Consider the following 53,056-nt stretch of genomic DNA (forward strand, 5'->3'; position numbering starts at 1 on the left):
TCTGGTGCTAAAATCCATGGCAGTAAAATAAATCGGGTGAGTAAAGGGGTCCCTGGGCTTCCCCCTCCCAACTCTGCTCTCCGGGTGAGCCCGCCCGGCCCCGGCTCCTTTCCCACACCCCCATCTAGTGGCAAATCCCGCAGGATCGGGAAGGGTTTCCATCCCGCTTCCATCCCTTCCCACAGCCCTTACCCCACCTTTCCTTCTCCCTTGGAACCCCGCACGGACTGCGGGACACGAGGTGATGGGAGCAGAGACCTCTCCCAAGGTTTGGATGCTCATGGGTCCCCACTCGTGGGGAGAAGCTTGAGCTGCTCCAGGCTGATCCCACACAGACACCAAGGGAACCCCGGGAGATGCTGCAGACACAAAGCTCAGGTGGAAAAGCACCAGGAGGATGAGGACCTTGGTGTCTCTCTGGGCTGCTCCCTGTCCCCAGGAGCAGCAGAACCAGAGCCAGCTCTTCAGTATGAAGCACTCTTGGCACTGATGGGGTGAGGTTTGGTGACCCCAGGTACTGCCCTGGAGCTAGAAAAGCAAGGTTAGGTTTCTGATTGTATAGAAGAGGCATCTAGCAATCAGTAAGTGCATTAAAATTACTTTATTACTAAAATAGTTTTACATTAAGTTAAGATAACCAACCTGCAAATACTCCTGCTCCTCCTGGAAAAGGAAGTGCAGAGGCTGAAGGGAACCAGGTAACAGGAACTGTGTTTGTCCCAGTAGCTTGTAAGCAGGCAGATGTGTTCACATTATTGTCACCCAAATATTTTCATCCAGTCTTGTTTGGGCTGCATTTAGAAACTGGGATCTCTGTATAACTCAACAGCTGCATCAATAACACAGTTCTAGAAAAACCTATTATAGAAACTTCTCCCCCTTAGTTTCCTACAGAACTATACAAGGGGTCCAGGAATAACTGTTCACCAGCACTGACATTTACATTTCCCATTTAAACAACCAGGAAAAGCCCCTCCTGAGTTTTCCCCGCTGTGAACACACATTTCTCTTCTCACTTACTCCCAAGAGAAGCAGGAGAGAGTCCTCCAGGACTGCAGGAATTCCAGCAGCATCACACCAGGCATGGGATTTACTGGAGGATCCAGGTGGAGCACCCATGGGTCTCTTCATATCCTGCTCCTTTAAACTTTATAGAACAGGTATTTAAAAAAAAAAGTAAAAAATGAAGACAAGCCCCTCCAGCTGACTGTGCAGCTCAGGTAAAGAAAGGCAGATTTTGTCTAAAAAGCAGCTGTTTTGTGACAGAATCAGCTTCCAGCTCAGTGCTGAGATGCTGCCCCAAGAGGAATCACCACGGGCTTGGACAAACCCAAACCAGGGAACCATCCCCAGAGAACACCAAGAGCTGAAGCAGGAATCAGTCAGACCTCAGTACATATTTATACCTATAAAATAACTGCAGAGAGGAAATGATTTGCAGCAGAATACAAATTTAACCATGTAAAGGAATATACCACAGCAATGAGAAGTATCCTGCTGTACTTGGTGTGTGGAGGATCAGATCCACCCAACAAGGAGGGATGCGTGGCACCAGCAGACACACTGGTGGCACTGGGTACAACAGACCCGATCTACCAGGATGGAAGAGGAGTTCACAAAACATGGATAAAAATCAGTGCCTGGAAACCATAACAAAAACACAGAAACAAAATGAAAATGTACTAAAATTTAATCATTCATAAAAGCTGTAATTTAATCTGTGACAGAAAAACACAAGAAGCAATATTAGAGTTGGTTTAGTATATTATATATTTTTGCTTTTAAAGCCATAGAAATCAGTTATCCCAGTTTTTTCCTATAAAAGACCCATTTTTCCAAAGCATTATGCACAAACATTTTTTGAATTAGAATATAATGGCAGAATGAAAATAATGATATTCTTTACCTTTTAAATATAAAATGAAGTCAATGACTCAAAAAGTTATTTGCTGCAGTGAGTTCAAAGGGAAATTTCAGATAATATATATCTATAGTTATAGATATAAAATATAATGGTGGAACATTTTTAGTGCATGATGGGGAAAAATTATGATAAAAGGGTCAATATGAAATTTTAATTATAGTAGCAATATTTAGATATTGAAATGCATCCATGCTCCTTTGTATTATCATAGACTAGAGTCAATTGTATTTATTTTCACATCTGTTAACTGCTATTGCAAAGGAGGAGTACTATTGTCTTCAGTTTCCAAGAGATATACACAGAGCAATTTCTTTTTCCAGGGGTTGTGTGCAAACCATTTTAAGATCTAAATTCTTCTCATATTATATAAAAAACAGGAGAAGCTTCTTCAGATATGTTATTCATTTCCATAAGGTTTTGAAGTCGGGAATGCTGGCACTTTCCATTTAGGCAACAGTTCTTCATTCCTGCAATCTGGAAAGAGAAAAAACAAGATGATGCAGAGATATTCCTGCTGAAGAGATGAAACCATCTCCAACCAAGGGCTGAAATCTTCCCTGGACACCTCCCCATCCCCAGCTTGGGAAACCATGAAGCATTCCAGCAGGAGGAGCTTATCTCCAGTTCCTACACTCCTCCCTGTTTGGGGGTGCAGAAGGAGAAGAGGCTGTGGAAATTCAGCTCTTGAAACCCAAAGCTCTTGTTTCATCATTTCTGCAGCACAGCAGTGACAGGGGAACCTCTACCCTGCTGAGGACACAGCACTGCCCTTCCAAGTGCCCTCCCAAACCCTGCTCCACAGCCAGGCAGCCCCTTCCAGAGGAGTTTGGAGTCAGCAGTGGGTGAACAACGTGTGGGAGAAGGGTTTCATCTTTTTTATAAAACTCTGAGGAGTTGGGGACCTCCCTGAGCCCCACTCCAGCTGCACCAGACAGGCAAGGAATTGGGAAGAGAGAAAGGGGAGACAGTGGGAAGTATTTTGAGCATCCAGAGCAGATCTAGGGGCAGGAGGAGAAGTCAGTGTTAGGAGAAGTCCCATGGTGAGTGCAGGAGGCTGATGCCTCAGGACACATCACTGCCTGGCAGCCCAGCCAGGAACACTCAGGAGTCACCCCAGCTGACACCACAGAGCTAAATTCAGATAAGCCACCTTAGGAACAGGAAAAGCCCCTTGAGACTCTCCAGTTTCTTTTTCTACGGTCATCATTGCCCCACAACCCTCAGCTATTGTTTTCTGGCATTCAAAGCTGAGGATAAGAGACTCCTCACCCCAAAAAGCACAGCTCCTTAGGGGTCAGGTTAACTGCAAGGCTCCTCTTCCCCTCCTCCATCAGACCTGGGCTACACAGATGGCCACCTACAGCATCAACCTCAGCCCTGGCAGAAGGCAGAGCCACCTGTTTGCAGGAATTCACCCCTGAAATCCTTCTATGACCAGCAGTTTGCTTTAAGCACTGCAGCACAGGGGCTCCTCAGTACCAGCTGATGACACCACAGAACAGAAACACCTCCTGACAGCTCTCAGAAACCACCAGCCTGAGAGCCCCAGCTGAGGCAGGCAGTGGGGACAGCTCATTCCTCTCCAGGCTGTCCCTTTGGGACCTTCTCACTGCCTCTTCCTTCCTTCCTTCCTAGAGCTGAGCTGTCCCCTTGCCCCACACCTCTCTGCAGGGTGCTGTGCACAACACCCGTGAGCTGCAGCCCCAGGACACTGCTCTGCCCCAAACCTGAAGCTACAGAAATGCTCTTTTCTTTCAGGAGCATGACAGGAGAGCTGTAAGCACGTGGAGTACCCTGCCAAGATACACAGGAAGATTATTTATAGCTATGTCCAACCTTGAGGTGGTTTTTTGTTTTCATTCTGAGGTTGGTTGTTTGGTTTTTGGTGTTGGGTTGGTTTGGTTTTGTTGTTTTGGTTTTTTTTGGTGGGTAGCTTTTTATTTCTGTGCCAATAACATCCCTGTCCCACCCAAGCTGCTTTGCAATTGTCCCCATATCACCAAGGACTGGGAAGGCAGCTGCAGTAATAACACAAGTTAGATAGATGCTGCTGAATTTCATCAGAGGATGAAAAGGAAGCAAAACTGAGCCCTGGTGTCACCACACAGAGAGAGAAAGTGCAGGGGTGAGAAGGAAGCTCCTTGCCCATTCCATCAGCTCAGGTTACTAATGCTCAGTCACACTCCTCAACCCAAGCAAAAGGGGAAAGGCAGAGCACCAGAGATTTCTCTGACAGGTCACTCAGGAGAACTGACTTTTAAGGAATTTTCTATTAGAGAGTATATGGCAGGAAAAAGGGTCCTGAGCTGGGGGTGGAGTTCAGACACCTCTTACCTGGCTCAGAGCTGCTGCACGATTGGAGTCTAAAGCAGCAAACAGGTTTTCTTTTTAGGCTTCTTCTTTTCCACTGGTGTTTTCCTATTTATCTGTCTGACCAGGTCATAAAAGATCTGAAAAAAAAACCAAAAAACCCACAAACTGAAAAATCAAAGTGATAAAACACTATGAAAGTGTCAAAAATAGTTAAGCTGATCCTCTTCCCTGGTACCTGAAGTTCTACAAGTTCAAGTACTTGCCTTTACTAAAACGTATTTCTCAACAGAATCACCTCTTTGCCTAGATTAATAATTTGACATTATTAATAAAATTAGCAAGGAAAAGCAAATCAGCTGCCCTGAACTCAGACATTTCCAGCAGGGGATGACTACAGGGGCCTCTTTCAGCTTCAGAGATGTTTCTTGTGAAGGCTTTTGCTGTGATTTGTTTTCCCAGCAATACTCAACCCATTTATAGCAAAATGAGCCTTGCAAAAATACTTAGAGCTGGGTCACAGTATTGAAGAGAAATATTTAAACCTTTGGAAAGCTCCACCCTTGTTCTTGTTTACTTCTTTTCCTTCCTGGAGTGGCTGACAGCTCACAAATTCTTGTTGATTCCAAGGAAATTCAGAAAACAAAGAAACAGTTCATACCAAATCACAACAACTGGAAATTTAAGATTTTCCTGCTCCTACCTACATGAAAAAGCACTAATGCACAGTTAAATAGTTTCTGATGAAATGAACAAGACAGGAGCTTTATCAAGCTCTCATGTACAGTATTTTAAAATAGCATTTGAGCTGCTCACACAGCTCCTTTACTCCTTTATTGCTGCATTTTCCTTCCTCAGGTAAAACTAACAGCTTGGATTGCCCAATGGACACAGCCAAGGTTTTCAAAAGTGTACAAATGAGACACAAAAAAAGGTTCTTTAGGAGAAACCAATGAATATCTGGCATCCTCTACGCTGATGTAAAATTTACTGTAGGAGAGGTTTGTTTCACTTTCAGCACAAATAAATTTATCACACTTTAGGCCAGATTTTAACAAAGTTAGAAAGTCCAAAACTGGCTAAAAAAAAATAAAAAATCCAGTCCCCAGAATAACACAAACACTTCTCAGTCTATGAGCCAGCAGAACAAATAACCACTACAATAACCTGCTTGATCCATAGTGGTTTTTCTCTTTGCTTTCCTCAGGTTTTTCTGCTTTTCATGACCAGACAACATAAACTGGCAGAAGCCCGGAAAATTAAGATAACAACAAAACCAGAAATCCACCTTTCAAGTTTATAATTTCCTTCTCTATGATCTGAGCCTCACTGGAGGCAAGATGAGGCTGCAGACAGGAAGGCTGACTGCATGCAGAGACACAGAGTTCTGCCTCCTGAGAATCCCCTCTCCTGCACAGACCCTTCACAGAGTTTTCAGGCACCTGTGGCTAACAAGAGGCTTCAGTCCCTGACACAAACTCTGCCACTACACATCAAATGGAATTTGTTATCCTCTTTCTTCATCTGCTCCATGACTGAGCCACCAGTTCTGCATTAACACTCAGAGTTTTACTACAGCTCAGACACACACAGTAAAATAAAATAAATAACTAACTAAAAATCCCTCCTGGCAGCAATCTAGCTCAGTGAGCTATATTTACTGGGGGAGATTAGTGCAGCCTGCAGCAGGCTAATCCCAAGCACAGGAGCTGCAGGTCCCTTCCCTTCCCTGCCCTCCCATCCCAGGCTTTGCTGCGCATGTCCCTCCAGCTGCCAGGACAAGGCTGAGTCCAAGCTCCTGCTGCTCCTGCTTATCTCCCAGCCTCCTAAACGGGCCCAGTTATCTCCTGGCACCAAACCAGTTATGCTCGATGGGGTCACCTTAGCTTTTGTGCCTGGAAACCTGGTCTCTGTCACAGTCAGATAATTCACGGCAGAAAATAAAAACTTGGTGCCTGATGTCAAGCAGAGCTCCCTTGGCAGAGCCACCTCACCCCAGGGAGCTGCACAGGGCACACAGAGGGCAGAGGGGTTGCTTACTTAGGGATGGGGAACTGCTGGGCACATCTCCTTTTGGCCATGGTCTCAGTAAGGCAGTGGCTGAGCAGAGGAGGGCTGAGAGGGGAGGGCTGCAGAGCAGCCAGACCTCGCAGGAATGTGAGAAGCAAAAACTTGCAAAAAAACCAAAACCAAGACCAAAAAACTTGCAAAAACAACAGGCAACACCATGCAGCATGACATGGAACACAATGAGACATAATGAACAGTCTGAATAGCTGTTACCTTGAAAAAGTATCCTGTCCAGATAAACTTTATCTAAGCTAAGAGTCACCCAGTTAACTGGGCGCACACAGGACCCTCTGCTGTTCATGTCCTCTGACACAGACTATAAAAAGTACTTACCTGGAGAAGTCACCCACCCTTTACAGAGAAAAAGGAGCAGATCTCCTTGAACCAAACAGAAAGCAGCAGCTAAACACTCTGCACTGCAAGCCTGTCCCAGGCTGATATTTCAGAATCATCCTGAATCTTCCTGATTAAGAAATACACCAAGGGTTGCCTGTGGGTTTAAGATGGCATTCATGCTGAAGTGGAACAACAAGTGGAGAGCTGATAATTACCTCATTAACGTTGATTTTAGACTTTGCAGATGACTCTAGAAAGGCACAGTTACACCACTGTCTTGCTAAGTTCTGACCCTGTTCTTTGCCAACTACACGTTCTTCCTCCAGGTCACATTTATTGCCAACCAGAATCATTGGAACCTGGAGAGGAGACAAGCAAGAGATACAGCAGCAAGTTAATGTAAGCATGGGCTGTGAGGGCATGTCAGGAGGAGGGAAAGAGGCAATTTAGTATGAAAAATAATAAAAATCATAAGTTTAGCTGAGCTCAGACACTAGGCTGGAATTAAGATGCTCAAGAAAGTCCATGCTGAAACACCCAGAGGACACCATACAACCAGTGCTATTTCAGCACAACCTTAAGTCTGTAAAGATTTATGTTCTGGTCTCTACAACCAACACCATACTAATCAAAAGCTTCATGTAGAACTGAAATGCATTTCAGAACTGTCATGTGGCAACAGGCTAGACTGCCTGCCAGCTGAGCCTGTTTCAGACAGCAGAACATACAGCACGTGTGAAATATTCTGTGTTTGAGCCCCTTTGACCCATCTTGTCAACCTGCTGTCAAGCCACACACTAATAAACGAAAGCACCTTTGCAAACCACTGCCAAGGACACAGAACAAAAAGGAATAGTCTTGTGCTGCCAAGTTTTCTCACACCAGCTCACCTGCCTTTCCCATCTCAATACAGCATCATGCTACTGACACGTTTTGCACATGCACAGAGAAGAGGATGTGCACTAAAAAAAGGCACAAACCCTGTGCTGGCTTAGAACTATTCCAGCTAGAAATCACTCAGCAGCTCAGCTCTAGAAAGGACATCACTTCCAATAAATAATCCCATGCAACATTAAACCAAGCATCAGATACGTGTTCAGAAGATTCCTCCTACACCCATGATGCAGATATGGGCAAATCACTGCTCCAGCCAGTGCTGGAAGGGAGGGGATCTGCCCCCCTCCTCAGGCTGCTGCCTTTCTGCAGTGTCTGGGTGAGTCACCTGCTCTCTGCTTCAGGAGGGAGAAAGTGCCTTGGGGAAACACCATGGTCCTTGAGACACTTCCTACAGAAAACCAGAATTCTCTGGGAAAACAAGCTTGGCTTAGGAAATGCTCCTTCTTACCCAGGTGTCTGCACCAGGCTGCAGGGCAGGGATGGGTCCCTGGGAGAGGGGGGAGAGCAGAAAGGAGGGGCCCTGTCTCAGCTACAGCCCCGTGGTGTCTTCAGGGTTGTGTTTTCTTGGTGCAATCTGCATGGACTCAGAAAGCTGCTTGTCCCAGAAAGTGCCAGAGGAATGGCTGGGGAGTGTAAGCAGCAGGAGACTTGCTCTCATGTTATGTACAGGTAACAAGTTACAGCTCCTGATTCCAGGAGGAAAAGAATGGGCAAAACCATAGATTAAAGCCAGCCCCCAGGAGGAAAAAAATGGGCAAAACCACAGATTAAAGCCAGAAATAGAAATAATGCCCTGGTACAACTTCCAAAGGCTCCCTCTGCTCCTCAGCCACTCCTACCACAGCCACAGCCCATTGCAATGGCACAAACAGGTAGAAAAGACCTTAAATAAGCAAAAAAAACCACCCAAAGCACCCAAAATCACTCTGTAACAACCAAAACAACCTGTCCTCAGGGGACATTTCCACACCCCAAGGATTCTGTGACTGCAGCACAGATCCTGCAGGACCCTTCCCCACAGCCCCCCATCCTGCAGCAGGGCCTGGCAGGGCACAGGGATGCAGCTCAGGACTTGATGCTCCCAAGAATGGTGAGTGTCCTGGTTTGTTAAACCGTGACAGGGAGTTACATCTAGTTTTCAAGTTTGATTTTACAACCTGCAGAGATCTGAGGGGATGGCAGAGCCAGAGCTCAGGGGGATGCTGAGACCACAGCACACAGCCCAGCATCCTGTTTGCCTTGTGCTGTGTGAAAGGAGAAAAAAACCCCACAGAGCTGCTGATAATGGGTGTGCACCCCGCTCCATTTCCTGAAGCTTTTAACTCTCTGAACAAAAAATGAGTACTTTCCAGCTGGAAAATAAATCATTATCCACTTCCTTTGGTGTTTTACAACAGACCATATGATTTTAATCTACTTCAGTGGTGTAGTCCTTTCCCAGCTCAACTACACTCAAGAATGATTTTTATGTTTAAAACTCACAGATGTACGTATTAGAAAATGATCACTTCTTTTTTTGTGAGAAATAACTTTTATTTACTACATCAGAAACCTCAACTCACAATACAGATGAGGCAAATCCAAAAAAACTTAATTCACATGAGAGACCAACAGAATATTTACAACCTTATCACCTTAGTCCCATTCTTTACAGTTTCCTAGAGAGTTAGGAGCAATTCTCTCCTACCAAAACATGAAAATGTGGTTTGAACACTTTCAGAAAAATAAGTGGCCCTTGGACTGGTAAGCTGTAAAGGTCTGACAGACATGGAACTCTGCGTCAGGTTCCCTCAAAAAGGGAACAACTGTTTATCATGAGAGCAAAAGCAGTTTATGAACAACTAGCTTTTGATCATTTACTATTTCATGCAGAAGAGTGGAATTTAAACTTTGTTAGAAATACATCATCTAATGGTTTAAGTATCAGGATTTTAAGAGCCACATTCTGACACTAAATACAGGACCGGGCGTGATTTCCTAACTCAGCAGAACACAGCTTAATTGTTCAAAAGGTTCTCAGGCTTGGATTCAACAAGTAACATCCCTCTTACACAAAATAAATAAATGCATTTTAATGATTAAATCAAACCACTGAAGTAAAAATGAAAGCAACAGTCCCTATTGTCTGCCAAACGTGACCAGCTTACGGTGCAAATTCCGCTCCAGCGAGTGCAGCTGAGCCAAGCACTGGCTCTGGAAAGGGCACAGGGGGCCCAGCAACCACCATCCCCACCTCCATGAAACCTGCTCTGCACAAAGAGAAGCTTGGGAAAGCAAGGAGGAAACCAAAGCCACTCAGAACCAGGTAATGGGACATGGAAGGATCAGCCCCAGCCCTGGCACAGCCCAACAGCAACCACGGGCGCTGCTGCTGAGTTTAAGCTGTCAGTGGCCAAAGGAAAGGGAAAGCAATTATTTTTCACACTCTTCAGGGCAAACCTCTGAATACCTTACCAACTGCTAGGCAAAAAAAAACCCCAACTTCCACTTCTTTTAGAGGAAGCTCAGAGAGAGGGTTCCCACAAGTCTCTGCAGTCACACGGCTACCATGGCAAAAGCCACCAGCATCTCCATCACAGAAAATGAAGAGCTTGCCAAGCAGCTCCAGGGACAGGAGGTGAGGTCTCAACTGGAAATATGGCAAACATATTTCTTCTGTCTAACAGGACTGAATACAAACCACCCAGTGTAATTTTTCCTCATTTTAAAAAGGGATTTCAACAACCAGAATGACAATCTTGCATCGCTAGCTCAGACTCTCCCAGAGTCTTAGTGACTTAAGATACAGAATGTCACACGTTTGTACTTCCATTTCCACTTCACACAGTTAGGAAAAGCAATGTTAGTCTCCACTTAGGAAAAGCAGTTTTAATCTCCATTGTAGGAGAGCTGCAGAGCTACTGAGAACATTATTATTGGTGAGTTCAACTATTATTTTTCCTTATCTCAAGGGAAATAAAGAACTGCTAAAGCACACTGAAAGAAGAAAATGCAAATACTGGAACACAGTTAAAAGGAGAGAAGGAAAAAAAACCCAGAAAGTGTTGCTGTGTGGTGGGGTTTTTTTTCTATCAACTCCCACCATTCCCAAAGACTGTTTGTTGGCCTTCCAGTACTTGTGAAAATCTGGTTTCACTCTTATCCCTGAATAGGTGTTGGACCTCAAATAACAAGGCTGAAAATAACCAACAATGCTAAGCAAACTTATTTCAACACAAACCTCTGGTATAGAGCAAATAATATTCTTAGAAAGAAACTTTGCTCCCAAATTCCTGGATGCTTAGAGTTACTTTTAGACATGTGCAAAGTAAAAACCATTTCACTCACATCTTCAGTGTCCTTAACCCGTAAAATCTGTTCCCGAAGGTCCTGTAGGTCATTAAACGTGGACTGTGCTGTTATAGAATATACTAGTGCAAACCCTTGACCATTCTTCATATACAGATCCCTCATTGCTGTAAATTGCTCCTGTAATCAGATATTTAAAAGAGTAGTCAGCTGGTGAGCATTTATTTGCAAAGGAATAGTTTGTAATGAACAAGAACACAGCACTGTATAGCATGCACTTAGGTTTTCACCCCTCACAGAGATCCACCAAAACTGCAAGTTTAATGAAAGTACTAACACAACTCTTTCCCTTTGTGTTTGTTGGCTTGTCTGTTTCTTTTTGGGGTTTTTGTTTGTTTGTTTTTTCCCCAATAGAGATGTAGGCTTCTTGGAAAAAAGGGGATAAAGATCAAGAGGAAAAATAAAAATATATCCATTGAGGGACAGTTGCCATAATGCAAAGTGTTAAGGTTTGGGTGACAGTATTTTGTAGTGACCTTCCATTGATTTTTCTAAAATGCTGTTAAGCATGAGACTGCCATCAGACCAATTCCCCAGAGAAAGGAGAGGGACAGGAAATTCACTTCCTCCTCCAGCACGATATGAAACAGGGCAGGCAGGCACACACTTGAGATCTACTGTGGCACAACCATGTGGGCAGGCACTGCCTGATCACCTCTGAACAGGCACAGTCACACAGTTGTCATCTCTGGAATGAAAATGGCTCAAACACTGCAAGAAAATGTAGGAGCAGGCTGGAAACTCTGTACCAGAGCAGAGCCACCTTTGTCCTCAGCTGTGAAACAAAGCTTTACCAGAACCACGGGACAATGAGCTCTGCTTCCATGCCTTTGCTTGGCTCTTGGTAATTTTCAAAGCTATCCAAATAAAACTAACTTTTAGGAAGTATGTTCCCCCCCCTGTGATGTGTGCTCAACCATTACAGGGCTGTTTACTCAGTGGCAGGACTTGCAGGGTGAGTGACACTGGCGTGGCAAAGGGCTCTCTCTGGGTTTTGTTTGGGCAGGATTATTGCACCAGGGTGAGTTCCCCTCCTAACATCTCACCTCATTCTTCACAAAGACACTCCACACCAATAAGAAAAAGAAACTGCACTTACTGTCCCTGCTGTATCGAGGATTTCAAGCATACACTGTTGGCAGTCTACTTCCACTTGCTGGGGAGAAAGGGAAGAGAAAAATGCAGTTAAAATCAGAGACTCTGACAATGGGACTCTGGAATGGCTCTGAAATGGGACAGGCAAGAGGAATATCAACTTCATTTCTGCTTCTGCCAGGCATCCCTCTACAAGCAAGCCAGCCAGCCACCCATTTCAGAGCCTTTAATGATGGCAACATCTATGCTAATCCATAAAACAAAGGGTTACTTGACATCAGCTGAGGGAGGAAAGCAGCTCTGTTGGCAGAATTAAGTAAAACAACAGCATGAGGGATCCTGACCTGGACTTTTGCTCAGCAATTTCAAGACTGCATCCAAACCAGCTGTAAAGAATTTTTTATATGCCTCAAACCAAGCAGAAGGCATTTGAACTAAATGGCAAAACAGCCACTGCTAAAAGCAAACAACAAAATGAAATTGCAGCCATAACATTTTCTGAGAAAAAGCCCTTTCTCATTCTGATAAGCTTTTGTTGCATTATCAAAAAGAAGCAAGCTCTATGAGACTTGGAAGAAATAAAACTATGTTATTTTACCTTTCTGTATGAATCTTCTATTGTGGGGTCATATTTTTCAACAAAAATTCCCTGAACAAACTGTACAGTCTGGGGAGAGAGGAAAGGGGAAAAAAAATAAGTGAACTGAACAGGATCATAACATTTACCAAACAGCACTTTATGAAAGTAACACCAATGCAACTCATCACTGCTGCTAAAATTCAGTAGTAGGGAGGAGAGAGACTTCAGTTTTTCAAAATAAAGAGGGCATAGTTTCTGTTGTTTTAAGAATTATTTTATACAAGTGTATTTTCAAGACTTTTTGGAGGTGTAACCTGTTTGCTGGTTTGGTTTTTTTTTTCATAGAAGATGACATCCCCAAACATGCCTTTACTACAGTCTGCAACCTTAGAAGAATAAAAAACACCAAATATGGAAGACTTCAAATTCAATCAGAAGAACTGGTGACCTGTGGAAAATCCCCAGTTCAGTTCAATCCCATCAGAGCTCCACTGGAGCTACTCTGGATTACGTGGCTGGAGCACAGGCACATTTCAGAGCAAGAAATTAAATCTGGAGCAACTCTAGATACTGAATTTGTATTAAAACATTAAAGAAGGAAAGAGCATTCATTTCAAAGAGGAAGTCCTTCTTCCCCTATAAAATTATTCAGGGCAAATGTTTCATTTCCCATCAAGCTGTCATTCAGATGTGGACATTCAGATCTCAGGACATGCCCATCCCTACCTAAAGGCACAATCAGCATCATATTGGCACAGAAGAGTTAAAACAATAAGGAGGATTTGCAGTGAAACAACACCATATTGTAATCTACACTCAGTCTGTAAAAACACAGAACTGAAAACAAACACCAGCCTCTTTGTGAGGCATTTTAGTTTCCACAGTTCAAAGAAAGAAATTTTAAAGTGACCACCACATGATTTTAAATCCAACCTTCTGACCTCTGCTTGCTAATGTTTGCAAATCAGTACACAGACATCTTGAAAGCTAAATATTATCCACTCTTAGCTGCTAATTGGCACTTAGTGTCCTGTTAGAAAGGCATCAGTGTTGCATATGAATTACAATATATGCTTACTTAGCATCTTGGCTGTCAAAAAGAATGCAACTTTTGTTTGCCAGACCAAGTATTTGCATTTCAGCTTTTAAAAATTCCAATGATGGATGCTGACTCAGACTGCACATCACAAATAAGGAAATTCAGAGCCCATCAGAGGCTGAATGATTTTTATGTACAGTATATTAAGCAGCACCTGATTTACCTAGCAAGTCTTTCAATAGTACATAACAAAAGCAAGACACTCAATCAAGGGCTGCTGGTGGAAAAAGTAATACATATTGCTGGGGAAGAATAGAGGATCAAAAAGAACTGACACATCTTGTGAAGATTAGGATGGTATAAGGAAAAAGTATGTAAAATTTGGTATGGAAATGAATAATCTTTCCTCTGCTCATCTGAATTCTGCAGGTGATTTACCAAGATTATTAGCAGCCCATTTCAGAGGAATGAACAAGAAGCAGCATCTAGGATGTGAATGGCAGCTATTATCCTCTTCTGTGGAAAGGAACACTGCTTAGTTCCTTGGTTTAGATAACTCCACTCTTGACCAGTTCTTTGCCTTTCTTGTTGGAGAGCTGCTTGAGTGATTTGTGATAAACAGGTGACAGAAATCTTACAGTGACCTTACAAGAAACCTTACAATGCTTTACTATCTACTCTGCTATGTAAACCTCTTATTAGGAACAACACAAGTACTTCAGGAGTGCAAAGTGTCATCAGTCTGCTTATCCTCAGCACTGGACACGTTGGAGGTGACTTCTCATCCTGCCCCATGGTTTCAGTCCTGGCTTGTCTGGGGTCTCTCCAGGGTGGGAGCTCAGAGGCTGCAGCATCACTAACTCACTGCCATGCAGGGCCAGGCTGCACTCACTGCTCCTGCTCAGCTTTTAGTGCTCAGATACAGCCATGCAGTCACTTACAACACTGCACCCACGTGGGGAGGGGAAAGGAAATGCTAATTATTGTAGCAGCAATTCATCACCTTCTGCTTCTCCAAAAATGTGGCACAAGCTCAGATATTCCAGCAGCCTAAGAGCAGCTGTGTGGAAGTCACTACAAGTGTCAAAAGGAATAAACACCCCAATGGGTTCATTGCCAGAAGATCAGCCAGTTCTGTAGCCTCTGTACTGGTTTCAGAAGTGCTTCCCAAACTCACCAAAGCAGACTTCCCCACACCTCCTGAACCAAGGACCACCAGCTTGTACTCACGCATGGTGTGCTCTGTTCAGAGAGCGACGACCTGGAAAGCAGGACAAGTTAAAAGAGTAAAAGTTAAAGAGGTAAAAGAGTAAAATTAGAGTTAAAAGAGCCCCTGCACACACAAATCTGTGACCCTGCCTTCTGAGAGCAGCAGCAGCCTCCCCTTCTCTGGGTGCTCCTGAGAACAAATATCCCTATAGCAAGAGCACTGGATTGTTTGGGGGTTTTTCCACCTGGGCACTCAGGTTTAGAGGGATGCTGGGACAGCCCCAGTTTGTAGGAGATGCCCACAGCTGGACCTGTGAGCCTGGGGGTGCTTGGAGAGGAAGAGGATGGAGAGCACGAGCTGGAGAGAGATGGGGAGAAGGCCTGTCCTCAGCTTCTCAGCATTTTAATGCACACAACAATGAGCACTGGACAAGAAAATTAGATCAAAAAGATACCAGGAGAGAGGTTTACTCCTTCCCACACACCTCCAGCAGGGAAGGATGTAGGTCAGGACTTTCTCTCTGGAAAAGGTCAGGTCTACCTAGGGCTGCCAAGGCAGAGTCTCTCTGCTCACCCAAGCAAGGACTCTGCCTTTTTATGGAAATCTTGCAACTCCCTCCACAGCACCAGAAAACCTCTCATTCTCCCCGAGATTCCCTGACAAATAAGGCAAATGACAAAGCTGGTGATAAACATTTTACACTATGTTTACATTAGCAGCCAGGCCGGGCTGTCCCTCTGAAGGGCTCTGAAGCAAACAATGACCTCAGCCCCCAGTTATCCCCCTCTCCCCAGCGCTGCCTTCCCAAGTAAGGCTTGGGAAACACGAGTGCCACGAGGCTGGGCAAGCTGCAGGGCTCCCAGGCATTTCCAACTGACACTGCCCCAGGATTTATTGGGGTCACCCAACTGAGGATTGCTTTAAAAACACGACTGTATTCCCAGGAGTTTGATGGAGATGCATCACCAGGAACAACAGGGGAACAGGGGTTGTGTTTGGAGCTTTGCAACTGTGGACAATTCCCTGACAATCTGTGGCTCCAGTTTATATCATCATTCCATGGGGACTTTTTTTTTTTTGCTTTTGGTTTTCAGTCACTGCAATTCCCAAGGGAAAGCTGCTACACACAGAGCCAAGAGGAAACCCACACGGCCACAGCCAGAGCTGGGTACCCCAACACCCACTGGAGAACCCACCCCAGCACCTTGCTCCTGACCCTTGCCTGGAGACCCCATCCCACCACCTTGCTCCTGACCCTTCACTGAAGACCCCATCCCACCAGCCTCCTCCTGACCCTTCACTGGAGACCCCATCCCACCAGCCTCCTCCTGACCCTTCACTGGAGACCCCATCCCACCAGCCTACTCCTGACCCTTCACTGAAGACCCCATCCCACCAGCCTCCTCCTGACCCTTACCTGGAGACCGCATCCCACCAGCCTCCTCCTGACCCTTTCCTGGAGATCCCATCCCACCACCTTGCTCCTGACCCTTACCTGGAGACCCCATCCCACCAGCCTCCTCCTGACCCTTACCTGGAGACCCCATCCCACCAGCCTCCTCCTGACCCTTCACTCCTTGGCCAGAGGAGGATTCACAGTCTAAACGTGACACAAGCACACCTCCAAACAATAAATGAAAATAAATCCCACGTGCAGCAGAAGCCCAGGGCTCACAGTGCTCCCTGTGGTCACTGCCAAGCTCCCTGTCCCTCACCCAGGCCTTGGGGGGAATTAAAGCTGCAGCTATCAGTCCCAGCCTGTGGTTTTAAGCACCTTGGGGCAGTTTTTGTTCAGTTCTTGAAACCTGTATGAGCTGCAGTTGCTTAACTGTACAGAAATTGTGAAACTAAGTCAAACTGAAAGGGATTTTCCAGAATGGTAACTTCTAGTATCTCAAAGCAGAACAAGAGATAGCAATGAACTCTAGTACATTGTCAACGTTCTTGGTTAGGAGTCTGTCAGCTGTAAGCTCTTCTGCTTGGAAATTACCCTGAGAAGTAACTTTTACTTCCCCTCTTTCACAAATCCTGATTTTGGATGGCAAGGAGAGGGGAATGCCAATTAGCAAAGATGTTTCCCATTCCTCAGAAATTAAAGGAGATGCATTTTTTATGAAGCATAAATGCAGTTTATCTTCATCTTCCTACAGTTCCAGTTTGTTCCACCCATGAAAACCCAGAAAGCAATCAAGCTAAGGGTTAAATTTAGCTGTGAACTCTTTCACTTCTTATTTATAGTAAAAATACTTGTGGGAAAGTTTCAGCTGGGAGTAGTACAAAACTGGCTTCTCATTTCTTTCCTACAGTATTTGCTGATTATTTTTTTTTTCAGGTGCAACAGGAAACCAAGATCCTGAGACACATGAGCCTTATTACTGTAAACCCCACACACCTTCATTATCTCCCAGCTCCTTCACAAGTATGTTAATATTATCTGTTTATACAACCTGAACAGAGTGCTCAAGAAATTACCATGCTGCATCCCAGCCAACTTTTCACTCAGCAACTGTTCATGCCCACCTAAATACAGGCAGACACAGTAGCATTCATTTCCATCCAGAGCTCTGGAGTTCCATGCTGTGAAGGGATGGCATGGATGCTCTGGGACAGGGGGTTGGACTTCATCTTTTGAGGTCCCTTCCAACCCCTAATTTTCTGTGGTTCTGGCTACATTTTAAAATGAAATGAACTTATGGGTGTTAATTGTTTCTTTTGATTCAAGAACAGAATATGGTCACTGAGGGGCATAAAAAGCAACTGAAGTGTTTTACCAGCTCATCGAGAAGTTTATCTGGGTGGTGGAAAGAGAGCAGCATGAACAAAGGTAAGTGAACACAGCACTGAAAGTGGGAGCAAGAACTTCACACTAACTTAAATGTGCTGTGCACCCTGTGAAATGCAAATGTCTGAGTAGAAATGTATACATCTGAAGCAGGCAGTTTGTATTCATTACTTTCTCCTTCCTTCTCCAAACACTGATGGAGCTGGGAGTGACAGGAGGTGCAGATTTGCTGCTCAGTGCCAGGCAGACACATGAGCTGATGGGTTTGCATAACTTGATGAAACCTTGGCCCTAACTGGTGATACAATCCCCACTACATAAATAATAATAAAAGACTTAAAATACAAAATAATAACAAAAAGTAATAATCAAAGCAGACACATTCTTGACTCAGCTTTAAAATGAAAAACTATGGACTGAACTCATAGATCTGTATTTTATACAACAGCAGAGGACACCAGAAAAGACACAATACAAAACTTCCAGGTTCAGGCATGTAATTTTTTAAAAAATTCATTATACACTTATATACAGCTCCCAAATTCTCCTAACTACCCCTGTTTGTACAGTTAGCAAATTCATTTGAAATATATTGAGAACATTGAAAAACTCATACCTGGGCATAAAAGATCTCTCATCAGTGTTAGCAGCCCTGCTGAAGGTTTCTCCAGGCTCCCAAGAAGGGACTGAAAGACAACAAACAAACAAAAATGAATGCTTTTTCAAATGCTAAGGTGTGTAGGCATCAGTTTCAAACCAAACCATGTCTATTACAACATTTGCTCTCTGCTTTACCAGCAGATCTCCATGGGATTCCAGAATGCTCAGATCAAATCACCTTAAACTCAAGAACTCCATCACAACTCAACCTCACCTCTCAGACAGCAAGAGACTGAGGGGCTCAGGTGGAAACCAACAGGAAAACACAGTTTCTACTTGATGAAGTCATGAAAAAACACTTTACAAAGTGGACTTGCAGTTAAGGTAAACCATAGGAAGAAAACACAGCACTGACATTTCTTAGGTTACAAAGTAAAGAACAGTTCAATGACAGCTCCTACTGAATGTCAACAGGATCCAGGCTCCCACATCCCTCCTGCCCACATGGAACTCCAGAAACTCAGAAGAAGAAGACAGCTTTCTTCTGCAGGAGTGATGGATGCTGCTCAAGTCAAATCACCATGTTCCTGGGGATATTTCTCCCTGATACACTCTAGAGAAGTCATCACTTACAAAAGACAAACAGTTGGAGGTTGCACCAAGTTCACAATGCATTTTAGGAGATGAAGACACATTCCTTGCCAACCCCATTTTCATATATAACAGAAAGGGAGGCTGCAGCCAAGCAAAGCTCATGCAGCATTTTACAGATTTGGGAGAGAAAGGCATGGATGTCTGCATGACCTCCAGCACAGCCTGTCCAGGCTGGCTGTGACATCCCTGGCCATCACTTGCCCATTTCCCAAAGAGAGGAGCAGATTCTTGGGATGTTACAGCCACATGTCTTGGGTTATTTTTACCCTGGCAGTTAAATACTGAATCATGGCTACTATAAACAAACCTGTTTAATTTTGAACCTGTGCATGTTCTTCATGCCAGTTTTTGAAGTTAGTCTAAACTAGGTCACGAAAAGGAGTGGATTTTTTTTTTTAAGTGTCTACTAAACATTATGCAATAATCCACCAAAATCCCTTCATTACTCACAGCCGTGTTTGCAAAACAAACTCAACTCCAGCACTTCTGCAGGGGAAAGATTTACGACCATCAAAATCACACCAAAACTGACAGATCCCCTGCACAATAAAGACAAAAACCCAAACAAACAGAACGATAGAGCAGTGAAAACTGGAAACTTGAGAGCCAGGGCTCTGCCCTTGGCTTCACCGAGGTCCAGCACGTGCCAAGCTGCCGGCGGCACCGCGGTGGTTCTGCTGCCCGGCCCCACCACCAGCAGCTCCACTCACCAGCTGCTCCCCAGGTAATTATTTGTTACACACCGTGTTATTAGATATTACATTACTCAATGAATTTGAAAGCACATTAAATACTTCCTTCGTATTAATCAAAGCCACTGACAATTATGCAATTGCTCTGAGCGAGCTGCAGAAACGTGCCGGGAAGAGGGATCACAAATGGAAGGGTGTTTGCAAATCACACAATTAATTGAGGGATCCCTTAAAAAGTAACGAGGCAAAGGACACCATAGACTTACCCTGTCAGTCACCACGAAACTTTCTTAAATAATTATGAGATGTTATTTGAAGTGTTTAACCAGGAAAGGTCAGAGACCACCCCGCCATGTGCTCCTTCTGAACCACATCCAAATCACCATTTTCTGCATAATTTCACATCCTCTGAGGTGCACTGTGCAGGTTACTGACACAAGGCAAAGCCATAAAAGCCTGGGCTCAGAGAAAAGTCCTCTAGAAACAGCCTTGTCCTTTCTGCCTCGGGTGTTGAGCTGAGCACAGGAGCCACGGTACACGGACAACAGAGACACTGCTTGGAAAACTGCAGTCATTCATCAACTAAAACAGGGATTTTATGGACAAACATTGATCTTCCTCAGCCCATAACCTTTTCTGTGGCCAGCTTTACAGTGAACTTACAGTTTCAGATATCATCATGTTAGCTGCTATGGAAATGACTGCCTACTTATCCATTTTCAGATGCTTTGCTGGAGCAGCACTCCAGGCAAGGAAGGAGTCCTTTGGGCAGCTAAAGCTTGCCGTGATGAAATGGCTAATTTCTTTTTTGTCCTATTGGTCTGCATTTGCAGAAAGTTGCTTGGGATGTGTGCCAGACAGACAAAGGCAGGGGAAAGGAAGCCAGAAGCAAAACTCAAAGCCCAACACAGACTGCATCCCCAAATTAGAACACCACGCTACGTCACTGCCTGCGCTTGGCAGCCTCCCCCGACCCGACTGCAGCACTGCTGCAAACTTCATACTAATGAGCACTCATCTGCACGTGGGAGGGAAGACATCCACCTAAACTGTACAGATTTCAGAGAAATCTTTTCTCAATGATACACATAAAACCGTTTGAGAGGAAGGATCATGTAGCCTCATCACAGGAACTGAGCTGTGACGGATCACCCATCACTGAGCAGAGCTCCTCCTGAACACCACGAGCACACTCAGCCACTTCTCCTCTCCTCATCTACAGCTACTTCAGTATTATTGGGAAGAAGAAAGGAAAAAATATTTCCTTTCTCCTTTCCTCATCAGGAAAACATGTAAATGTTAAAGGGCATCCACATTTGACATGGCAGCCATTTATGGGACTTCCTCATCTGCTGTCTACCACATCCACAATCAGCCTCTGACTTCTAAACCCTACAGGGTTTTTTTTTCCCTGTTTTCTTTAGTGGAAAAAATGTTCTGACCTTTTTTTTTAATACGGATTAAATTCCAGATAGGCTCTAGGAGGTTCAATCATAGCAAACCACCAGCTACATTATACTTGGTAAGAATAATTGGTTGGGCTGATAGTAGCTTGGCAACGTTCTTAACTATGTTCTTCCTGGTTTATATAATTAGAGTAAATAAGTGACATGAGGTAGGTAAATTGTCACTGCAACTTCAGCTTGCACTTTAATTATTTCATTGCTGCAATAATGGTGACCAGACACTGTCACACAGCCCAGGCACTGGGCAAAACACATAAATTGGTCCTTGTATGGTCCCCAGCATCAAATCTTTGACGGAGAGACCAATACAACTTCCTCCTCATTCAGGTTTCTTTGTAACCTTGAGGTTTAAACTGCTCTTCAAATGTATTCCTACCCAGCAGTGATAAACTCTGAAGGTTAATATTAAGCCTTACTAATGTGTCATCTGCTAGCCTGGCCTCTCAACTTACAAATACCAGAAAACATTAGGATTCTTTAAATCTCACTGGCAATGCTGCAGTAACCAGTTTGTGTGTATACACTGCATCTGACCATGCAGACTGATCTAAAGGTCAGGTTTGCATATGCAGTCTAGAGATTTTCACTGCCTTCAAAACACTTCAGTGTTTGGTGTGCGTCAGCCACCAGCAACCCAAACACCGACTGTTCCCACGCAACTGCAGCTCCTGGGGTGCCTCTTCTGCCAGGGAGTTCTGAGTGAAAAGCCCCACTTACCATATGGCCACTTATTAATACTACATTGTTTTAGCAGCTTAAATAAAACCCCTCCAGCAATGAGTATCCCTGCATCCAGCACCTAAGGACAGTCAGTGGTGGATGTATTTTCACCACTTGAAATGTTTTCACAGCAAATTTGAAGGCTTGGCATGAATCTGTTAATGTACAGGATTAACTTGCAATAGAGAAGAAGTAAGACTTCCATTATAAGTGGAATTTCAAGTAACTTTCATACAAGAGAAATCATGGAGAGTTGGGCTCCTGCTCCCAGAAGAGATGATGCTTAACTCACAAGGAAGGCAGGACACAACCTCCAGCAGCTAACAAGATGAGTACCACTGGCATCACCCAGCAGTCAGGAACAGACTTATCTATTTTTTATGTGCCTTTGAAATGATAAGACGTAAACCAGTAGGAAAAAAATCTCTCCCATACATTAGTATTCAAATATGTTCAACTTATGGCCTGGAGACAGCCACTTCTGCACTCTGAGCAAGACTTTAGAGGGCACCCCACTTAATTTGAATGTTAATAGCCATTATCTGTGCCTTCCATTTTGGTTAGGACACCCCCACATCCAAGTCAAAACTCTTAAAATTAAAATGTCAACTGTTTTTTCAAGTACAACATCAGGCACATTAATGCACCTGCTGCTGGCAGCTCAGCTGCCCTGCTCCAGCTCAGAGCTAAATGAACTGGGACTGATGGTGTGGTGAAGGTTACCAGCAAACAGGTCATTTAACAGGGAGCCTGCAAAGTCCTGACATGACAGAATCAAGGAAAAGAGTTGCCTTCTGGGAATCACACCACGAGGAAAGCACGTTAGAGCACTAGAACATCTGTCTGATCATCTCAAAGGAGATTCCTGAAAAAGCTTCATTCTAAATTTGAGTGCATTCTTGTGATCAATATGCCAAGTGTACTAATGAAAGGAGACAAAGCCATAATAATATCATAATCCCTAAGACTTCCTAAGTGACCTGATGAATTAAAAGCCCTAAAAGGCTTTAATATTTCATAAGAAAAGCTGTCTGGAAGCATTTCAGTCTGGGTCTTCAATCTTAATGTTACTTTCAATTAAACAAAGCAAAAAGCAAATAATTGGCTAAATTTATTCTGTCTTCACCTGTATTTCATAAATCCATCATGATTTCTGTTCTGCAGGCCCAATATCCAGCACTATTCCTAACACATCAAACCTCAGGGTGAAGCAAGATGTGCTGGAATGGGACTACTGACGCAAAAAGGAGAACTGTGCCAGAAATAACCTTACCCAGTGAACTATGATTTACTTTAAACTATCACGTGGTAGGTGGCATATAAAAAGATATTATTCTGCATGTCAGCTGTCTGTAATGAAAGTTTTCCTCCTCTCAACAGCCCCTCCCTACAACTTCAAGTTTATTTGCATTAGAGAGAAGGATATTACATAAAAAGCAACATAAAAAGGCACTGCAACCAATACATCCAGCTGAACTGCTCCTCCTACATGCTGGGTGCTTTCCAGAGTGAGGGTCTATTCCCAACTAATGTGTTAAAAATGTAAGAGGAGCCCAAATCCAGCCAGATTATTCACCTGGTCTGAAACTGAAATCAGAAGTCTTGCTTCCAAGCAGCACAGAGCACTCAGAGCAGTGGCCCCAGCCAGCTCCACCACTGATGCTCACATCTCTTAAAGAGCAGATTTCACAGCTATGAGTTCACATGCAATGTCCTCATTTAAATATGACAAATGCACATTTTTTCAGGATTACAACACTCCCGAACACAACATCATTGGATCCAACAACTATTTCAACAAAAAACCCCAAACATTCCAGCCAGCCTTGAATCTGCAGCCCCAGCCACTCGCATGCAATGCAAGCTCTGGTTCCCTCTGCAGCTCCAGGTACACAAACAGTGCACCTCCAAAAAGCAGATTTTTTTCCATTAACTTTTGACAGGGATGCAATGCCCATCACAGAAATGCTCGTCCTGCTCCATACATAAGCAGATGAAGCACGGGGGCAGCCTGTTGTTTTCACTGCCTCATTTAAGTAATTATTAAATATCTGTTTCAGCCACCACGCTGCCACTGCTGTGGGCATACCCAGACCTCCCATTTCAGTACCCTAGATGGAGTTAAATACTTTCCATCTTATCAATATTCTAAATAACAAACCATAATGACTCAGGCCACCTGCCCAACAGGACTGCTATTGCCTGGCTCCTGGTTTCTTCAGTCAAACAAAATGGGAAGCACCAAGCACCTGCAGCTGAGCTTCCTGCTCTGCTGTTTGCCCTCTGTTACCTGCTCCTTCCTTGGGGAGGGTCAGGCTGTCCCCCAGACAAAGGGTTTTGTTCATCAGAAGAAAACAAACAGCAGTTTTCAAAGCTTCTGTCAGCATCTGGATTTCTCAAAAAAAAAAAAAAATTAAATCAAATCTGTGCTTCCACCCGGGTTGATGTGGAGCCACTCCAGCTGCAGGGAGGAGGTGCCTGTTCAGGTAGAGCAGGTATTTCCCAACACCCAGCACCCAATACCTGCCGGACCACTCGCAGCAACACACATCAAAACATCATCTTCATGTGGCCACAGTTGGATTCCCACAGCCACCAGACCTGCTCCAGCCAGCTGACAGGCTGAGAACAGAGCCCTTGGTCATGCCCTGTGGACTATCACGGGAGAAACAGAAACAACACAATCCTAAACCTCACCTCTCACTAAAGCTCCTGCCTGCTGCAGTGTCATGACTGAAACCTGCAGATGTGGAAGTTAGAAAACCCCAAGTGACTGATGATCAAAATTAGAGGTTTCTCGTGTCCCATTTCTTCCCACACACACCTCAAAGGATCTTCCCACAGCAGATGAATGCAATTTAAGCTTAAACACACCATTTCTGATTAGGAATGTAACACTCAGTGCCTCCTCCTTGAACACCACCCATCTTCCCACAGCCTCTTCATTTTAATATCATTAAATGGACTGCCTTAATTATTGCAGTATTTGCAAGGGGAGAGGTGATCTCTCAGTAACCAGTTTCTGTCCCGCTCAGAGCTCTGAAATCAACACTTGTTTCATACCAGACCTGGAACTGAAATAGCATTGGTAGGTTGAGCACTCAGTGCCTCATCCTAAATCCCAGAGAGCAGCAGCTGAGCAGGTGTGTGCTGTGCTGCCTGATGTCCCACTGTCCCCAGCTTCTACACAGCTTCTGTCTTCAGAAGAAGGGAGCTCAGGAAACAGGCATCAATTAACAAAATGTTCAGCATCACAGGAAAACACAGGTGTCCTCCAGTAATGAGCTGGTTAGCTCTGAATGGTTTCAGTCAGCCAGCAGACTCATAAAACCATCTCACAGGAGATGTCACCAACACAACGAGCAGTGCAGACCCTGAATCTGCCATAACAGAAATTCAGCTTGATATAAATCCCATAAATGCAGGCTGGTTCTTGCAAATAACAATCCATTACTGCTGGGGACAGAGAGTAAATATTCCCCCATTTATCCACAAGCCACAGGTCACGCTCTTTCCAGATGTAACAGGCAAGGAGATGGTCACCACATCATCCCTGCTACAGCAAAGGAGCTGCAGCATCCCCCTGCCCTGCAGGCTCAGCCACTCAGCGACACAGCTGAGGATGTTGAGGTGAAACCTAACTCACACCACAAGGTCTCAGAAACATCAGGCACGAGGCATTATACCACCTATGATCTGAAATTATTTTTTTTTATTTCTTTGCACATGGAAGGCACTACCTACTACACCTACTCTGCCCTCTCAGGACCGTCACCCACAGCAAATCCACTCGGACCCTGGAGGATGCTTCTCATGGCCTGCTCTGACACCTGAGCAACAGCAAATCCACTCAAAGCACACTTAGCTGCAGCCTCAGAGCTTACAGCAAAGCTAAAAAGCCACACTGAAATACAGAATTAATGTCATATGGCTAGATAGTACTTTCTCCATGTGTAAGCTCCAAGTCCATGCACAGGCTAATCAAAGATTATCTCTGTTTCAACATATTTATATAAAATGATGGGACAGCAAAGGAGTTTAAAATTTATGACTTGCCCCAGAGCTGTAATCTTACTGTACATCTGCAGAGAATGAATAACCCACTACTAAAGTCAACCATTCTGGGAAATAATTTTACTCATCAAAATTGTGCCTCTCTTCTTGGACTGACTAATGCAATTTATCACTTGTATGTGTAGGACTGAAATAAATTCATCTTCACAACTTCGTGCTCTACTTAACCATTCCCATTAACTGAAATATAATGAAGTTGGTTGTATTTGTACCACCAGTAATCTTTATGAAGAAAAATCCAGGTCCTCCTTTATCCTCTCCACACTTGGGGTGCTGGGACACAATCCAAAGAGGAAGCAGTTTGAGAGGTGAATTTTTTAGGACCTTTCTTGATACCCAGAGAGCAGTCTAGGACCCCAAATAATCTCACATCCTGGCTGCCACCAGACTTCAGGACTGCAGCAAACAAAACACCTCACTCAAGTTTTAGCATCTGAACAAGACAGATTGGATCAAACAAGAGAGCTCAGGAAAACCAGCTTGTCTTTCCAACTTTCTCATATTCTTACTGATCTCGACCATGAGGTGTCACGTTTCCAGGATCAGAAACCTTTGCAGAGTGTGAACACAAACACCTGAGTAAAGATTTGTCCCTGGGATTTACGAGCACCCCTTTAGGGAGATGCTTCCATTACAGTTCTGTTTCATTTCCTATTACTTATTAAATAAAAGCAAACTAGCAGCTATTTGGCATAAAAGACATTCAAGTTGTACTCCAACCACCATACTCACTACCTGCTCCTAAAACCAAACCAAAACCTGCCTCAAATCAAGGCCAAAGGGGAAAAAAAAAATCCAAACGCAACCCCAGAACTTGACAGAGTTTTAAGTTAAGTCTCTCCTGAAACTACTTCTGCAGAATTAACACACAAAGCTACCAGAAATGCTTCATGGTTAATGCTACTGCAGCTCATCAAAAATGAGAAGAAAGCAGTAAACTAGCAAGTTTCCCATATTTCCCAAATGAAAGACCCACAGCCAGCCCCAGCCAAGCAGCCTCTCCTGAATGGATTTCAAGCAAGGTTGAAAGGAACACCTAACCAAGGGAAATCCTAAATTTCAAACAGCTACAAGCAAAAAATGTTTCAAATATAAACAGTAGATATTTGAACTTCATGTATGTTCAATAGGTTCACTTCCTTTTCTCCTGTATAAAGAGATAACACGTTCCTGTTCCCAGAACACTGGAAAACTTATCTGAAAGAGGAATCCTGAAGTCTAATGAAGCTGCACAGAAGGAATCTGCTCTCTACATACTAAGTAGGAGTTCAAAGTGCCACCCAAGGCACGCGGCCTGCCCATGGCACAAGAAAGAAAGCTGCAATATATGGAACAAACAAACATTCTGAGTTGGTTATGACTATGACTCAATACACAATTAAAAGTTACACTTCAGAGTGTGCCCACGTTACACTTCTGCTATTCAATTACATTTCAGTTTTCTAAGAACAGCCCTCAGAGTGGATGAACAGCCAGGATGTGTCCCCACGTCTGTCTCTGTGTATCTGCAGCTTTCAGAGGTAAAGCTTTCTGGTGCACTCCACAAACATGAGTCTCCAAACAACAGCCTTACGGTGCCACTGGAGCTGCCCTGGAAACTCAGCCCATTTGGCAGTCTGTTCTCTCCCAGTCTTCAGCAAAGCTCCTTACCCTAAAAACAGCCACCCCAGAGCCAAGACACGTGAGGACAGACACTGCTCCTGGTTCCTCTGAGCCCTCGGTGTTACAGCTCCAGAGTCTGCAGCACCAGAACACCACCGAGGCTTCACGGAACCCAACACCATCCCTCAACTGGACTACCTCACCCTTGGTCACCCAGGCTGCAATAAACACCTGCTTTTACAAACTGTAATTTACTTTTCTGTGGACGCTCTTGGCCTGACAGAACACAAACACTCCTCCTGGTGCCTGGAGAACACTGTGCACAAACCCAGCTTATTTTTAGCAGCAGCAGCCCCGAGTGTGAGCACAGCATTTCCTGCTGACTCCACCTTGGAGCACGACAGACGAACTCTCATTCTCATTTCCAAAACTAGGATTTCACAACTTCTGCCACCTGGCACAGCTGAGAGAAGGAAGAGATGATCTGCTGAGAACTACAAGTGACAATTTCCCAGTTCCTAACTCGTCATTAAAAACTTTTGTTGGGGCACACTGTCAGTCTCCAGGCACACCGATGGCATTTGTTCTGCCACAACGAAGAAAATAACATTAAATGTTTTTAGTTATTAGACTGATCTTTTCCATAGCAACGGGATGTGAACATGGCATTTCCAGCATGAGTTCACTACAGCAATGTGGCAGTGATGTGAACAGTGGCCAGTTGGGACGTGGTGAACTACACCACTTCTACAGATGAAATAAGTTGCAGCTCCATCTAAAACTCCTCTGCAAGTTGCCTCACTTGGGATAACTTCTCATTAAGGCACTACTTTCTGCTTCTCCATGGCTTCATCCATCGCTCTAAAAACCTCACGAATCCCCACACCAAATCCTTTTCAGAATCTCAGGGACCTGCCAGCACCAGTGAGAGCTAATGACAAACTCAATGAGAAAAAGCAACTACAACTGTGACACTAGTGAAACATTTCAAGGCAGGCAGCACAACTCAACTGAACAGCCTTAATTTAACTCTTCCAATAATTGGTGTCTCTCTGCGTAGAGAAATACTTCTGCTCAGAGTTACAAAAGCAACAGGAATTACAGAGCACTGGTACAACACTCCGAAGGCAGACAGGCGTTTTCAAGTCAAACAACTATTTTAAGAAATATTATCTCCCTTGCTAAGCTACCGAAAGGAAAAAAAATTAGTTTTCATGGTTTGCCCTTCCTGTTTTGCAGCTCTTTCCAAGCTGTGAGCAAAGCCCAAGAATCAATTCCAGTTCTGTGGGTCAGTACAGACTCAGCGTGTCCAAACCTCAACTCTCCCACTGAGAAAGCTTCACAGAAATCCTTGCACCAAACCCAGACATGCTGCAGCTCAGATATTGAAAGCAAAGACACCAATTAACTAATAGAACCTAAACACAAAAGTTACCCTTAACGGAGAACAGCTTCTCTTTCAAACTGTCTCTTTAAAGCAACCCTAGGGAGCCCAAGAAACCATTTCAGAGCTGCAGCAGCCTGAGAGGAGCGGTCCCTGGGCCCGAGGATGAGGAAGGAGCAGCACATGGATCCGGGGGGCTCCAGGGGGGCTGCCCAGAGCCTCCAACACCTGCCCCCTGCCCACACCCCCCTGCCCACATCCCCTGCCCACCCTCCAGGGCGGAGCAGCGGATCCCGGCCCAGGCTGACCCTCGGTCCTGGCTCTCCCGTTACCTCCAGGGGTCCAATGGGTCGACACCACTGGACCTGTACGCCCTTTTACATCCCGGGGAACAGGGGGCCCGGTGCCCGCTCCCCTCGCACCCCAAACTGCCGGGAACACCACGGGAACTCGGGCTGATCCCCAGCCGGGGTGACAGCCCAGGGACACCCGCCCCCGACTCGGCCCCGGCCTCCCACCGCCTTGGCCGCCTTCCCTCGCCCGGACCCCGCTGTCCTCACCGGCACCGCCGGCCCCGGCACGGCCGCACAAGATGGATGTCCAGCCCCGGGGCCCAGCCAGGACACCCGCCTGCCGCGGGCTGCCCTCCCGCCCCACCGCGCCCGGGGGAAGCCGCCTCCCCCTCGCTTCCCGGCCTCCGGGCCGTCCCCCTGCCCCGCTGGCTCCCGCCCCAGCACCGGGACGCGGCTCCGCGGCCTCGCCACGGCCAGGCCCCAGCGGGGACGCCCGGAGCCGGCCCGCCGCCTGCCCGCCCGCCCGTCCGCGGGGCCCCTCCGCCTCCCTGCGCGGTCCCGGTCCCGGTCCCGTTCTCTTCCCCCGCCGCTCACCCGCCGCCTCCCGGGCCGCCCTCCGCCGCCTCCCGCCGCCGCTGGGCTCCGGGCTCGGCTGCTGTGCGCGGCGGCGGCGCCGCGTCCGCTCCGCCCTCACCGGCCGCGGCCCGGGGAGGAGCCAGCGGGGCGGGCCGGGCACGGCGGGGGCGCGGAGCCGGCGGAGCCGGAGCGGCGGGAGGGGACGGGACCGCTGAGGCCCGTGAAAAGTTGCGGGCGGTGGCGGGGGTGCCGGGGCCGCTCCCCGGGACAAGGGCACCCGCGGGGGAGAGCCCCGACCCCGGGGCTATGGCGGCCGCTGGGCCCGAGCTTCCCTCCCGCAGCCGCCACCCCCACACCCGGGGACCGGCCCCGCAAACGCCCCGGCTCACCGGCTGCGGCTGGAACGGGCCCAGCGATGGCTCTGGGTGACAGCGGGGAGCCGGCAGGGAGCGGTTCCTTATCGCGGGGAGGGCGGGAAAGGGAGGAGGCGGCAGCCCCCAGGCTGCGGGGCCCCGCGCTGCCGGGGGACGGGACCCCGATCCCCGGGGATGAGCCCGCTCCGCACCCTCGGGGCTGGAGAAGTGTTGGCACTGCAGAACAGGGTCAGGCTTTTTATTAAAACCAAACAAAAAACTGTACAGAATAAAGAAATGTGATGCTGGTCTCACCAGTTGATAAATAAGAATTATTTATTTTTATGCAGAGGGTTTTTTTTCAGGTTAAAACCATGTAAATATCCCATGAAGAGCTGTTGCTTCTTCCATGATTGGGGTGCACAGCTCTCCACGAGTGTTATTTAAAATGCAGAGGCATCTCTCACATCAGCCAGCTCAGCACTGCCTCATTACCCAGCCAGGCAGAGGACGAGGATGCAGACACCATCCCCAGGGATGCTCAAGGTGATGCTGCAGGCAGAGGAGCTCCGGAGCAGGCAGGGTACCGGCTGCCTTCCCAGCCCTGCGCTCTCCTCATTTGCAAAGTTTCAGGGACACAAGCAGCAGATCTGTTGAAGTCTGAGGCTGGAGCAGTAGTATTTCTGCATTCACACCGCCTTTCATCTGTAACTCCCATAAAAATGCTAAATATTTTTTAGCTTGCTTTACAGACGAGGAACTGAAGACAAAAGGGATTAAATGATTTATCCAAAGGCCTCAGCAAGTCGGTGGCCAGGAGAGGAATACAGCTCAGAGTCCTCACCCTCATCCCCCACTAACTGGGAGAAAACCCTGCTCCAATTCCCCAGCTCACACTCTTTGTGTGTGCCTTAGAAATACCCAGAGCAGGGAATTTTGCTTCCAGGTACAACTCCTGGCTGCTGATATGGATCTATAAATCCCCATCCTTTATGCCTCAAGTCCCAAGAAGTCTCCTTCCCCAGGGACCCCCATGCTGGGAGTGAGCAGGTGAATCTCTGTTTCTTGATGTGTGCAGTGGCAGCAGAGCTATTTCCACGTTTTTTCTCTGCAGGACTCCTCCTTGCCAGGGCAGCTGGTGTGGTGGCATCATCTGCCTTCGAGGATGCTCAGCCCTGGTGGTTGAGCAGCTCCTTTCCTCTAAATACAAACATTACCACGGAATCTGTGAAATTCAGAACTTCCTTGCTCCATGTTCAAAACATGAGGCTGTAATCTGGAAAACATGCAGAGACAAAATATCAGCAAAAACTTGTGTTATAAGCTCTGAATTCAATTAAAAAAAATAAAATCCTGTGGATGGAAACTGCTCAAGGAGATTCATGTCCTTTAAGGTGCTCAATATACATGGAAGTATGTGAGCATCCTCCAAAGCTTTACCCAATGTTGCCTTTTACTTTTAAAGATTTAGTAAACTTGGCCCCAAATATCAACACATCTGCAGCTTTTCCCACTCAGCATTACTGACTGAGGAGACTGATTGTATCCAATGCATCACTTATCTCTTTCACAGGCTGTGGACCATCTTCTAAGCTTCAAAAAATAAGGGTCCGGGCACACTCAGCAAGACAGAGCACTCGGTTAACATCTGTTCTGGGAAGGTTGACTCTTCAGTTTTCTGCAGGTTTGAACGGAAACTGATAACATTTATTGCTGAGTCAGGCTTTGCAAGTGCATGAAATTGGATCTGGATGAACATGAACCTGGTTATGGAATAGAAGAGAAGGAGAAAGGGGCCCAAGTTCAGCTGCAACCAGAGGGATTTTTCCTCCCGAGCTCAATAGGGAATAAATCTGGATCTTTGTTTCTCCCAGCCCCAGGAGGGACAGAGCCCTCTGGACAGCCAGCCAGCCCTGGAGCCCGTGTTGCTGCTGCACCTTATCTCTTGTGCAATGGGCACTTGCTCATCAGCAAATTCAATCTGTCAACAGGGTGTTAAACCCCACGTCCACACCTCGTCTCTCCCTCAGTGCATTTTCCAATGTATAACAAATCCTATTAATTTTGTGGGCATCAAGCTTCTCACTGGCATCACCTCTTACACCTCCTCAACATGGGCAAAGCTTTCTGACACCCCAAACCCACCCATTTCTGCTCCACACCACCTCAGTAACAACACCAGGTTATAAGGTACAGATCACCAAGCCTCTGCCCCCTCTCACATACAGCATCTGACCTGTTCTGTCCTGGACACAGCCCAAAACACCCCCTGGCCTTTAACACTGCAGTTTTATTTTAAAATGGTGTCATTTATCTCAACCCTTCTATTTATACGAAACAAGAGTTGCCACAAGAATGTTTTCTGAACCCTCCAATCTAAAACCACTGATATGGCCACATTGCAGCAGTGTTTCCCTCCCCTTTTCCTGGTTTGCAGCAGCAGGGAAAGGCCAAAGGGAAAACGTGGTTCTGGCCAGCACCTGCAGTCCAGCTGCAGTTCTTTGCCTGGTTCTGCAGCCGAGTTGCAGGGGTTGCATCAGGACTTCTAGAGAAATGAAAAGTATTCACAGTCCCTCAGGACTTCTTTTTTCTCTTCCAAAATAACAACTGCCCAATTGGATAAATTATCTGATGTCAATATCTAGCTAATGCCCATTTGCTGATTTAATGAAATCCAGAAAGTTTGCAGCCACATAATGAGCTTGGATTCCTGGCTGATAGAATCATAGGACTAGAGAGCAGAAGTCAGCTCAGTAACTCACATCAGCAGCACCATTAAATGCAAGTGCATTTGACACTGTCCAGGCTAATAACACATTGTTAGTGCTCCAGCCATTAGAGTAAAGGTGCTGACTGAATGGTGATTGCATCCTGATTGTCTGAACTTAAACTGCACACACACAAAAAGGGAACTGGTCCTCTCTAAAGGTGTAATAATGGTGTTTGAAGCTATAATAATGGAAGAATCAGGAAAAAAAACACTCATTACAAAGGTATCAACCTGAGCTTCTAAAGTGCAAACATAGCATTCAATTTACAGCTGAGACTGCTGCGTGTCACTAGGAATAATGACAATAATGACAATAATTACCAGTGGATACCCACATCCCTGACTGCCCTGCCAGGAGCTCCCTTGGCTGCAGAGGTCACGGAGCACACGGAGCTCCCTCTGCCCCCGCAGGGTGCAGTGTCCTTGCCAGGGAGCAGAACGTGAAGGATCATTTAACACACACCAACATCTGAGGAGCTCTGGGGAGGCAGAGGAGCTGCAAAGCGCTGAGCAGACAGACAGGAGCTGCAGACACCTTCCCTCCTGTGCCTGCAGCAGCCTCGCTCCCCATGCACATCCCGTGGCTGGGTGAAGCTCCTGGGGAGTTAAGGAGATGATCTGGGAGGGGAGGGAGAGCTCCCTACAAGGTCTGTCAGGGTTCCAAAGGGAAGGCTGGGCTGGCTTTTCCAGGAGCTCCAACCCCAGCCCTCCTCTCCTGACCCAGGCAGTACCATTCCAGTTGCCTGGAAGGAGAGGAGAGGCTGAACCCCAGCTGGTGGCTGCAAACACTACAGGGCTTTGCAGGTTTGACCCTAAAAGATGGAGTCCCCACCTGCAAGGACAGGGGCCTGAGGAAGGATGAGGAGGCAAAAACAGAGCTCCCTTTGGGACAAGCACCTGATTTCTTCCAGGGTCAGCCCTGGCAGCACCCAGGGACTGGACACAGCAGGAGCTGTGCTGGTGCCCCCAGTTAAGCCCCAGGTCAGCAGCACAGGGTTTATAAGGACAGGGGTGAGCTAACAATGAGCTCACCTGGGTAAGAGATGTGCTCCCAATTAGTGGTGCTGAGTGGACGTGATCATCCCACACCCCTGGAGACCCCCAGCACACCCCAGCCCCCCCTTTCTCCTGCTCTCAGGTGTCAGCAGCTGCCTCGGGAGAGGCTGTTTCTGGTTTTTTATTAGATGGTCCCTAATAATTACAATTACAATAACACTCAGCCTTATGGTAGCTCTTCATTTTCTGATTGCCTCCTGAACACAAGCTGATCATGCTGGCTTTGTGCTTCTTGCTGGGGAGAGAGCAGGTACTGTCCTGCAGAGAGGCTCTCCCCTCATGCTGACAGCAAAGCAAACACTGAATAAGAGGGAGCACAAGGCATCTCACAGCCTGTCCTGGGAAGCAGATGTCCCCTCCCAAGCCCCGGGTCCTTTGGGGCAGAGCTGGCAGGTCCCATCCCCACCCGAGCAGCCAGGGAAACCTCTCTGACCTCGGCTGGTGCCTCCTCACCAGCTCGTGAGTAATTTCCACTCAGTTCTGACTCAGATGACTGGAAACTGCCTGAGCAAGGGCTGGGTGTCTCGTCTGGGCTTCTCCAGCCCTTGCCAGGTTTCTCCCCGTGGGCAGGCAGGTGGGTTGGCAGGGCACCCTGTGGGGCTGGGCACCAGCTCAGCATCCCCTGCTCTGCCTTCCCGCAGCCAGAGAGCACAGGCAGTGGTAAAACTCAGCAAAAAAGAAAAAAGAAGCCAAGGTGCCCGAGGTGGGAACAGTGGGAGCAGCCCAGTTACATCCTCCACACTTCGGGGGGTGCTTTGGTTTCCAACACTTTCCTCTGTTGCCCTTTGAAAAGAAAGTGTTTGTATAAATAAGAGCAGATGCCTTTTCAGAGAGCTCATCTCCCAGCCAGTGTTTAGCAAACGAAATGAGCAAAGATAAAACAGTTGCATCTGATGTGAGAAAGGCTCCAGATGGGTTTGCAGGCTGGTGGCAGCAGTGGCCTCGGCTCCCCCTGCAGCACCGGGACTCCAACAGGTCCCTCCCGGGGCTCAGACCCCCTCCAGGGTTTTTATCTCCTGGTGTCAGCAGTGATGGGGATGTCCCTGAGACCTCGGGCTCCTTTGCTCTGCCAGCCCCCCCAGGGCTGTTTGTCCCACACTGTGACACCGCTGGTTCCTGGAGTTGCTTCCATAACAGAAAAACCCCACTTGAATTTCCAGAGTTACAGAAACCACAGGTAGATCAGAGCATTCCATCTCCTGTTTCACTGAGGTGAGGAGAGGACAGCAGAGGAGCTGTGACCCAGACCGACCCGGTGGTACCGGTGGCTCCTGTCACCACCTGCCTGGGATGGGATGGTCCCAAATGACACCTCTGAGTCTCTGTTCCTTGGGAGGCCACAGAACTTTTCAGACTGGAGCTCCAGGTGGCCACAAATGACCCGTTTGTCAGTGGCCTTGCTCACAGTGACAGTGTCTGCCTTGGGTACCAGGGAACCCCAGATGCTGAGATTTGTCCTGGTGCAGCATCCCCTGGCACTGACCCTTGGCTGAGCACTCATCCTGGGGCTGCCCTGGAGATCCTCCCTGCCTTAGCATGAGGCCAGGCCAGTGCCAGGCAGGTGACAGGGGACAGGATTTCCTCTGCAAATTAAAGTTCCACGAGATAAGGAAATCAAACACTCACTGGAGTGCAGCAAACGGCTGGGTAAAGGGGCAGTGCCTGGCAGCAGAGCTGTCTGCACATCTCCCTGCTCAGCCCAGTTTTGGGGACAAGGGCTGGCTGGAGAGATGTGGCAGTGCCACATCCATCCTGGAGGGGACACGTGCTGACATCACCCCCAAGCTGCCTGCACTCCATCCTGCCACCTTAGAACAGCAGTTGTGTATTTACACCTAACTGCCTACCCATAGAGGTGTGTCCAGCCCAGCTGTGAGCTCAGGGTCCCCCTGGTGGGACCAGGAAGGTCCCTGGGCTCCCCTGGCTCCTTCCTCACATGGGAACCTCGAGTGAGCACGATTCACATTTCCCAGCAGCCAAATGAGCAAAGCCCAGCTCAGGGGTTTCATCCTTTTTGTGCTTGAGGAGGAACAGAAACAGCGAGGAGCTGGGGAGATGGGAACACTGATGCTTCACCTCACCCTGCTGCCAGATCTGCCTCTCCCATATTCCTTCTTCAGCAAAAAATGTGTAAGAGTTGTGCCATCCCATCTCCCAGCAATGCAGCCATCCCATCACCTGGCAGCTGCTTCTGGGGCTCTGAGGGGCTGGAAAGCTGCACGAAATAGGTTCTGAATCTCCTGCTGAGTTCCTATTTAGCCAGCAGTACACTCAGGTTGAATTCCCTTCCACTGCTGAGCAAGTGTGTTCAGTTCCCCTGGTGCTGACCCTCCCTACAGGCACTTCCTTACAAGACTCTGAGATGGGTATTGGGGCAAGTGGTTCAGAATAATTCATTTCCCTAATAGTCAGGGCAGCAATCTTGGCAATCAGTGTGATTACAAAAGCTGTTTTCTACCACAATGTGTGTGCTGTGCTGTGAAAAAAAAGGCAGTAAAGAAAAATAAATCCTCCTTTTTTTTTTCCTAAGGAACCAAAGTACATCTCTGAGTTCATTGTAGAAAAAAAGAGGCCTCGATTTCTGTCACACATCATGGAAAGGGCTGCATCCAAATATACATAAATTAAAAATAAAAAGGTATAAACAGTGCTTCCTTCCTGCAAAGCCTCCCTGGCAAGCCTGGACCTGCTCATCTTCCTGTTTGTGGAGCTCCTTCCCCCTCCAGAGAGGACCTATGGAGTTTCAGGGGTTCATTTTCATGTGAATTGCTGTTCCTTGGGGGAAATCCTCTGCTCCCACCTCTGAGAGGATTACTGCAGCCTGAGGACCAAATCCCTCTGTTCATTACACCAATGTAAAGCTGGAGTAAATCCTTTTAAGCCATTGGGGCCACTCTGGGCTTACCCAGACATAAATGGCCATGCTATAAATAAGGCCTTGGTTTGATTAGAGAACTAAAAGCAGGAAAAAAGCACTTAAAAGATATCCAGGGGAAATGCAAGCTCCCTCCCCCAAGTAGTAATGCTGACAATGATGAATGAGTCCATGGATGCCAGTCAGAGCCTGAGTCATGTTTCATAAATAAATCACACAGGGATATTCCCTGTCCTGGAGTACTCCCCCCTGGCAGGAGATTTCCACAAAACACAACAGGTGAGAAGCCAGACCCGAGGGAAGGTGAAAGATGGAGCCAGGCACACCCAGAGCCCACAGCTTTCCAACCTGTGTGGCTACCAAAATCCTGCTGGTCCTGGCCCAGGAGCTCCAGAACCTTGTGAGCAAAGCAAGCCTGAGCTCTGTGTGCTCCTCATGCTGCTCTGACACCCAGATTGCTGCACCCATAAGGCCCTTACAGGGTCTTTCCTTGGGCACAAAGCAGGCACTCTCAGCTTTAGGACCAGGAATAATAAGAATCCCACTCTGAGCATCATTTATCATCCCAAGCTGCAGCCACCCAGGACGGAGGTGACAGTCCCTGTCCATCCCTTGGCAGCACTGGGCAGGGGGAGGAGGGAGGGAAGGGTCAGCCCAGGTCAAGCAGGGAGGGTTTGGAGAGGCTGAAAATAATTGTCTAACTGGAGAGGTAGCCAGGGAGAAGGAGCCAGCACTGCTATTCAGATCGTGTTAATGGGCTTTTAAATGACAGCACAGGGCCATGCCTGCAGCTGCCTGCTGGGTGGGAGAGGCTGCAGCTTCAGTTATTTGTCCATCTTTAGAACTCAGGAAAAAGAAAGGCAGGGTCAGAAGTGAGCAAACGCTCTGCAGAGCTCAGTTCAGGTACAGCACTTTCCTCCCTCACTCTTTTAAGGGAAGAGGTTCCTGAGAGCTGCAGTCTGCCACAGTGAAATGATTTGCTGGTGGTCAGAAATCAGAGCTGGGAAGAGAGCTCAGGGCTCTGGGATCTCACCCTGTTCTGCCCTCCCCAGCCTTGCCATGCTCAGAGGCAAAATTATCAGCTGAAGAGTTTATAAAACATCAAAACAGTTTCTCTCCCATCAGCAAGACAAGTTGTATAAATAGTGCCTCTTTAGAGAACCTCCTGCCAGCTCAAACCTCCCTTTCATCTCCCTGCCATTTATTTCATGCTCTTTTTATAGAATTTTAAAACAATCTCTAATGAAGAGTGAGGATGGGAAGTTCTGTGTTGTGCAGGAGACTCCTTGGCTCTGAGCTCTGTCCGGACCCGTGTTCTGCCAGGTCCCTGGTATCACATCAGCCACATGGGAAAACCTTCCAAAGAAACTTCTCCGAGGATGCCTGGAAGTGATGTCAGGGCTCACTGGGGGCAGGTCCAGGAGCCCCCAGCCCCAGGGCAGTGCGGGCAGGGCTGCCTGCAAGGAGGCTCCAACATCTCACAGCCCCAGCAGAACAAAGGCAGCTCTTGCTGTTGTTGGCTCACATGATAAGCAGCATTGTTGTGGGGTCATTTATTTTTTTTTTTCCGCCATCTGCGTGTCACTTAGAAATTTAATTTTTTTTTCTGGAAAATCGGTTCTCCACCCCCAGTGTGAAAAGGGAATCTGTGCTCCAAGCCGCAGCTGAGATTGCAGATAGACCTTTCCCTTCCTGATCCTTATCTCACCAGGATGTAGGAGGATCCTGGGGGAATAGCTGGAAGCCTTTCGCTGGAGCCATCCAAGAACAGATCGAGCTGCCTGCAGCCTTTAAATGGCAAACCCATCAGATGCTCAGGGACCAGGACCCAAAACACCATTTAACCCCACAGACCTACAACCTCCCTGGACTCTGCTGCTCAGGGGTTAACCCAGCCTGCCCCCAGCCTCCTCCTCTGTAGAGCTCTGCAGACACCCCCGTGCCAGCTAAATGACATGATCTAAAAATACACCTCTGAACCCTGATCTAACCCAAAGCCTTCAATTGCTGGCTCACAAACTTGCTCCAGCTGCAAGTTTCATGTGGCAGCAGATCCTGGGGGTGGTTGGAGCTGCTGAGGTGTCCACCAGACTCTGCCTTTGCTCAGGGTTTGGTGCCCACCCAGTGCCAAGGAGGGATGGAGAAATGAACCCTGTGCAGCCAAGCCTGATCCTTCTCACTCACAGCCCCTCCTGCTGCCAGCTTTATCGGCCAGCACCAGGCAGCCTGCTGTAATTAACAACTCTTTTTATCACAAAATTATTGCTGTGTGTGGCAGCAGAGACATCCAAATACCCCGAGCACACCAATGGCACCAGCAGAAGGATCACCCACCCTGGCATCTCTCTGTGCACACAAGGGGAGCCCAGCCAGCAGCAGAGATAAGCAGAGAGCTCTCAGCACCCATGTGCAGCCCTGAGCTCTGCCAAATGTTCCCAAAGCCTCTCAGCAGGAGCACAGCGTGTGCCCAGGGGAGAGCAGTAAAGGAGAGAGCCCTTCAGGGCCATCAGATTTGACTGGAAAAGCAGCACAGCCAAGTTCAGTTGCAGCCTGGGTCTCAGCAGCTCCCTATTTTCCCATCTGTAACTCTACCAAGAGGTCCCCCCATCAGGGAGTGAGAAACCCTCACATCAATTTCAAGGCAAGCAGAATTTGTCCTTTCAATCATGGAGAATAAAGAAGTCTCATTTATTTCTGTCTCTGTCTTCTCCCAGGGCTGATTTCACTTCCCCATCCTCAGTTTTGCCAGCAAGTTGAGTGGCAGAGATGGAGAACTCAGCACCCAGGAAACCAAACATCACCCATGTTGGCATAAAGCTTCGTTACACTAATATGGCACCATCCACCTAATTATTTGCTTGCTGTTTGCTCATTCCTGGAGAATCCACGTTTCTATTTGTGCAAGAGCAGCCCAGAGCTCACATCTGCATCCCAGTTCCATCTGGAAGGAGAGCAGCAGCTCCTTCCCTTCAGACCCAGATCCAGGAGCTGGGCACCACGCGCTGCCAGGCTGAGCTGCAGCAAGCAGATCTCAGCTGTCTCAGCTTTCACATCCTCTCCCCACTGTTCCCCACCACTTCCCACATCTTTTCTTAGTTTCTCTGTCTTCTGTAAACAAAACAGAAGAAAGCAGGCCACTGCCACTCTCTGACCACAGCTTTGCTGGCCATCATGCTGGTTTCTGGTGGAAATGGGGGCTCTTGCTGGAAATGTCACCCGAATGATGGCAGTGTTCTTGTCAGAATGAGAAAGGTCCCAGTAAAAAGTATTTTTTTGCCACCTCAGGACATGAAATGGTATACCCTGAATTAAGGCAATAACTGGATTTTAACAAAACACCCTTCTAATGTACACTGAACTGCCTCATTTCCTACAGTGTCTGCAGAGAGATTATCTGGACTGATAAGTGGCAGCTTTGCACAATCAGCTCTAAGTTACCCTCTTCACACTTCTAAAACTGTGGCTGGGAAGAGGAAGCAGTTAAAGAGTTTGTTTATCAGTCACTGGTAAGCAGGCTTGTGGGAGCTTTGTCATTTTTTCCCCTTCAAAAACCTGATTTCCAAAGCACGTTCTGGATCCCGGGATGCTGAAGGGATGCTGTGAGCTTCGGATGTGAGCAGAGCAGGGAAGACTTCCTGGAGGCTGAAATATTTGCATCTCTGGGGAAAGGCAACAGCTGATCTGCTGCCCTGAGTGCCAAGGACAGGAAATCCTGGCAGAGGTTTGAACACTGCAGAGTCACAGAACAGCTGAGCACGGGACAGAGGGGGACAAATCACCCGGGAGGCCACCGATGCCCGTGCTCCCTTCTGCAGCCCCAGCCAGGGTGGGAGCCTCTCCAGCAGCTTGCCATGCCCAACAGCAGCCTGGTGCTGAGCAGCCTGGATGGGATTTACATCGGGACAGAGTGCCTGGTGGCTCTGTTTGCCACTTTGGGTAACATCTTGGTCATCTGGGTGGTGAAGCTCAACTCCACCTTCCAGAACACCACTCTCTACTTCATCGCCTCCCTGGCACTGGCTGACATCTCCGTGGGGATCCTTGTCATGCCCTTGGCCATCGTGGTGAGCCTGGGCATCAGTGTCCACTTCCAGACCTGCCTGTTCCTGTGCTGCCTGATGGTGATGTTCACCAGTGCCTCCATCTTCTCCCTCTTGGCCATCGCGGTCGACAGGTACCTGCGTGTGAAGCTGCCCACCAGGTGAGTGCTGGAGTGCTGGTCCTTTTCTGTCAAATATTGACTCTGATCACATGCTCCAAAGGCACAGAGGAAATACCTGTGTCTGAAAGCCCACCCGAGATGAACCATCCAGAGCAGGGAACACCCTCTGCAGTTAGCAGCCCAGGGGACACCGGTGGCTCCGTGTCACTGCTGAGCAGGTCTGTGGTCCAAGAGCTGAATTCTTCAGCTGTGCAGGATGCTGAGAGGGCTAGAGATTCCTTCCAGGAGAGTCTTTTAAGTGAAATTCCTTAAACGTTTGCTGAAAATTCAAAAGAAGTAGCAGGCTTATTCAGGGCTAAGCTAAGAAGCCGTTCACCTCTTCTGTGTGGAAAAGTAGGTAAGCTAGAAACGCAGAGCATCACCTGGAGCACAAAATAAGTCAGATTATTTTAATCAGGAAGGGACTTACAAAACTGAAGTGAGAATGAACAGTTTAGTCCTGCAAATGGCATAAAAAAATGTAGAGCTCTCTTGTACATACAAGAGAGCTAAGACATAAGATAGGACTGAGAAAAGCAGAATCTTTTCTGTCTTTGGAGGAGCACTAAGATCACAGCGAAACAAGAAAAAAAAACCAGTCTAAAATACCCATTTATAAAGAGAGCAAGTCAAGCAGAGTTCAGCTTACATTTCTGTTTAACATGCCCTGGGTTTTCTTCCCAACAGATACAAAATAATCACGACAGAGAGGAGAGTTTGGGGGGCACTGGGTCTGTGCTGGTCTCTGTCTCTGCTGGTGGGATTGGTCCCCATGTTCGGGTGGAACAAGAGAGAACAAAGAAACTCTGACTTGATCAGGTGTCGATTTACCTCTGTGATGAGCATGGACTACATGGTGTATTTTGGCTTCTTCACATGGACCCTGATCCCTCTGCTCATCATGAGTGCTCTGTATGCTGAAATCTTCTACATCATCCGCACCAAGCTGAGCCAGGGGACACCCAGTGTGAGAGGGGCTGGGGGGTTCTATGGCCAGGAGTTCAAGGCAGCCAAATCCCTGGCACTTGTTCTCTTCCTCTTTGCCATATCCTGGCTGCCTCTCTGCATTATAAACTGTGTTGCCTATTTCCACCCCGAGTGTCAGATCCCCCCCTACTTGATGTACCTGGGAATCCTCTTATCCCATGCCAACTCTGCCATGAACCCCGTTGTCTATGCTTGCAAGATAAAGAAGTTCAAAACCACCTACCTGTTCATTTTAAGGACCTACATCCTGTGCCAAAAACCAGACCCTGTTCTTAGAGGACAATCAACAGGGCAACAAGCATAAATAAACAGCAAACGTTGACCTGCCAGTGCCTAACAGAGCACTGATAAAGCACTGATAAACCACTGATAAACCACTTCACTTTCGGAAACTCATGGGAAAATAGAGAAAAATAATTAAAAAATATAAAAACAATTAAAAAATAGAAAAACAGGGAAAATACAGATCTCAAGCCCACTTCAACATACAAGTCCAAATATGTATTTTTATTAAATCGTTTTAAAATACAGAACAGATACTAGAGACAAATTTTGCCCAGTGTTGTGGATTGTTTTTTCTATAAGGATTGACTGGGGGCACTGAAACCAGGCTGAGTGTTCCCTTTGCTGTTGGTACCCAGCAGTTTGCAGTGCAGCCATGTCCTCACTGACTGTTCTTACACCCTTTGTCTTCTCTGTCATTTTGGGCTATAAATTTGAAGTCTGGTCAACTTGTGCTGCAGTCAGTGCTGCCCCATTTTTATGAGTAATAATAAACATTAAACTGATTTTATATCCATTCAGCCTGCTCTTCTCTCATGACAATCAGGAAGAGCAGTCTGCAGGAGATCTTCTTGCTTAGGCTGGTGCAGGAATTGCAGTGGATGTCACAGCCCAGCTCACACTGCCTGTTTTTAGGGAACATGGGTCAAGCTGAAAACGGGTCATTAAAGCCCAGGCTCTTTTTTTTTCTCCATCTTTAAATAACAAAAGTCATCCAGAAAGAGCAGAAAGGGGAGCACATCATTCTGCTGGTTATCTCAGAGAGTCTTGGCAGCTGCTCCTTTAGCTGAGATCAGAGATCCCAATTTATTTCTGATCTAACCCCTGTCACCGGCCAGAGCTCTGCCCTGCTCAGAGCTCAGCTCTGTCCATGAAGGGGGGCAGAGAAGGAAGCCACTGACTAACAACTTCCGAAGGATTTTGCTGCACTTTCTCTCCTTATCGGCAAATCCAACAGAAAAGCAGAAAATTATCCCTGAGAACGAGGGGCAGCGAGCTCCGGGTCTGGATTTCTGGGCAGGAAAGAGGCGGCAGCACCCGCGCAGCTCCCGCTCCTCCTCCTGCCTGCCCGGCCCGGAGCTCCGACGCGGATCCGTACTGCCCCCGGGCGGCAGGACCGGCCCAGCTCCTCCGAACCGGGCTTCGGGACTGGACCTCGGAACCCCCTCGAATGCAGATTCAGCTCCCCGGAGGCTGCAAGTCCAATCCACTTCTCCTGCCCAAGAGATTCCCCGGGGCAGTACCAGCAGTACCGGACCGAATCGGAACCTCTCTTATAGCCACGGACCAGGAGGCTCCCGGAGCCCCCAGCGCTGCTGAGGCAGCGGAAATTCGGTTCCGATCCGTCCGTGCAGGACAGAGAGGGAGGACCCTGCCTCAGAACACGAACCTCCTGCCCTGGGCACAAGCAGAGAAACCGATCCGAGGCTGCTGAGTTCCAGAGGTTTTTCTCCCCAGCTCATGACCCAGGGATGATCTTTACCTCTGCAATGTGTGAGACCGTGTAGGGGAAACAGGACGTGAATTAACAGTGCCAGAACTTGGGGCAGCCACAGAGTCCTTGGGCATTTCTTATATGTGACCCAGTGGGAATAGATATTTACATGAAAACGTTTCATTACTATAACACCAAAAAATAACTAATCAGAGCTTTTGGCAATTAAAAAAAAAATTAAAATTAAAAAAACCAGACAACCATAAAAATGCAAAATGCCACCAAAGGGAAACACGAGGGCACAACATGAGTAGACAGATAAATTTCCATTTTTCAGTTCTCTGGTAGTTCAAAGCAAGAGCAAACACACAAAGGAAATGTCACAACTGCATTGCAAGGACTCCGAGGTTTCTACAGAGGAGGAACTACAGCACAAAAAGCATTCTGTCCACAGCTACTGGCAAGCAGTCTGGAACAGGAGACATTAGTTTCCCCTTATCACAATAAAATGAGCTGAAGTTACATACAGCAGTGCTGGCATTCCTCAGAGCATTACAGGCCTTGATCCAATGTCCCAGGAGCATTTGGTGTGCAGGAGGCACCAGCACCTTCATTTCACCAGAAACTTCACCATCACACAGGTGTCTGACGCCGATGGAAAGCCACGGTGGAGTAGGCAGCCTCAGTCTGGGGAAGTGGAAGAAGCCACAGACACCAGAGAGTGTGCAAGCATCCTACCTCACCAGGAGTTTCCTCATTTTCATTTGTCCTCAAAGCCACAGTCCCAGTCTGCCCCAGTCCTGTTGTTAGAGCAGCTCAGGATCCTGGGTTGATGCTGCATTAGGGTCTTCCAAAGAATCAATGACAGGAACTAAAGAAATGCTTGCCCTTTAAAAAGGTTTTTCCCTAACATGGCTCATTAGGGATTAGGTTAAGCCCCAGAACCCTGGAAATAGATGGTGAGTGTAGCATCTGAGCCCTGGGATAGCAGAGAAAGGATCTTTCCTGCTACTGTCCAGATAAGGCTTGAGTTTTGCAAGAACAAGCCCTTTTTCTCCCCCCTCCCTCCTAAATTAATATTTATCAAGAATCTGAAGTCTCTGTGTAAAGTGTTAGAACTAAAAGCTGTGACCCTTACCGGGGTGTCCTCAGCAGGTTCCTCAGTCACTCTCTGGAAGGGAACTTGTGAATTTTGGTGGGATCTCTTATACCCTAGGAAGGAGAGGGACAGCAGTCTCAGCTGCCTGAGGGGGACAGCAGTTTGGGAGGCTCAGGGGGGTGACACTGCTCTGGGTTCATGGCTTGGACCTTCATTGCCCAGGGAGCACTTGGGCAGCCCAGGCAGGAGAGCAGCTCAGTCCCTGCACACCTCCTGAAGTGCCTGGGCTAAGATGGAAGCAGCTCCTGGACTTGGTGAGAACTCAGGGTGGCCAGTTGAGACAAAAAACAAACCAAAACAAACCCCAACCCAAACAGTGCTTAGCTAATTCTTCCACAAAAACAGCCTGCAGGATGATCCATGAAGTTATTGCCAGGAATGACCTGCCCATCAATACACTCAGTTCAAGAGAGACAAAACTCCAGCCTCTTTCAATGGAACCTCTGTAGAGTTTGAAACCTTAGTGCTGGGAGATGCAGCCCAAAGAGCATAAAAATCAGCTCCATCCACTCTGAGGTGTGCAGCACGAGGTGCTAAACACTCCTCAGCCACCAGGTCTGCATCACCCTGCTCCCCACATTCCCTCTACTGTGCCACTTACTTTTTCTGAAGAGGTGGATGATTAAAAAGAGCAGAACAGTCACCAGGATGCCAGAGACAAAGGCTAAGGATATGTAGAGTATCTCAGGGCTGTCGATACACAGAAACTCGTGTCAGAATCACAGGTTTTAACAGAGCTGTTGAAGAATCAGTAGGTCTCAAATTCACCAAACTTCATGAAATGCAGCACATCATTTCTCCCAGGCCTCATGAGACTGAGAGCTGCATATCTGCACTAGGCATCACCAGGACTGGAATTCCTAGTGCACAGAGCAGGAAATTCTACACAACCTTATAAAACCCCACGCCATAAAATGTATTGCATCTGTGACTCCTCCCTCAGGGAGGGAGCAGGAACTCTGTGTTTGAAGTCAGGAAATAAAGGTGGAGCATTTACTTATCAATCCAGCACTTGTGTTCTGAACCTTTAAAGTCAGATGTGGGGGTATACACCATGGTGTGTGCAGTGACTGTAGTAGGAACAGGCTCTGGTGGAACTGTAAGCAAATAGGAAAAGAAATAAATCAAAACCTGGTTTTAAAAGATGTTAATTTCTTCAGTAATATTACAAGCAACAAAAGCTTCATGAAGCCATGCATCTATTCAAGTCAGTTTTATTTTAAGCATGGCACATCTCTGCCAGAGGGCTGAAAGTAACAGAAAAATGAAATTATTCCTATTATCCAGCCCCAGAGGAGCCTTTAGCAGTCAGGCTGCTCTTCCCCAGACACATCTCCTGCTGAGCCACCCCTTGAGTCAGGACCCCAGCAACCTGAACAACTTCACCTATGGAAATTCTTTGACTAAGAAATTACCTGTATTTGCTTTGGAGGGGTTATCTCCCATCCTCTCCAAACACTAATGAACAGCAAGAGGAGCTAAAAGGAAGGAGGGGGGAGGAAAGGTTATATTTATGTCTGTACAGGCACTCTCGGAGCAAACCAAACCTATCACCAGCTCCTTACTCAGACTTAATTTAGTTTTTAGCAGTGTTTCAGATGTCTTAATCCAACTGGCACAAAGCCAGAGCAGCAAACTGGCAATTTCCCAGCACAAATCCTGCTTCCTGCTGCCTCATTCCTGGAGATGCACGTGCACAGGCACCACTGGGGTCAACGAGCTGCTCCCCATGGGCTGTATTTAATCACTAAAAACCACCCAGACTGTTGTTTTTGCAGGAGATGGAACTGAGTGATCCTTATCAGCATTTTCATGATCAGAAGCAGCTTTTTTTTTGACAAAATGCTCCTTCAAGTTTCACTGTCTGAAGTGACACTATCCCCACCCAAGCAGGAACAGTACCTTTCTTCTCCAACTTGGGGATGGAATCTCAGAGATAAGGACTCACCAATCTGCTCCAGAATTCCCACCCATAGCATGGAACAGGTGACAGCAACACCCAACCAAACAACCCCCTCCCCACTGCTGTCACCTGCACACCCAAGAGAGAGCCCAAGGGTGCAGAGCTCCCGAGTCCCTGCACTGCCCCTGACAGCAGGGACAGAAATAAATAAAAACCAGGAGGGTGACAGGGCTGCACCTCACCTCACACCTCAGAGCTGGTGGTGGGAAACTCCTGGAGCCTTCTCACAGCTTCACTGCTTGCTGGGAGAGATGAACCTGTGTCAAACTTGTTAAAGCTCCAGTGTCATTCAAGTGTGGGGCTACACAAAAATGGAAGTTGAGCAACTTCACTTTTTATTTGGAAAAAAAAAAAAACAAACAACCCGACAACAAACTAACCAAAAAAACAAAACACCAAACCCCCAGGAAACTGACACACACCTGCATTCTCAGGAACTGATCTAAAATACAAGGCAGCTTCAGTTAAGGTCACTTTATTAGAGTTCTGACCTGACAAGAATGCCTTTTCTGCTGAGCTGTTGCACTGGAAGCTGTAACCACGGTGTTGTTTTACTCCTGCCATTCAAAATGGTGATTTTCCTACTGCTGCACCAGTCCCCATAAAATAAAAGCACATTAGCACACCCTGCTCTCTTAACTTTGCTAAATAAACCACTTCCCAACACTAAGGAGACTACACATAGGTGGGGGCTTTGCTCAGCTGGGGCATTAGAGAAGTAACATCCTTCTGGGAACAGCTCCCTTTAAAATGAAAAGCACAAGGCTTGAACTGTGTGTTATAATGCACATCCAGTGTTTTCCTTGTTACATGAAAAAAGACCAGCTTTTTCCTATGAAAAATCAGGAAAAAAACCCCTCCCTTTAGAATAAACTCATCCATTTCACTGTTTTAAAACTAATATGGTCAAGGTTCAGTTGAAGCCAAGTTTTCTGGTAGCTTTTGATGTGTTTCCTGCCAGCTACATCCTCTTCCAGAGGACAGGAAGGTGCTTGCCTTAATATTTGAAGCTTTGTTAGGAAATTGGTTTTGTTCAGTTAACTTTAAAGATTCAGACATTCACTCAGAGCACCTCCAAGTACCAGATGAGGTGAATGGGGGCACGAGCACTCACTCTGATATCAGAACTTATGATGACAGAGAATACCTATAGGTCTGCAGAGGCTGTGTGAGTGACCTGGCTGTTTCTAACACACAAATGAAATCACTGTTGCTACTCAGAGTGGTTGGTTTGTCTGTTTAATGACACTTTAGAACCATACAGTCTGAGCAGTGAGGGATGGGGCAGGGCTCAGCCGTGGTTACGCCGCCGCCTGTGCGCTCTTCGACAGCGCCTTGAGGTCCAAAATGCACTTTGCAATGCTCTCCTTCTGCTGCAAGAGAGAGGGAAACAGCTTGGAGGAGCTGAAACAAGCAGAACGCACCCCCTAAAGCATTTCTGATATTCCTTTGAGACCCATAAAACAAACCACAGACTAACCCAAAGCAGGCCCAGCAGGAACCATTTGCACGCAGAGCTGGTGATGGGTTTTGTCTGCTCTCAGCTTCATTCCCTCAGAGCCCACCCAGAGCCCACCCAGAGCCCACCCAGAGCCCACCCAGAGCCCACCCAGAGCCCACCCAGAGCCCACCCAGAGCTCACCCAGAGCTCACCCAGAGCTCACCCAGAGCTCACCCAGAGCTCACCCAGAGCCCACCCAGAGCTCACCCAGAGCCCACCCAGAGCTCACCCAGAGCCCACCCAGAGCTCACCCAGAGCTCACACAGAGCCCACACAGAGCTCACCCAGAGCTCACACAGAGCCCACACAGAGCTCACCCAGAGCTCACACAGAGCCCACACAGAGCTCACCCAGAGCCCACACAGAGCTCACACAGAGCTCACACAGAGCTCACACAGAGCTCACCCAGAGCCCCTGAGCTGCCAGGGCCTGACACAAACAATTCCCTGCCCTGCTACCTGTACCTTATCACCAGTTTAGCTCTGTGCTGACACCATGAACACTGGGACCAAACCAGAGGGCTTGCTGGCTCCTGCTCAGCTATGCACCCAGAGCTGACCCCATCCCATCCCATCCCCTCGTGCCTGAGTCAGGAGCACTGGGCAGGAAGCACCTGTACAAACTGAGGTGTAAAGCAGAGGAATCATCCCCGGTACCTGTTGAGGTGTGATGCTCTGAATAACACTTTTCTCCACCCACTGAATCATGTGTTCTTGTTCTTTCTGCCGTTTTAAGTTCTGCATGGCCACCTGGTAGTCCAGCCTCTTCTTCACCTCGTTGTAGACAGTCAGGAGCCTCTCCCGGTAGTTGGCCTCCAGCAGCATTGCAACATTGTTCTGCAGAGAGAGAGAACCAGAGGCTCTGCCTTGGGCAAGGAGACAAAGCAGCAGCACACCATGTGCTACAGAAAGGGTCTCTGAATCAGGAGGGGGAATGGGACCTGTCTGTCACACCCAGGGGACTTGGGCAGGAACCTGAGAGGCCCCAAGATGGAGCAGAGGGCGGGAAAGGGGAAAGGGGAAAGGGGAAAGGGGAAAGGGGAAAGGGGAAAGGGGAAAGGGGAAAGGGGAAAGGGGAAAGGGGAAAGGGGAAAGGGGAAAGGGGAAAGGGGGGCAGAAAGCTGCTCAGATGGAGCAGAGAGCAGGGCAGGGCAGAGCTGAAGCTCCATACCCGTTTGGCATCAAAGAGGTAACTTCTCCCCTCCAGCCTCCACTGCTCCTTCTTCTCCTCCTCTATCGCAGTCTCCAGAGCTTTCATAGCTTCATTTTTCACTTCCAAAGCTTTAGAGACTTTCTCCTGAAAGAACCAACAACAACAACAACGCTTTCAGAATGGAAGTCAGATGCAAAGAAAGCAAGCTCTGTGTCACTAACGTGGGAAGTTTGAGCAGTGCCTGCAGAAAGCAGACTGTGCCAGGGCTGAGGTTCAGGGGTGGCACAACAGGAGGGGAGGGCTCACAATCAATCACTCTTTGAAAAACAATCACTTCTGCTGCTGTGATAGGTTTTACTTTTGAGAATCATCTCACAATTCCAACAGGTCTAAACCAAACTTCATTTCATCAACATTCTGAAGACAGCAGGCTTGGATTTCTCAGTCTGGACAGAGCATTTATTTTAGTAACAGAGCAGGTAACTTAAAACAGTAATTAGCTACTACAGAGTTAGATTGGAGTTTGTTACCTCGTTAAGTTTGTCAGCAAAAGCTGCTACATCACCCCCGAACTTCTTTATGGCATAGATGATGACTGATAATATGGACATGGCTGCAACTGTCTCGTGGTTAATTACATAGATTTCCTTAGAGAGCAGATAAAGCACCAGTCCAGTCCCCAGCATGTAAGGTCCTGCAACAAAACCAAGCAGCATTATTGGTGCCAAGCATGGATCACACAAGAGGTAGCTGGTCTGGTAGCCAGTTTAAGGCTTGCAATATCAGGAAGTGTTCTCTTTTACCACAACCAACACCAAAAACCCAGCTCCCCCCAAGGTGTTTCACCAGAAGGGGAAGAAATCTGCACCTTGCATGGGACCTGCTGCTTCTGCTAATACAGGAACAGGCAAAAATCTCTGTTAAAAGGTTCTGAGGGTCACTAGGCAACAAATCTCCCTGCAAGACCAAGCTCATGACAGTCTTTCAACCTTTATTTAGAGCACAGGTGCCAACCTTTAAAGCCAGGGAGCTCTGTGCTGGCTGCTTCACAACCTCCTGCATATCCAAACAATAATTCTCCCTTATATATCAGCTTTTCCAAAGCCTAAATTAATGAAGAGAGCTAACTAAGCATAACCAAACACACATTTAAAAAAAAAAAAAAGCATATATTAACCTGTAACTCCTGTTTTAGGATAGAGAAACTGGAAAAACTCCTCAGGGATCAAACCATAGCGGACTTCTCCTCCTTTCTCAGGCAGAGGTGGCACAGGAGCCAAAGCCTCCCGAGTTGTATGCAGTGTCCTTGTGGTGTGCAATACACTAGGAACAGCGACATAATTTCCATTAAGGTTTTTAACGTGAAAAACCCGAAATAACCAAACCAAAACCAACCCAGCAGCTGAGGCTCAGACCCATTCCCACGGCAGCACTGGCCGGACACGCCTCCCCTCAGGGGGGGTGGGACTTGGTAACCTCCAGAGCCTCCTTCTCAACCTTATCACTCTATTTTATAAGCCCGGAACGTTACTTTAAATAAAGAACGACAAAACCCCTAAATAATGTTATTTCAAGACAAACGCTGGCAGGTTCCTGGCAGCCCAGGCAGTAACAGGAGGAGCAGCCGGGCCGGTCCCTGCCACACCGGGCCTTCTCTGGGCCCGGGTCAGAACCGGCAGCACTCCCCGGAGGGGCTGTACTCACCCCAGGGTAACGGGAGGCGGCAGAGTCCGCAGCGCGGCCGGGGCTGAGGGGGGAGAGAAGCGGAGGAGCGCGTCAGGAGAGGCCTCAGCCAGGACAAACCCCCCCACCCCGGGGAGACAGCGCTCCCCTTCCACTCACCGACACGGAGAACCAGGCGGGAGAGCATGGCGGGACCGGGAGCGGAACCGGGGCTGGTACCGGTACCGGGTCAGCAGCAGCGGCGGCTCCGAGCGCTTCGTCCCGGTGACCGCCGGCCGCCTCCGCACCAAGATGGCGGCGGTGCGGATTCTCGCGAGAGTTGGGGTGGGTCCTGCGGGCTCTCGCGAGAGGAGGTGGCGGCGGCGGCGGGGGCGCGCGCGCGCGGCGGGAGCACGTGGGGCGGTGCCGGTCCGGTCCTGGTCCTGGTCCCGGTCCCGGTCCGGGTCCCTCCGCTGCAGCCATGGAGGAACCGCCGCCCCAGCAACCCCCACCGACCCCCGCAACTCCCGCAGCTCCGGGCGGCGGCGGAGAGGCCGAGACCGGACCCGAGTGGAACATTCCCCCCAACGCGCCCGCATGCATGGAGCGGCACCTGGAGCGAGCGCACTACCGAGCAGGTAACGGGGCGGCGGGACCGGCACCGGAACCGGGACTGGGAGTGATGTCGGGCACTCACCGGGAATCTCTGCCTTCCTCTCCTGCAGACGGGGCCTTGCTGCTGGGAGCCTCGGGGCTGAGCGGGCGCTGCTGGACCGGTTCCCTTTGGGTCTTCGCCGACCCCCGGCGAGCCCCCAGCGAGGGCTTCTGCACCGCCGGAGTCCAGACCGAGGCGGGGGTCGCCGACCTGCGCTGGGTGGCTGACAGGGGCATCCTGGTGGCTTCCGACTCCGGTAAGAACGGGGATCCCATCCCCTGAGGTGGGTGAACCCCCCCACCCATCCCCAGCCGACACGGGTGGGTGGGTTCTCCCCCTCCCCAGGCGCCGTGGAGCTGTGGGAGTTGGACGAGAACGAAACGCTGATCGTCAACAAGTTCTGTAAATACGAGCACGATGACATCGCGGTGGCAGTGTCCGTCCTGGCCGGCAGCACCCAGGCTGTCAGCGGGGGCAGGGACTTCTGGTGAGTGTCCCCAACCCGGCTGCCTTGTCCCAGGGCCGGCCCGGACACTGACCCACTCGTTCTTGTCCCCAGCGTGAAGGTCTGGGATCTGCCCCAGCAGACAGTGCTGCACTCCTACAGAGGTGAGTGTCCCCTGGCCCCCCCACAGCATCACTGCTCATCTCCTGTCCCCCAAACCACTCTTGGGATTGTCACCTCATGTTTGCCTGACACTCCTGGGGGGATCCTGGCACAACCTTACTTCTTTGTCTGTACTTGATTTCTCCCCACAAAACCAATGCTGTGAGGATTACTTTGCCTTGCATCTCTCCAGTGTATTTCAGAGTATTTCTTCAGTGGGATCTTCCTTCCACCTGGATCACTCTGCCATCTGTACCCATCCCTGTTTGGAGCAGCAGCTGGTTGGGGATGGCAGTCTCTGGGGAGGTGGTACCCTGATCTTTAGCCTCAGCAGAGGCTGTGTTTTGCTTTATCCTCTCCCCCAGCTCCTGGATAACTGAGCTCTTGTCTGGAGAGGTTCAAACCTATCTGTGTCACTGGGACTTGGCTGCAGTGCTTGGAGTGAGCAGCTCCTCACTTGGGTAGGAAGCAGCTGACTGGTGCTGAGTAGAAGTTAAGGCTGTATCAGGGCACGAGCTCCTCTTGTTATACTGCTGCTCTGCAGAGCTCCTGGGGAATGTTCAGGAAAGTTGGATGCAATCTCTGAGGCTCTTTATCCTTTTGTGGTTTTGGTAGCTCACTCGGATGCAGTGACCTGTGTGGCTGCCAGTCCTGATAAGGACACTGTGTTCCTGTCCTGTGCTGAGGTAAAGCTTCATCTCTATCTCAATCTGTGTGATAAAAATGAGATTTAATATTAGTTACAG

General features: G+C 47.8%; 4 protein-coding genes across 7 annotated transcripts in view; 2 read left to right on the plus strand and 2 right to left on the minus strand.

Moving 5' to 3' along the window:
* Positions 1–1,672: 1,672 nt before the first annotated feature.
* Positions 1,673–30,128, minus strand: RAP1A (RAP1A, member of RAS oncogene family). Of its 4 annotated transcripts, none has more exons than XM_030465616.1 (9): positions 30,042–30,128; positions 18,208–18,277; positions 14,777–14,860; positions 12,579–12,647; positions 11,985–12,041; positions 10,865–11,005; positions 6,856–6,999; positions 4,259–4,374; positions 1,673–2,398 (listed from the first exon to the last, which is right to left on the minus strand). In XM_030465616.1, the coding sequence occupies exons 3-8, from the start codon at positions 14,831–14,833 to the stop codon at positions 4,288–4,290; spliced, it is 555 nt and encodes a 184-aa protein (XP_030321476.1). In that variant the 5' UTR covers positions 14,834–14,860; positions 18,208–18,277; positions 30,042–30,128; the 3' UTR covers positions 1,673–2,398; positions 4,259–4,287. The 4 variants fall into 4 exon arrangements, with proteins under 4 accessions (XP_030321476.1, XP_030321475.1, XP_030321477.1 ...); XM_030465615.1 differs by lacking the exon at positions 30,042–30,128 and adding an exon at positions 29,671–29,760; XM_030465617.1 differs by lacking the exon at positions 30,042–30,128 and adding an exon at positions 29,344–29,427.
* A 10,259-nt stretch (positions 30,129–40,387) lies between these two features.
* Positions 40,388–42,692, plus strand: ADORA3 (adenosine A3 receptor). Its single transcript, XM_008490586.2, has 2 exons — positions 40,388–40,907; positions 41,595–42,692. Exons 1-2 carry the CDS (start codon positions 40,558–40,560, stop codon positions 42,196–42,198), a joined length of 954 nt encoding a protein of 317 aa, XP_008488808.2. The 5' UTR covers positions 40,388–40,557; the 3' UTR covers positions 42,199–42,692.
* A 5,264-nt stretch (positions 42,693–47,956) lies between these two features.
* Positions 47,957–51,389, minus strand: ATP5PB (ATP synthase peripheral stalk-membrane subunit b). Its single transcript, XM_030465613.1, has 7 exons — positions 51,229–51,389; positions 51,091–51,133; positions 50,564–50,709; positions 49,917–50,080; positions 49,405–49,530; positions 48,891–49,070; positions 47,957–48,106 (listed from the first exon to the last, which is right to left on the minus strand). The coding sequence occupies exons 1-7, from the start codon at positions 51,254–51,256 to the stop codon at positions 48,035–48,037; spliced, it is 759 nt and encodes a 252-aa protein (XP_030321473.1). The 5' UTR covers positions 51,257–51,389; the 3' UTR covers positions 47,957–48,034.
* A 46-nt stretch (positions 51,390–51,435) lies between these two features.
* WDR77 (WD repeat domain 77) overlaps positions 51,436–53,056 on the plus strand; it is a 3,326-nt gene continuing 1,705 nt past the window's right edge. The window contains exons 1-5 of the mRNA XM_008490588.2: positions 51,436–51,686; positions 51,774–51,959; positions 52,049–52,190; positions 52,263–52,312; positions 52,926–52,996. Coding sequence (XP_008488810.2) covers positions 51,530–51,686; positions 51,774–51,959; positions 52,049–52,190; positions 52,263–52,312; positions 52,926–52,996 — 606 coding nt within the window. The 5' untranslated portion in view covers positions 51,436–51,529. The remainder of the gene's footprint in view (positions 51,687–51,773; positions 51,960–52,048; positions 52,191–52,262; positions 52,313–52,925; positions 52,997–53,056) is intronic.

This window comes from Calypte anna, chromosome 26 (assembly GCF_003957555.1).
Source record: "Calypte anna isolate BGI_N300 chromosome 26, bCalAnn1_v1.p, whole genome shotgun sequence".
Lineage (NCBI taxonomy): Eukaryota > Metazoa > Chordata > Aves > Apodiformes > Trochilidae > Calypte > Calypte anna.

Excerpts from the sequence above, each read along its gene's own strand:
- ADORA3 (XM_008490586.2), top strand. The coding sequence starts at position 40,558 with ATGCCCAACAGCAGCCTGGTGCTGAGCAGCCTGGATGGGATTTACATC. Across the intron at positions 40,908-41,594 it reads CGTGTGAAGCTGCCCACCAG|ATACAAAATAATCACGACAG; the intron begins GTGAGTGCTGGA and ends TCTTCCCAACAG.
- RAP1A (XM_030465616.1), bottom strand. The coding sequence starts at position 14,833 with ATGCGTGAGTACAAGCTGGTGGTCCTTGGTTCAGGAGGTGTGGGGAAG. Across the intron at positions 12,648-14,776 it reads GTGTGGGGAAGTCTGCTTTG|ACTGTACAGTTTGTTCAGGG; the intron begins GTGAGTTTGGGA and ends CTCTCTCCCCAG. Across the intron at positions 11,006-11,984 it reads TCCTCGATACAGCAGGGACA|GAGCAATTTACAGCAATGAG; the intron begins GTAAGTGCAGTT and ends ATCTGATTACAG.
- ATP5PB (XM_030465613.1), bottom strand. The coding sequence starts at position 51,256 with ATGCTCTCCCGCCTGGTTCTCCGTGTCG. Across the intron at positions 50,710-51,090 it reads CCGCCTCCCGTTACCCTGGG|TGTATTGCACACCACAAGGA; the intron begins GTGAGTACAGCC and ends CGCTGTTCCTAG. Across the intron at positions 48,107-48,890 it reads AGAGCATCACACCTCAACAG|CAGAAGGAGAGCATTGCAAA; the intron begins GTACCGGGGATG and ends TCTCTCTTGCAG.